Source organism: Adelges cooleyi, unplaced genomic scaffold (assembly GCF_023614345.1).
Source record: "Adelges cooleyi isolate 19-005CV unplaced genomic scaffold, UGA_ACOO_1.1 ACOO_flye_CR_arks_rails_tigmint_CR_PRNA_247, whole genome shotgun sequence".
Taxonomy (NCBI): Eukaryota; Metazoa; Arthropoda; class Insecta; order Hemiptera; family Adelgidae; genus Adelges; species Adelges cooleyi.
Genome location: NW_026095912.1, coordinates 10,923,442 through 10,979,665, shown reverse-complemented (window position 1 = coordinate 10,979,665; position 56,224 = coordinate 10,923,442). Strand labels below are relative to the sequence as shown.

The following is a 56,224-nucleotide window of genomic DNA, read 5'->3' as shown; positions in this document are numbered from 1 at the left end:
AAAAAAACGTTTAAAAAAATAGATAAAAATTTTATATTGTTGACCGATTTACAAGATTATCCATTTATAAAATATAACCAGGAACGTGTAAAATTCGAAAGTCTAAAAAGTAATAAAACCGACGTCAAATAAACTAGTTATTGCTTTGTTAACGCTAATTGTTTACTGTTCGTAAACACGATAATGTCGAATAATTATAATAATAGTCATTTTGGATGTTGGTAATCCGTTTTTCCTGAAAGGTAACGTTATTATAGGTACTATACACGCGATAAAATGGTTAAAACAAGTATCCAATTAAAACACCATTGAGAAGAAGAATGAGTTTGTAGTATTTATCCATAGGTACATAATATAGTAGCTTAGTAGTTGGTATAATATATTATAGTCCATTCTATCGATTTGAAAAAATGTCGATAAGGTCTTACGGTCTTGATTAATAGGGTTAAATTCCCGCCCTCCTCCTCCCTCCCACTGGATCCGGCCCTGAAACTACCTATATGAATAATAAATTATACTCAACATAATAGTGTCTATTCACGAATCAAAAAAATTTAATTAACAGTTATTATTTTAGGATAATTTATACCAAAGAAAATTACCAATAACACTTCTGGCGATCTTGATTTTCGTTTGTTTTTTTTTAATATTCCTATTATATGTAATATCTATAATATCTAATTACAAACTGTCAACATACCTCTATATTTTATTGTAGTATACAATAACTTAACGGGACGCGCGGAGAAAATATAAAACATAGACATACATTTTAATATACCTGTATACATGTAATATTTTACATTTTTGTATAGAATTATATGTAATATATATATATATATATATATATATAATACATATAATATATATATAAATACATACATAGTATACCGTATGGATAATATATTATCATGATGTGTTACCTATATTCCAGAGAGGGTAGTGCCCGTTCCACCTGTTACGCTGACCGCCCAGGGCAATCCAATCGGTTGTGGGATGATAATTTATGGTCGAATGGGTAATACACACATAATATATATATATATATATATACGCATCTTTATAATATTGTACACTATAGGTAGGTATTTGGTCCAGGTAAACTGGTCGGCTCTTCATCCCGACAGGCGACAACAATAACGACCGGCGACCGCCACTGCCGCCATTGGCGTTTCGTTATCGCCGTCGCATGCTCGTTTGTTTACACTCTGGACGTTGATAAGAACACTGTTAAATTTTTGTATTATTGTTTTTTTTTGTTTGTCACCAACGGCCGTTCGGTTACGCCGTTTTCGAAGTTTAGAACTGAAAAAAAAAGCCCAACAATCGTTATGCAACACTCGTTCGGTTTGTGACACGAGAAGTTGTCCGTTTGTCCAAGTCGCCGGTCATTGTATGAACCTGAGAGGAAGTCTCGAGTCGCTGATACGACGTCTTTGAAAACCTACCAAACTTGAAGATATCGTTCCAAAGTCTAAATCGACATTATGATGTCTCCTCCGGTCCAGCGATTTGCCAAGTTCAAGCCAAGGAAGCCATTACGCTCGCACTTGGCACGAGACTGACATCGATCAGGCCCCGCCAGGCCGTCGATATTCAAATCGTTTCTTGCCATCGACATTTGCCATTACTGATAATGCTCTAGAATGATATTATTATGCATTATACCAGTATTGTTGAATTTATCATTTGTTTTCGGTAAGCATTAGGTGTTCGACAATTATCACATTTATATGAAGCGATAGAAATATGAAATCATCACCCATCAGCATTGTATCTTTTCGGTTAAAAAACCTTAATAATAAGCTATAAGTAATTTTTCACATCCAATCTAATAAGTGTCATTATTTTGTTGTTTAAAAATTTGCTCTTTTAAAGTTAATGGTTAAAACATAGATTATAGATTGTTATAAGCTATTTTTAAATTGTTAAACGTTTAAGTAGAAAAATTCTTTAACTAGACAGGTGAAGGTTTTATAAATGTTTTAATCGCTTTATATAAAAGAAATATAAAATATTTATTAGTTTGGCTGGTAGTTGCACAGGTAAAATGCTGAGATATTGAATTTTTTTAATAAAGTTTATTTGGTTCTTTTGTTTTGATTTTTTTTAATTTGGTTATTCATTAATATTTTATTAATACAATATAATATAATTAAAATTTCAAATTTTTATAAAGTTAAACATGTAGGATTTATGTTATACATGTTATTTTTTTTAGATTTAAATGTTATAAGCATATTAATAATGTTTTGTATTTAAATTTAAATTTTTTACTTGGTATTTTTACCTTAAAAAATTAATATAATACTTTATTTATTTATACTTTTCAATAATCATACATTAGAATATTTCTTATATTTTCAATGTATTAAGTTTCAAAATATTTTGATCATTAGACCCACAGCTAATAATTTGTCATTACATTGAAATTATAATTTAAAATAATTAGTTTTTATAGTTGATAATAGATATAGTAGAGTAATAAGATAAAAAAAACAATTTTATAGATGGAGATTACCTAAGGGCTATGGTATGAACGAATTTGGTAGAATAGTATACACATTAGCCAATTAAAGTAGATGAGCTAAGTTTTAAAATAAACATTTTTTTGGCTTTTTATATCTGGTTACCATAATTATGAATCAATTTTGAAAATGTTACCAAAAACAAATGGGAACAAAATTAAATTATTTTTGTTCCGCATTTCAATTTAGTAATATTATCAATGTAATTTTTGCCAGCTTTGCTTTGTATTAAGTTTAATTTGTATAATAATAGTTAAAGTTATATGAAGTCATTTTTTCTGTGTATTTTTAGGGTATCCAAATTTAATATACACGACCAAGAAGGATATCCGTACGGCTAATATGTCTAAAATTAATAATAAAATAAATATTATTGTTAATGTAAGTACATATATTGAAGTGAAAAAAATTAATTTAATGGAATTAATTGCGCTGTATCTGAATTGCAGGACTTATCAGAAGGTGTTGCAATTGATTTCTATTACAAAGGTTCGCTGATTTGTTGGACAGATCATGGACAAGAATCTATCCAATGTGTTACTTTCAATGGAACTCACGTTAATAACAGGGTAAAATACAATTTAATAGGATAAAATTAATTAATTTGATTTTTTTTAACAACTGAAAATGTTTAAAACGTTTAGGTTTTTTTTACAAATAAATTACCATTCATTATTATAATATATATCACAACATTTTTGTCGGTTTCTCTAACAGGTAGCAATTTTAAATTCTGGTATCCTAACACCTGACGGGTTAGCTATTGATTGGTTGACTAAAAAAATATATTGGTCCGATGGAGATACAAATAAAATTGAAGTAGCATCCTTAGATGGTAAACTTCGTAAGGTGCTATACTGGGAAGATATCGACCAACCTCGTTCTATAGCTTTAGTTCCTATGGATGGGTATGTATTATTGAAAATAGTAAACTTTGATTACAATTTCACTAATGGTTGGGCACTTGTATTATTAATGTTGTTTGTTATTATTTATAGCATAATGTTTTGGACTGATTGGGGAGAAGTACCCAAAATCGAACGAGCCGGAATGAATGGCGATTTGTCGACACGCAAAGTGATAGTTAGTGATAACAAGATATTTTGGCCAAATGGATTGACAATAGACTTCCAAAACCGACAGGTCTACTGGGTCGATGGAAAACTTGGATTTATCGATGTTAGTATCTTCGATCTTAGTAGCATTGTTGATGATTTTTAAGATTTGTATTCAATTTTAACATGACTTCAATGTATGTATTACAGGTGATGGACTTTGACGGGAGAAACAGAAAGACTATTCTTGAGAAAGGCATACCGTATCCGTTTGGTATTGCTTTGTATCAAGATAAACTATATTGGACGGACTGGAACACATGGTTTGTTTGATTAAAACACTTTTTAATTCTATCCTTATACCTGTCGCTAGCTTAAATGTTAACGTAGATAATTAGTTAACTTATTAAATTAAGAAAAATTTGTTGAAAATGTTGACTGATCGATAACCAGTTTTGGATAATTAATTTTGAAGTTATTAAAGTTAGAATTTGAGTATTGCCTAATGTTGTAATATAACTTAAACTATAGTGTCTATAAAAAAAAAAAACTACCATGGTGCAAATATTTTAAAAGAAAATTAATGTCATCCTTAATAAATCACTCTGTATTTACTACTACTATAAAACTGTCATAAATTGTATACAAACCGAGCAAAATATTCAGTTACTGATTGTTTCAATTGTGTCCTATTTGATTTCATCAAATCTATTCTATTCACAGACTCATAAAAAGTTAATTTTACAACATAAATCTAATAAAAGTTTTACTGTAAATATTGCCCTTGTAAGTTTGTTCCCCACAAAAGAGTTTTGATGGGGAAAAAAAATTGTAATTAACATAGAATCTATTATTAACATAGAATATGTTAATTATAGATTTTATAACATAATCAAAATTGTTTTATGTACATTTCGACACAATCACTTATGAAATAATTATCTAGTATTAATAGCAAATACTTAAAATCACTTAAAAAGTAATAAATAATTTTTATTTTATTTTCCATAGGTCGATTAATGTAGCTGATCGTAAGGGAGGAGGCAGCCGTGAATTAATCCATAGCAATTTAGCGCCGATGGATATTAGAGTTTGGGATCCTGTACGACAGCCAGACAAACTTACTCCGTGCGATAAAAACAATGGTGGATGTTCAGACTTGTGTCTGTTAGCGCCCAGTTCTCCTGGATACTCGTGCGCTTGTCCTACAGGAATCAAACTTGTTGATCATCACAACTGTGACGATGGTTTGTTGTATACAGTCTATCAAATTCAAACAGATTTTTTTTTTAAAATATTTTTTATATTTTAGGTGTTCAAGAATTGCTCTTAGTTGTTCAAAAAACTGAAATTGGCCAAATATCATTAGACTCTCCAGATCATTCAATAATGACCATACCCCTTTCTGCCTTAGCTCACGCTATCGCTATCGATTACGATCCTGTGGAAGGCTACATTTATTGGACTGATGATGAAGTACAAAGAATATGTTTTAAAATTAAACATTTAAAACATACACGTTACGAGTTTTAATTATGAATATTGTTTTTAGAACAAAATGATTCAACGAGCGAAAATAAATGGTAGTAGCCAAGAAGTCGTTTTGTCTAATGAAGTAGATCATCCTGACGGAATAGCAGTTGATTGGGCCGCTCGTAATATTTACTGGACCGACACTGGGACAGACCGAATTGAAGTTGCTAGATTAAATGGAAAACATCGAAGGGTAATATTTTTCTTTTCAAATTATACATTAGGTATATGTATATATATATATATATATTATTTAATACTCCTATTGTTTTGACATAGGTGATTATTGCTAATGATTTGGTCGAGCCTCGAGGAATTGCCGTAGCACCAGAGCTTGGTTGGCTTTTTTGGTCAGACTGGTTTGAAAGGCGGCCCAAAATCGAACGTTCCAATTTCGACGGAAGTGACAGAATGATTCTTGTCACAGAAGATCTTGGATGGCCCAACGGTATTACTTTGGACGTAAAATCGAAAAATCTCTATTTCTGCGATGCTAAAACTGATAGGATTGAAGTAAGCTGGTTGTAGTACTATCTTATGTTTCATTAATATTTTCTTAATTTCAATATTTTATCATAGTTAACGTAATAACATTTTGGTTTTGCAGGTAGTTAATATGAACGGTGAAAATCGCCGAGAACTAGTAAATGAAAACTTACCACATGTTTTCGGAATAACTTTAATGGGTGATTACCTGTATTGGACCGATTGGCAACGACGGGCCATTGACAGGGTTAATAAAAACACCGGATCAGATCGCACAGTTATTATAGATCAATTGCCTAACTTAATGGGAGTAAAAGCTGTAAACCATAAGGATCCATTGACTTTCAACCCGTGTTATGACAACAATGGAAACTGTAGCCACTTATGTTTTTATAAACCTAAAGGAGACTACAGTTGTGCTTGTGAAATAGGTAATTATAATCGGCAACAGTTATTATTTTTAAAGATTATCTGTATATTTTGTACATAACCACACATTGTTCATTTTGCTTCTTTGTTTGAGATTAGAATACGAATTGGCCTCAGATGGAAAGACGTGCATATTGCCTAAAGCGTTTTTAGTGTATTCGAGAGACGATCATATTGGTTTGTTAAGTATTGAAAATACCCAGTACACCGATACCATTCCTGTAACCGGTTTGAAAGGAGTTAGGTAAAAACCAAGTCTATTTTGTTTCTGTTAGAGTGTACATTTTTTTTTAAGTTGTTTTGTTTTATATGTTAATTGTTGTTTTTTATTGTCAAGTGCTGTTGATATTGATGTATTAAACAAACGAGTTTATTGGGCAGATATCAAATTAAAAACAATAAATAGAGTATTCCTTAACGGATCAACGCCAGAAAGGATAATAGAGTTCGGTCTTCAATCTCCTGAAGGTATTCTATTAGAGATTTTTATTTCTAGTAAAAACACTGATGTAAGGTGAAATTTGAAAATAAAATGCTGTACTTAATGTTGTACATAATCAGACATGAGTGCTATTAAAAGTGCACGAGAAAAAATGCATTAGCAACATCTGAATTATTTCATAAAACAGATGTTTATAATATGTTATGTTAAACAAAACAAGTAATATTTACTGTTATTTCTTTATTTTATAGGTTTGGCCGTTGATTGGATTGGCGGTAATTTATACTGGTGTGATTCTGGTACAAGAAGAATCGAAGTCGCTAGACTAGACGGAAATATGCGCAAAGTACTGCTATGGAATGATATAAAAGACCCTAAAAATTTACTACTCGATCCCAAAAAAGGGTAAGTTTAATGACAATTTCCAACAATTGAACGTTGTAGTCTGTTAAATGGCAAATAACAACATTTTAGATTTATGTACTGGAGCGAGTACGACGGAATTACTGGTTCTATTCACAAGTCTTCAATGGACGGCGAAGGAAAACAGTGTTTAGTCAATAAAATAGGAAAAGTCATGAGTATAACGACAGATTACGATCACGGACTAATTTATTGGACTACTTTGACACCAAGTAGTGGATCTGTGGAAAGTATTGACTTAGAAGGAAAACGACAGAATAAAATAGCGACTGTTACATACGGATATCCATCGGCTATTACATATTTTAATGTAATGTATAATTCTGCTTTGCACGATAGTTTGTAGCTTATGTTAAAAATGATTGTAGGGTTTTTTATATTGGTTCGACTGGACAAATGGGTCATTTTTCCAAAACAATATTCACAGTGGAGAAACCGTGGAGAAACAAAACAAAGTTTATTTGAATAACGTTACTGATTTGATTACTTACGACAAACAAAGCCAAACTGGAACGAATCCGTGCGTAGACAACAATGGAGGTTGTCAGCAGTTGTGCCTCGTAAAAGGTTCTTCGGAAAGCCATGTTCCAATGACTTATCACTGCTCATGTGAAACCCACTTTACTCTGTTTAAAAACAACACTTGTCTGGGTATGTGTTTTATTATATTTGCTCAACGATAAAGAGTCATCAATTCACTGTTAAAACCCCCCACATTTGTGTATAAGTGTTTTATCTGCCAAATACAAAGCAACCCTTTCAGACCTGACTTTTTTTCTGTTTGTTTACAAAACTTTTTACTAATTTTTTTCTTTATCAACATTATCAAATTTGGCTACGTAGCAATTTTCAGAACAAATATAAATCTACTTTAAAAATTGATAGGTATAGTACTACAAAAACCGATAAAAATGGTTTTGGTAGAAATTCAACTATATGTGTTTTGGTGACTGTTTCACGGTTCTGACACTAAAACTATTCAAACTAATCATTCAAAACATAATCGAAACAATTTTTAAATTCTATTTTAGCCCCAAATAGTTTTTTAATTGTGGCTCAGAAAACAACATTTTATCGAGTAGTCATGGACATTGAAGACTCTTCGGATTCGTCGCTTCCTGTAATTGGATTGAAACATGTCAAAGCTGTCGAATACGATCCGATATCTCACATGATTTATTGGGTATCTTAATAATATTTTATAATACATTTTTAACAGTGTTTTTTTATTGATAATCTTTTTGGCTGTTCAGATTGATAGTCGTACCCAATCGATTAAACGATGTCACGAAAACGGTTCGAATCCAAACACGTTTATAAAAAACAACGGAAATACATTCGATTTATATGATCTTGCGTTGGATCCATACAATAGACTACTGTTCTGGTCGTGTTCAGTAACAGACACTGTTAACGTTACTCGGTTGACAAACAGCAGCTTTCAAGGTTCAATATTCAAAGCTTTCGACGGAGAAAAGCCACGAAATTTGGCTATACATCCAGAAAAAGGGTATAGGAATATTGACATGAAAGATTCAAATTAATAAACTTAATAATACGATTGTAATTTTTATTTTTTTTTTTTTTTTAGGTATATATATTGGACGGATCTAGGAAGTCAACACAGAGTAATTCGCTCTCGAATTGATGGTCAGCAGAAGGTCATTATTGCATCGGATTTATTATCACTTGAATCGCTTACCATCGACAGGGTAAAGAACATGGTGTATTTTTCATATTCCAGTAAAATTGATGTGTGCGATATCCATGGCTATCAAAGGTAAAAGTATTTATTAAAAAAAAAAAACATATCAAACATATTTTAACACGTGCTTTAATTGAAAACAGGCGAACATTGATATCATTCGATGGTAGTCAAATAACCAATATAGCCGTACTTGGTCCATATTTGTATTGGATAGACAAGGAAAAAGAAGTAATCGAAAGAGTTAACAAAACAACCGGTGTTTTCAACGAAGCAGGCAGTACTGTAATGAATGAAACACCACAGTTGGTCGATATTATCTCGATATATATTCCTTCTCCAGAGGTAAAGTGAAAAACATGTGTTTAAAATTGCTTTTCGAGTACCTGTTGTTTGTCGGATTCACTGTCACAACAGAATTGGACGGAAGTTGTGTAAAATGGTTAAAGTGTAATTTTCCTTTATATTTTTTAATGTTTTTCATAAAATGAATACAATTTGTTTGGAAAGTTGTATATGTTATAGCCCTGGTCTAGATCTACCTTTAGTCTAATTTTCAGAACTTAAACCCAAAAAATATACCTATAAGAGAGAAAAAATAAATTTCAACTCCTAGAGGAATAAACTTATAGATCAAAAATCATACCTTAAAAATACTTTATTAAGTCAAAAATTCAAAAAAAATTCACCCCTATCTTTTCGAAATTGAGAAAAATAACCTAATTTTTTAACTGAATTACGGAGCGATATAACTTTTTTAAAAATAATAAAAATTAGTTCTAAATATGTATGAAATATTCTTTAGATATACTATTATCTACACTATATATTTTGACAAAATAAAAAAAAATACCAAATACCCTTTTTCTCAAAAGGGGTAGAATTGTAGAAACTTTTCTTTATTTTCGTTTTTTTAGGTGTAGTTTTAGATCTGAAACTTAAACTGAAGATTTTTTCAAAAATCTGAAATCAAAGTTTTTTTTTATTATGGAAAAAACAAAAAAAGGGGGCAAATCGCAGTTTACCGTTATGAATTTCCAGGTTGCCATGTGTGAATCAGTGAACGAATATCAACAGGCAACAGATATTTGATAATATTTTTATTATATATTGTTAATTACAATGTATAGGTAACAATTGCAAAAATTATTATAGACCCTATAAACTCTAATCATATTCTCTCTAATACTGAAAATACAAATTTAATCACATTTTTGTCTTTACAATGCCTTTATTCGCATTTCTACCATCTACATACATGCATCGAAGCGTTTATTTAATTTTATCACTTTCAGTTGTAATAGTTGAGTAAATTTAAATTACAATCTGTAAAGAAAATAGTATAAGTACGATTGTTTTCAAGTACCTACATTATTTTTAAATAAAATGACAAAAACGCAGAAAAGTAAACTAAAATCAAATCATTGTGATCAAACATGTTATTTAGTTTTCTCTTAAACTATAGCCATTAATATACTTAGTAATTATATATATATATTATGTATGTATGTCTGTTTTTAATTAGAATCTGGCTTCACATCCATGCAGTGCGATGAACAAATACGGGCACTGTTCTCATTTTTGCGTTGTGACCGCCGTCAATGAGAGCATTTCCAACGATTACGAGTGCTCTTGTCCCCTAGGCTTGATTATGAGCGACCGGCAATGTGTCAGCGTACCAGTGTGCGGTCCTGAACAGTTTATTTGTAACTCACTGAGTGCCGAATGCATGCCGCTAATATGGCGATGCGATGGCCAAACGGATTGTCAGGACGGATCCGATGAAGTCAACTGTTCTGAATGTAACAGACACCAGTTCAAATGTCTCGATGGACATTGTATAGGTTGGTACAACCAGAGTTTGTGTACATTTTTTTTTTTTTTTAGAAAGATTTGTTAAATCATAAACTTGTCTATTGTTACAGACAAGAATTGGGTGTGTGACGGTAACAGACAATGTGCTGACGGCTCGGACGAATCTCGTTGTTGTGAAGTCGGATCGCTGACCAACGATCGTTTCCAATGTATTTCAAACGGCCTTTGCATATTAGCCAAAGAAGTGTGTGATGGATGGAAACATTGCGTCGATGGATCAGACGAAACGTTCTTGGCGTGTTCAATGATAAAAAACCTGGGCTATAATGTTAACCTCGCTGGCGACAAGTCATTTAAGGGCACATTGTTCTTCACCGTCATATTCTTCATCTTGATATTCATTGTGCTGTTAATTGTCATATATCGCTGTGCTAAAAGGTAAATATTCATATAATAATTTAGTTAAACAAAATTTGATCAACACCGTTTATTTTTTCAAAGTGACCCTGAAAACACGCCCAGCCCGTCAAACAACAATCTAGTTACGTACACTGCCATACCCGTGCCGAGAGTGTTCGCTTCAGTATCGGCTTACACTTCAATACAAAACGGCACGCACAAAGATTTAATTTCACCGTCAAACTGTAGTCCGTTGAATCCACCTCCGAGTCCTACCACAACATTGACCATCCAGACGAGCGATTACTTGAGGAGTAATCAATATTTGCACTACAACGACCGTTATGAGCCGCCGTGTCCGACACTTTGTTCTCAAACTGACCTACCAACAGACATGTACGACGATTCAGATTTCGCGTTGCCTATCGAACCTAGCCCGCCTCCGCCTTCTCCGCGGTCTCATTCGCCTTCGTCGAGCACTTATTTCAGTCCAAATCCACCACCGCCGTCGCCCAACAGTAGTCAAAAACATTGATTTAAGTGAAGAAATATTGATAATTTATTGTTATGATGTTTATAATTTTTGATAATATTTCAATATATTTCTGTTGCGTACCTTTCGACAAAGTACGTGATACAGGAGGAGGATACCTTACCTACCTCAATTGATGTGCGACTGGCATCACAAAACAATTACTGACAAAATTGATGAGCTCTAAAAAATGATATTTATTCGTTACAGTGCAATGTATTTTACGATTCTCATGTTGTTAAGACTTTGATAATGTACAGGACTATTGGTTACTTATACCAGTATATGTAAAATAAAATAGACAACATTTTGATAGTTATTTATTATTATGCCAATTATATGTATTAGTATATTTTAATAAAAATAAATTATTTTAACAAAAACTGAGTAATTGACATAACAATTAATCAATTAACAAGAAAATATAAGTGTGTGGTTTTGAATAAAAACAAACAAAAAAAAAATACAATTTTGTTATCTAATAAGAGATTTTCAGTTTTACAAGAAGTGGTTTCAAAAAAAAAAAATACAATAAAATAACAAATTTTTTAAATATATTAAATCGTGTTAATAAATATAACAGATTGCTTTTGAAGTTAACTTAATGACTCGTAATCTCTGAAAGCTCCGCCAGCTGAAACGAAATTAAAATTCTCATGAAAAATATTTGTATACAAAAGTTTCTGGCGCTATGAGCCTCGATTGCAAAGGTTGAATTGAGGCTCATAGTGCCAGAAACCTTAACCCACAAACCTATTAGTTTGAGAATAAGTAAATTATAATTTTTTGTTAATTCCAAGAAAATGAAGTTTTGCCATTTAGCGGATAGTTTTTTTGTTTTGGTTGGGTCAGGTTGGTTTTGAAATATTAATATATTGGTCTAAAACGTTTAATGCAATAAAACGAAATTAGTTTTTTTTATGAATTTAGCTTATCTGGTGCTATGTGCAGTTTTTCTTCTTGTTCACCTTACTGTATGCAATGGGATAGGCCAGCACTCTCTCTCATCATCTTTAGGAATGGGACTTTTGAAAACCGGATTTTCAAAAAAAAAAAAAAAAACCTTGTAAAATATTAACAAAACAAAACCCAATTTGTTTAATAGATTAATTTAAAGTTTAAAGATGATTTAAACATTCTCGACAAGTATTTTTAATCTCAACATATAACTTGCATTTATATCGGGTGCCTATTTTTTAGACTTAGTAACTATAGAGAACGTTTTATTTTTTTATTCGGATTTTTTGTGGTCCTACCATATTCACTTAACTTCCTTTTATGTACTAAATAGATTCTATAAAATATTATCAATGTATATAACATAAATACATCAATACATAAAGATTGTACACATCTATCCGCACATCCATTTCGACATTCTCATTAAGTTAGGTTTCGCCTCTGTACATGAAGAAGGGGAACTTTGGTAAGGAAACTGACGATAAAAAATAAAGAGTTGAACCATTTTTATTGCCCAAGAAACGCATTACTTTGTTGACATGTTTTCTGTTTGTTTTAATCAATAGTCTATAGCTGTTACCGTTGTCCTCGTCTTACCAAAGTTTCCCCTATTTAATATTACAAATCGTTCGTATTTTAAAGTTTTATCCAATCGAGAATAGCACACGACCGTTTTCCATCATACCTCGCGCTCTTCGTCGATGTCTTCTTCGTCCGATCCGTGTACAGAGGCCCCTGGCGTGGTGGGTCTACTGCTCATCGGCGATGGCGGTTCAGAGTACGGACGAGGGTAGTTGTACCGGCCTCTCGAGGCCTGGGTGATGCACAGCTCCTCGGTTTCTTTGTCGAACATGTCCGGGAACACTTGGCACAGCGCTTTTAGTCTGGCCTGCCGATAGTACTGCGGGAAAACAAACGGAAAAAACCCGTCAAAACCATTCGCAGCATTGCAACGCCCCACCCCCCCCCCAAAAAAAAACCACTCACGATGCCCAAATTGCGCCAGTCCAGCAAATCGCTGAGCCTCTCGTTCCGGTTACGTTGGATGACCCTCTGCCGGCGGCTCAACCGAGCAAAATCGTACATGTACTGGGCCAGTTGTCTGACCGAATCTTCCACGCTGATGTTCTGCCGGTCGACGATGTAAATCCCGTAGCTCAGCGGGTCGGCTATGTGTTGACCCATGAAACAGCCGAACCCTATAGTAGGACCACCAATGCAAATGCTAATCAAAATATATATTATGTTCGTGTAGAGCACCGCGTGGATGGACACAAACGAGAGGTGTACAGGGGAGACGTAAGATGTGTGTAGGCGTACCTGACAGGTTTGTGGTTATGGACGGTATGCCCATGACGGTGCATTCTGCGGGCGTGTAACCCCAAGGCTCGTAGTAGCTGGGAAACACTCCCAAGTGGCATCCGCGAACAAACTCCTCGTAGTCCAGACCGAACAGCGGGTTGGTAGAGGACAAAAACTCCGGATGGAACACGATCTGCAACAGCCGAGGAACGCGCAAAACGGTTAGGAACACCGGTAAAGTAAAAATGTAAACACCGGTGTAAGACAATTTGTATTCATGTTGTTTAAGATAAAATATATAGTATATAGTATTATATAGTATATATATATATATTACTGTATTACCTATATAGTATTGGTCGTAAATTAAGATTAAATATTCGTTAGTAAAAAAGCTTTAGCTAATTATTATTTTATGTTAGAAATTTACAAGCGTATTTTATCGCATCCGCTACACACGTTTTAAGTACCTATTTTAATGTGTGTAGGTACAACGGTGTACATGTATACATGTATAAACAGATAAACTAATTGGTAAACTAACTGTGAATAGATAAACTAGTCGTCATACCCAACATGTATAAACAGATAAACTAATTGGTAAACTAACTGTGAATAGATAAACTAGTCGTCATACCCAACATGTATAAACAGATAAACTAATTGGTAAACTAACTGTGAATAGATAAACTAGTCGTCAACCCACAAAATTAATTATGGTTAACGTTTGAATAACAACGGATCGGTTAAACATGGAGAGTTAGTATAAAATTATGGTGCCGGTGAGGATAAAGGAAGGGAGGGCGTGAAGGACGTTGGGTGTGCGGTTAAAAAAGCATATTTAAAAAAAAGGAAAAATTGACAAAAAAATTTGAGGGCCTTTGACAATGCCGGGGAGGGACACAGCGTAACGTACTGGGGACTTTCAGAGATCTATCGGTGGATTGTTGGATCATCCACCGCTTTTCGTCTCGGATGAAAGATTTCAACTGCATCACTGCGGTGTCGACGGGCATCGGGAGAGCACTGGATGACGTGTAGTGGTAACAGTGATGAGCGGCCGGGCATTTAAATTCCGCGCAGAGTACTGTGAAACGGCTCTGCGCGAAGGGGGGCACACCCTATTGTTGAGAGGGTGGACTTTTTGTCGATCGATGCCTCGGAAGTCCCCTCCCACTACGTACCTATTCTACCCCCACAGAAGGGGTAGGACAGTGTAGAGTTCTCACCTTATGGTGATGCTGGTACGTACAACTGCAAGCCCGGAAGTGCTCTAATACAGCACTGGCCCGTTGATGGCCGTTCACCGCGTCTCCCTGTATATACTTCGCAGCCGGCCGGAAACGATTTTCTGGGTTTAGCGACACAGCCACGCGATTCAACCATTCAACCCTCGCCGACTACCTACGGTGTTTGCCGCACAGATAGCGCACGTTTTATCCCTGCGTCGACTACATTGTGCTAGCGTCGAAAAACGGAGAAAAATCACAACCCTATTTTTTTAAGCAGAATACCGCAGTTCTTAGAATAAAATACAATTCAAATTTAAAACAAATCGTCAAAAAATACCAAAAAAAGTCAGCACAGTGAGGGGTCGGACCATAGTGGTGTCGGAGAGGTTGCAGGTTTTTCATTTTTTTTTTTATTATTAATAAACGTTTTAAAAATAAATCTTTAGATGATAGAATATACATAATACACGCAATGTATATTATAAATCATACAATTTTACAAAATTACTATTCCGATGTAGTCGAAATGATGTTAAACTGTTAGAAAAGTAAAAACAATTAACCAGGGTTCAGACTTTAAATTTGTCGAATAATGTATGTGGATTGTGGAAATACTTTTATTATTTTAAAGGCACTATTCTATAAACTTTTGTTCCAAGCATTCGATGGTTCGATAATAATGTATACAACAATAATTAACTATTGATAGTATTTATTGTTTTAAAATTATGGTAGATTAAAATTTAATGCTAGGTTACACAACAAAACTTTATTGGTTCCATAAACCGCGGTTCAACCAATCAGCGCTCAAAAATAAAAGGGGGTTTTTGTACCAATAAAGTTGTATGCAATTCAAAAACTGATGTTTTAATGTTATTTTGAATACTTAATGTGAAACAGGAAATATATTGATAGGATTAACATTCAGTGTTTTATATTTTTTATTGATTATTACAAATCGAATGTTGCTTCTCTTTTATAATTAAAGATATGACTAAATGTGAAATAAAAATTAAGTAAAATTATGTATATTTTATAAATTTAGAGTTACACCACTTTTACAATAAACGACACATATAATGGTATACAAAGCTAGTGTTTTCTTTTATGTTTCGATTCACAATAACAATTTAACTTTAATTAACTTTAACTTTAATTCCAACATAACAATTATACAATATTTACCTTATTATACGAATACGAAACGTTTAACAAACAAAAATGTACCAGGAATATATTATTCGAGCAGACATTCGAGTAGCGACGAGCAGGTAATGTCAAACAGCAAACTACGAACATACGACCCTGGTACCGTTTCACTTCACTCGGTGGAAGCACACTACAGTCATGTGTTCGTCGAGTCCGCAATTTTAAACTAACTTTTTTCAATTATTTTTGGGGGTAAGGATTTTTTTTTTACAACAGTCGACCGTTGCGTATAATATATATAATATAATTCTCAATTTTACGACATGGCAAAAAAAATCAATAACTATGACCAGGCAAAACCTTTCCAAATATTTGCCTGCAATCAATCTGAAGATAACTCAGACGTGAAGTACTTTTTTTTATTCCCCTGGTTGTTCGACGTGACGGTTTCCAAGTTTTTTTTAACGAAAATTGAGCGATAAGCAATGCAGTAAAATCTCCACAGTATTTTTTGGCTCGTTCGATTTGGTCGAATAAAGAGATTATTCGGATAATGTAGTTATTGTTCGTTATTCGAATAAAAAATGCCCACTCTGCCTGTGATTCTGTGTTTTTGCGTGTGGCGAAGAAAATGTCTGGTCTTTTTTACTAAAACCATAGGCCAGTCTACATAAAACCTACCTTGACTTTGTCTGCGGTGGTGTTGAACAATTTGCATCTTCTGATCGTGTTGAGTACCGGATCACTCCAGTCGTTTATAACGTTGTGAGTGGTCACGGGCGGCAAATCGTCCCTTTGTAGAGCGTACAAACACCGTTTCAACCGCACCGTGTCTTCTTTGGTTAACAACTCGTCCTCGGCAGGCATTCGGCCCCTGTACATAAAATATAAACAAAAGCCATTACCAAAAAGTAGAGATCAAAGTTGCACAGACGTCAGTTAGAGGAATGACTAGAATGGATACCGAAGAAATGGGACCCAGTATTATTTTTGAGAATTTTAATATATTAATTACTATTACTAGTATATAAATGTCCTTAAAAATTATTTCAATTGTTCTTAAAATAAAAACTACACAAAGAAATCATTAATTTGTAATTTTTATGCTTGACTTTTTATATTTTATGTAAGACTGGAGAAGCTGCTTAACTGGGAAAGTCATAGCGGCATCCACGGGTCCAGGAGAGGTTTGAGGTTCCCCTCCCCTGAAATTTCTTAATTATTTTCTATAAAGACTGTATGTAATTATGTTAGAAAAGAGCAGGATATCCATGTGTAGAAAACATTGAAACCATCATTCTCCATGCGCAGGGTCAGTATTTAAGTTTTTTTCAATAAAGATGCTACTCACCTCAAACACGTCTCGTATATCCTCCGACCGATTTTCGTTTGTATTTCCAATATGGTGTCTCGCAGACTTTTGGTGACCGCGTGACCTCGCAGACTCTCCACGTTAAAGTTATCCGTTTTGGCCGGAAAAATCAGAAAAGCCACGACGGTCACGTCGGAGTTGGCGCTCTTTAGAATAAAAAAAAATTATGTTTGTTAAAACGATGTATCAATCGAGAGACATCCGAGAGTTTTCAACGTATCTCAAAGTCTGGATCCGGTTAGATTGGGAGCTAATTAACTGCCCACAAACCTATTTCCTGCCACTAGCACTACCACCAATTAAGTTTTAACACCTCTACGTCACCTGACTGTCGCCGTCCAAGACCTTGTCAATTGTACCCTTACACTTCAGATTAAGGCAGGAGATACTGACACTCTCGTCTATCTTACCTCCCTCAATTTTTATCTAGAGTCATACTCGCCAAATCTTCTTCACTCGTTGATTAGAAACCCATATTACATACTTAATCGTCCAATGGCTTACTTTCAAGTAGTGATTCAGACGGGCCAGGGCCTCGATGAATATGTCGGCTCCTTTGTTGGAAAATTCGTATCGGCCGGCCGTGAAGAAGTACAGGGTTTTCTCCAAGTCGAAGTTGTAATGGCTGAGAAGATGAAAAAAAAATAAAATACGGATTACAAAAATAATATGTTCGCAACAATTACAAAATCAAAAAAAAAATCGTTGCCGTTCAGTCACGCCTACCCGTGAAAGTGTCCGCGCACGAAATCGTGGATTTTCTCTTTGGACATGGAATGGAGATTTTGGAACTCGTGCAGGGCTGAGAACTTGACCACATTAAGACCGTTCGGTGTGATAATGTCCGGATCTCGGGATAGTAAGTACTGCGATTCCTTGCCCGTAATATCCGACACTGTGGTGAACACGTGGGCAATGTGCGCCGCTGCTCTCTCCATGCAGTACCGGTGATAAATCTGTCTTTTACCGGCTTCTTCGTCTAGGTTGAACTGGAAGCATACGCGTCAGGTAGATACCTGTTAGATAGTAATAAGCAACAACGGACAGAGCCTGCTGGACTACTGTCCTACAGAACGGTAGACAGTCTTACTAAGGGTCCTTTTTTAGCGAAGGCACAAAAAGAACGTACAACACAATTTTAAAATAAAAGCTAAAACACGTCAACATTTTTAAAATAAAAACTAAAACACGTAAAATTTTTTTTTTTTTTTTATCTAAGTCGATTTTGTCCTCCAAATACACGTCTACAGCACGTCTAGTTCATTTTTTTAATCGCCACCAAAGTTGTAAAAAAAAAATTACGTTTTGTGAAATTTTCAGCGCGGTTTATGCATTTGAACTTCTTTCATTAAATGTATTTAATATTTATTTTTTTATTTAAATTTCTTTGCTTAACCAGTCTAAAAATAAATATATTAATTGTAATTTTTTATGCACAAAAAAAAAATTAGAATAACCTGTTTTTTTTTTTTTAGAGAGAGAGTACAACAATATTTAGGTACATCAATCAGGGGTTTAAATAATTTAAGTCGAGTACGAAATTCAGCAAACAAATCATAAAATGTATGCATTTTGGTTGTTCCAAAAATGTGTTTGTACTGTGTATTTAGGGTGAAGTAGAATAACTGCAATAAACCCCGGATGTTGAAGCATTTTAACGGTAAAACACATAGTAATTTTTTTACAAATATAAACCGTACTTTAAAAAGATCTTGTGATTGAGTCGCCGACAAGATTAATAGGCAAATCGTACACTTTTTAGTCAACTCAAACTTTTAAAAATTGCTGTAATTTTTTTGTGTAAAGTGTTAGGTATATTCGTTTTTTTTTGTGATAGTATTTCGACAGCAACCGACCTTATCTAAATTGTTGTAGAAATCTGTGTTTCCGGCACACAGGTAACGACCAAGGAGCGTGGCGTGAGTTGTAAATACTGTAGCGATTGGTTCTTGTTTCATGCGCAAAGCTATAAGTCCAACGCCAGCTTGCCATTCGTGAAAATGGGCAACGACCAAAGGAGTCGAGTCCGTGTATAAGACAGCCGCTGCGTAAAACTAAAACATTTAAACATTGGCAAGTTATTGTTTTATTACTCTACGGTGTTGTTGTCATTCTACTTTTTTCCTACCACAATATTGGGCCATTTAAAATAAACAGTGTCATACTTATGGCATAGATACAATTATTCAATCTCTACTTTGCCCTGGCCCCTACTATGCTGGCTATTTGTAGTTTTCGCTTGGTTTATATTTTACTAGGTACCTAAATATAGGTCCAAAAATAAGTGCATGTAATACAAATATATACAAATACTCGTCGACTCGCACATGGTAGTATCCTAGACATTTTGTAATTTCCCCCTTTTACTATTTTAAAGGGGTAAAACTTTTGAAATGTTGGCTCAATTAAGTACGTTTAAGGTTCAATATGTGATCTATATTGTCTTGCAACATGAAGAAATCGGTTCAGTGGCTAGTAATCGTGAGTCCAGAAAAAACAAAACCCATTATTGAAAAAACAAAACCTTCTCAGTTCCGCATCGTAGCTTAAGGGAAAAATCACACTGACCGTATTCAATTTCTACATTGTTATAAGTAGATAAATCAACAGCAAGTATCGGAAAATATGTGTGTTATAGTTTTAATTACCACACATGGGAAATAACAATAATACATTTAAATAATGGATAGACGATGAACCATTATCGTATCCCCCTTAAGACTAATATTACAATTTTAGCACAGTATTGCCTTTACAATGGTTTCTTTCGATGTTAAAAATAATCGTACTATCTACAGGTCCGCATCGAAGCGTTTATTTGAGAGTGGTTTTTATCATTCTTAGCTATAAAAATGTCTTTTGACCAACCCGACCTCACTCTGCTCTGTGACCACTGGTATTATAGCTTTTTAATATACGTTTTATACATTATACCTTTTAATAAATATACTATATAAATAAATTTACTACTGCTAGTAGTAGTATTTGTGAATTTTCTCGATTTATACCAACTATTTATTTACTAACTATAGGATATAATACTCACTTCGGAAATGAATTGCGATATTTGATAACCCAAAATAACCGAATCGTTGGCCTCTATGTCCAAATGTGGTATACCTATATTGCAAGAATCCCACAGTGTTTGCTTGTATTCGTCCAATTTCCACGCCGCCGACCCGATATCGAACAAAATCACTTGAGGACTACCGTCGACAAGCCACCGGCCTGTCACCAACTGTTTAACACAATGTAAGATTTTTATAAGATTATTAAACACGGAATATTCACTTCAAACCCCCGACATGGACACAGATGATACGTGTATATTATAAATATAAATAGTATTAAAAAATGAATTAAAAAACGAAGCTAATGTTACACTATTCAAACGCCTTAAATGTGAAAATTGAATTTAAAACAATAATTATTGTTTACCTTAAACCCTAAATCTCTCATTTTTGACACCGCGGTGTGATACGGTGTACCCTCTTCAAACTCCATTTCTTCGACGGCGGTCCGTGCATAGTTTTCTTTATATGGACCTAACAAGCAATATTGATCTCCCATTTCTTCAGTCGAAACGAAAGCTTTTGATCTGATCACTGTATAAATACCACCGACTAGAACAAAATTGCTAATCAGTTAGAATATAATATATTAACTGAATAATGTCTTATTACAGTCTACATCTTTTTGTAACACAATTCTTTTAGTTCACCAAACTAATCATTGCATTTTTTTTTTGTTGATAGATTAAACATTTTTTTTCTGTAAAACTACATAGGCTTTTAGCTGGTATTTTCCATTAAATTATTAAAAAAAAATTAGTGGATTGAGTAATCGAAAATTTTAAAACGCTTAATCACGGATAATATTTTCCTCAAGTTACTGTGAAAATTTAGTGATTTTACAATACCAATTTTCGGTTTTGATTCGTACGAATCTATTTTGAAGGAAAATAATTTTATCTATAGAAATGAGTGATAGACTGACAAAAAAAGAACAGCCAATAGAGACTTTTCATTACTGTATTGAATTAATACATAATTATTAATACTATTAACAAATATATACACTACAGTTTAAGTTCTCAGTTATGATTTTGTAAAAAATAGCGTCTCGTAACTAAAAAAACAATAGTATCAATTATCACCAAAAACGATTTCCGGTGAAATTCATTTAATTTATGCTCAAATCTCCGTAATGTAATGTTAATATTTTTTTGGTCTTGCAGGTTTCCTATGCAAATGAATAATGATAGTGAATAAATAATAATCCAAATATACCATTGAAAAGTAGAGGATAAAAATTATAATTAAGTGATTAGGAAATATAATATCGCATTTATCGACCACATGTTTAAAAAAAAAAAATGTATAAATAATAATTGAACTCTTAATTTTTTGGGATAACTTTATTTGTGCCGCCCCTTAAAATTTGCCACTGAGAGCGCATTTGCTCCTGTTGGAGGTAAATGCACGGCTCTGATTAGGCCATGGGTAATTAAGTACACTAAATATAAATTGGTACACTACTAGTTGAATAAAGCCGCAGGTAATAGCCAAGGTACAGGCGTTCATAAATTGGTAAACAGCGAACCCAATTGTCACTATTAATAGATAACTTCTTACTTGTTATATATTATTGAATTTTAAACGCGTACAACAGCTACGCGTTCGGTTATATAACCATTATTATTATCGTTTCAATGTTCAAAGGTATCCAATATTGTATTGAATAGGCTTACAAAACTACTTAGGTACACGACTTATCGATTAGGTTATAGGCGGGAACGGACACCCGAATTTATGTTATCGAATGTTCGTGCGTTTTCTAGAATATATTTTCAATGGCAAACAAAAATCTGTTTTAGGAAGCCAAAAACACAGTTTTTCACTTTTTCACTTATAGGGTTGTTTACCTGAAGAAATTTTATTAAATGTACACTTCTCTAACCGTTGCACTTTTTAACCTTTAACCTTTGAACAGTGTACTCTATAACGTTTTCCTATAATTGGTTATTACGACATTAATACACAAATAGGGGTTGTGACTTGTCTGTATGTTAATAATATAGATTAAAATTTCAATTTTTTTTTAATTAAAAAATTTAAAACATTATAATACCAAATATCAAATTTGTATACTAAAATTTGATTTTAAATATATTTTTTTAGCACATAAAATTGTTCTAAAAACAACAAATAATGTTAATAGTGTATTAAACATTTTTCTGTCATATTTTAAGGGCAGTTAAGAAAGTCAGAGCTTAGCTATATAGTGTAGAACTTCTTCCTCCTTGTTGATAGTGAGTCTGGGGTATGAAGAAACGTGGTCTAACATTTGAGGTTTTTTTTTTAAATCTTGATGAGACCAGACCATTTTTTACAAAGTTATAGCGCATCCAAGTTGAAATTCGAAAAAAATTGTTCATTATTCTGTTTGTTGCTTATTTACATGGGAAAAAATACCAAAATACTTATTTAACTTTTTCCCATAGGCAAATGTTAAGCACGATATACCACATTTCGGCCAACTATTTAAAAATAGATGTCCTATTTAAACTTGAATTACTTGGACAAATTCTAAATAATACCTATTTTCTTTAGTGTCTCAATTTTAAAAATTTAGTCTTTTAAAATCAAATATGATTTGATTGGATTCGCACGACAACTTCAAATAAAAGCACAGATTTGAACAATAAACTCACCTGCTCTAACAGTGATCAATAATAGTAATTATAGGCGAAGTAATACAAATGAAATAAATCTGATTTATAGCTGTTCAGATTAATTATCACGGTAAAACGCTCCTATTTCAATCACCAATTTTAGTCGAGGCCTCTCATCCGGTTACCTTAATACTGGATAATAATGAAAGTAATACTATTTTATGAGAATATTAAAATAATATTTTTAGATTCGACGCGATAGCCGAGAAGGTATTTTTTTTTTTGTGTTTTAATCTAGACAAATTTATGAAAGTATTGCGTAAAACAGGGGAAAAAAAGAAGGGAAACCTCCACCGCCTAAGAGTCGAGTTCTGTCTCCGTGAGAAATACCGTGTAGATTTCAGGGTTAAACTGTTTACCAAACGGTGTGCACTGCACACGCGTCAACTGACAAGTGCTACTGAACAATAGCAATAAAAAAAAACATTTTATTTAAAAACGCATACCTTTATTGCAGACTTCCCAGGCTGCCTCGAACACCCATCTGTTTTCGTACGCGGCCGTTTGGCCTCGATCCATGAACGCGGTAAAATCATAGTTACTGTCCACACGATAAAAACGTTTGCTCGCTTGATCTCTAGTCATTGTACCTAAAGTACAAAAAAAAAAAAAAATATATGATTTAACAATTTCGGGTAAAGCAATTTTTCTCTAACACACAAACAGTAACTTTTTGAAAAAATCACATTCGATTGGTCGTGTTAATTCTAAGCCAGCCAGTATTGTAACGCGGGTGTACCTAGTTCAAGGGTATCGCTCAACCTTTGGCAACAATTCGCAAGCATCCTGGCCCAAGACCAACTTTGAAAAGGCATGTTTAACAAACATGTAAATTCATTTTTGATATATATATATATATATATATATATATATATATATGTTTTTTTAATGCGTTTTGCTACCGAAACGAGTACGACGCTAATAAGTCAAAATAATTTTCACTCATAACGACTACAACCAAGACTCAAGAGCTAAAGCCAGTCGCATAATATGTGTAAGCGGCAAGCGCGCTTTATATTTGGCATCCAAAAATTGTATGTTAAATTTATTATTCGACCTACACATACACTATACACATCATAATGTTATCGAAAGTAATAATAAAATGTATTGTAAATACAATTATTCCGAGGGGATCGACTGCAGGAAATGTGTAGATTAAGCTTTTATGCGGGCCTGAAAAGACGTTTTTAAAAATTTTTTTTTTCTGCTGACCCACGATATCTTCTAACCGCTGAACCGATTTCTTCGTGTGGTAACACTACAGTTCAGAAATCGTACCGGCAAGGTACTTTATTGGACGAAAATTTTAAAAAGTTCACCCCTTCCACTTGAAAGCGAGAAAAACATCCAACAACTTAACATATTTTTAAACTTAAAATCACGGCGCTACAACTTTTTTAAAAAAATAGTCAAATAGACCTGTGGCTTTCCCTCGTCTTCACCACGTCACCCCGACCTCGATGTACTAGTCCTTTTTTTTTTAATAACTTAAAAAAAAATCGAAACGTCCAATTACAAGGAACGTATATGAAATATAAACTCCAATATGTTAAGACACAATTTTTATTTTGATGTATCATAAAAAAGTGAAAGAGTAAGTACTAGATCTCTCGTTGCTAACTTCCCGAAAATGTTTTAAAAACTATTTACTCTGTAACGGTGTCGATGAATTGAAACATTATAGTAATTGCATTTTACAAAATGTGTGCACCAGAACCTAATATGTTTTATATTTTATGCTGGACGAACATTGTGAGTTGTGACATTGAGTATTCACGAGAGCAAGGCTCTCGGCAAAGCTACCTCATATGAAACACAACTTAAAAGTTTTATAAACATAAATTTTTGAAATTTGGCCCCCATGTTTTATGTTTTAGTTAAAAAGTGAAAAATAGTATTATAGTATAGTAGTATAGTAGTATAGTATTAAATAGTATTATTTCCGGTAGACTTTCTCCGTAATGCATAAAATATATCCTCAAACACAATTCACATTACACCGAGGCCATACAGAATTCATTTTAAACGAATAAGTAACAAGAGCCTTTGCTGGCTCCAAACAAACTACTCACGGAAATTACTCTAATGCTAATAGGTACTCACATTTTACTACCCCCCCCCCCCAAAAAAAAAAAAATTAAAATTAAAAATTCATAAACGCCACACGACCTTTAGCTAAAAGCGTTTGGGTAAATAAATAATAATCACGATGGCGCCGCGCCTTGTTGAACCGCGGTTGTTTAAGTTTTCATTGAAAAATATCAAGACAAGAGGGGACTTTCCACCCGCTAGACCCATGCCCGACTCACAGCATACATATTAAGTATACTCTGAGATTTGGTACTTATAAAAAAAAAACTTACCGAAATCCAATTGCAGTTAAAGTACAAAATCAAATAGGTAATTTCGGATAAGATTGGCGGATGCGACGACTGTATGGGTTTTTGTTTTTAATCACAGTACTACTACGCTATTTAAAGGAAAAGTTATAATTGTAAAACAAACACCGACAGTAAGGGCGTTGGGAGCGCATACTTAACGAACTTCGAACCGGACGGTGAACGTTTAGAGACCTAAAACTGTTGACTGACTTGGCCGACCGCTCGTAAAAAAATACAACGACCGAACGACGATAAGTAGATTAGTATATACAGGGTTATCGGAATTTCATTTTACAGTGATTTTTATCAATGAAAGTATAAGTTGAAAAAGTTTCTTATGAAATCCTTATTATATATATATATATATATATATATTATATAAATATATATCGTAAAGGGTAGTTTTAATGAGTAATTATTAAAAGTTAAGCAGCAACGTAAATTATTTAATTATCATATAAAAGCAGAACGATAAAAATAATGACTGTTCTAAAACCAGTTCTGTTTAAATGTTTGTAAATCGTGCTAGTATAAATAACATCACAGTAATCTATAGCTAATACAGTAATCTATATAACATTAAATGCTAATAACGGATAACCCAACAAGTATTTATTCAAAACTGGTGTAACGGTCACATTTAGCCGCCTACAACCACTCGCAGTGATCGATCACTTATTATTTTTACCTATACGTTGATATTTGACATATAAATTTTGCCCTTTAAATATTACCATTTAAAAACAATTTTTAACTTGAGTATCAAATATATTTTCATAATCATTAAATATAATAGTGATTTTATTTTAAAGTTTTTTTTTTACCTTAAACAATTATTTTATACAACAAATCACTGTAACGTAACATTTGAATAACCCTGTACAGGGTCAATTACTCATTAAGGATAAGACACACGATTTTTCTTAAAATATTGCAATTTTATAGTTTTTCTTTTAAGAGACATTTAACCTGATGACAGTATTCAATTTTTTTTCTTCCGGACTTTCCCAACTTTTAAAACATAAATGGTAACGTATAAATTTAATTTAACTTTTTTGAATTAAAATATAATTTGCTAACCATTGTGATTGATCGATAACCACTTTTGGATAATTACTTTCAAAGTTTGAAATTTATCACGGGAGGTGGACTGCGGTAGAGTAATGCACGCAGATAAAAAATAATAACATACTCGTGTTAATACTCATACTCAATTTCATCCCATCCCAAGTTTTAAACTTTAATAGTAATTCATTGAATTGGTCGTCGACCAGTCAAAATAATTTCAGCAAATAATTGTTCTTAATTTAAAAAGTGTACTACACATTGTACGTTACGGTTTAAAAAGTTGACAGAGCTCTAGGAAATACTAAGGAAATTAAATATTTGGTAATTTTATAATAACATAACCAAAACTATTTTCAAGAAGAAACACACTGCAAAATTGCAATTGTTTTAAAAATTAACGAGTGCCTTATCCTTAATGAATCACCCTGTATATTATCCACACACACACACACACAACAGTTGTACGTGTAAACAAAATGTCTATGGCTGAGTAAGGTTGAACTCTGGCGGTTGATCAGGTGCAATCAGTATATAATATATACATATATCCATGTTACGTGCCTACCTCTATATGATAAGGCACGCAATCAAAGTATTCACATCAGTTCTAAACTTCTAAGGTTATCGGCCGCGTTAAAAAGGTCCTCGGGTAGATTTTAGGGAAACAATAAAACATTTTTGTTTTATTAATTACTTTTTACTTCTGTATAATAATATTGAAAATATGCACTCGTGAATAGTTTAGGCATTTAATAACCCAAATTACATGTTCCCCGTGCGTTTTTTTAGCAAACGCCAAGAGACGCATATCGGCTGTTCCTCTTGGCAAAAACCATTTATATATAAACAATTATTTTACTTATTACAAACAAAATTGTACTATAATTTTTTGACCAGAAATTTAAAGTCTTACAAACATTGCAAAAACAAAATATAGTTTAAATTTTGTGAAACAATTACGAAAGGATTTACAACACTAACAAAATATTGAAAACATATTTAAATTCATGTATTGTCATTTATTTTTTTCGGGAATCAACAGTTTTCCGAATGTTTGTTTACCAATACAATCGGTTTTTTAGCGTCCGTAGAAAAACTCGTAAGCTCTCCATAAAAATAAAATAACATTAAAGTCCGTTCAATTGCAGATACGCCCGAAAGCCAAAACGAGATTGGATTTGCATTAATACATTTTCCATAACTCAAATAAAAATAACTACGAGACTAGACAAATTTAATATTTTTCTACCTTTAAACAAATTGGCATACTCGAAATAGGGTTCCGAGATCAATTAATCTTGTCCCTCAATCCTATCCCATTAATATATAGCTCTTTTCATTGCCCTCGAGGATATTGAGCTTTTTGGCTGTTTGGATGTAGCTTTTAACTATGTGTTAGTATTGGAAAAATAAATACACAAGGTACTTTTGTATTAAATGGTTAATCGAACGTTTGCATAATAATAATATTGATACAACATTCATAATAATACTGTACGTAGATAATAATAGAATAACATTGATAAAAAAAAAAAAATTGAGACTAGAATGATCTGGAAGTGAGAAAACACATTGGCCAAAATGTTACTTTTGTGACGCCATGTTTTTCCTTTTTGGCCGAACAATGGATGAAATAATGGATTTTTCATATGATATCTATTTCTGTGTAATAATTAATAGCTGTTATGACGTAGGCAAACAAGTCAAAGATCAAATAGGTACCTAGGTAATTATATTGTATTTAACCAATTAATAAGCATTGGGACTGCGATTTATTAAAGGGCATTGTGTAGGCAACTTATCACTAAAACTTTACATTTATGCTAAAATTTGTTAACACACATAACACAAGGAAAAAGGGTCTATTTTGATATTTAATTGTTTTTCTTCAATTATTTTTTAACTTAATTTAAACTTAACCCATAAGGACTCTATTTTTATAACACAATAGACCCTTGGCGTTTCCATTAACCCGTGTTGAAAAAGCATTGAATTCATCATCATCTCATCTGTGGCTTGTAGTAGTATCGACTATTTTTCTAATTATTTGTTTTCATTTTAAAATTAGTTTTCGTAAACAATTTTTGTTGAACTATTCTTAAATATTGGAAAATAATAACAGCTTATAAACAATAAAGTCCGATACTAAAAACCACAGAAGACATGAAGAGGAATACAAACATTTTTTTTTTCAGGCCTCTTGACCAGACGAACTTGGTTTTTTTCCCAAGTACCACGACCCAATATAACTGATTAGGTAATAAAGAGTATTGGATATATTTCTAAAACCGGCACAATCCCTCCAACTCCATCGGTCAATTTAGTTACCGAACAAAGCTGTTTTAGGTAATTCTCGTCTGATGTATTGAAACTAATTATTTTTATAATTAAACTAATCGACGAGTAGTTTTTATTGCAATATATTATTATCTCGCACGATAACTTAAGCGCAAAATTACTAGCAAAAAAAAAAAAAAAATTACTATTGGCTATTCCAAAGTAAATATCAATTCATACACCCGCGAATGTGAATTTCAATAATATTCAACGTCTGGCATTATTATAATATACATACTAATTTATTATCGATTATGGCACACTTTCAATAATAATAATTAACTATAATAAACTTCAGTTTGGTCATCTGACCCAATGATGAATAACCTAATGAAACAATTTTTGTGATAACATAGGCCAGAATTCTCAGAACATGTGTAAAAATAGTACGGTCTGACCTTAATGCAATGATATATATATATATATTATATATAAATTATATATATTATATATATATACTATACTACAATTCGTTGAACCAAAAATAACAACAAACGTCATCAGTTTGAAAAATTTAGTTGTGGAACTATTGATTCCTATTCAGAATTGAAATTTTTCCAATACAAAATGATTGTAATAATTAATAAGAGTATCAATGATCAAGTTTAAGCGATTACCGGCATTATCACGAACGGTACAACTGGCCCTTAGTAGTTACCGTTAAGGTGAAACTAACTAAATTCTGACGTACTCGCATAATGTTATGACTTATGTACGAGCACAATGTTCACAACACAGTTAACGAAGTAAAAAGTTGGGGAAAGTCTTACTTAATTTCTTACGTCTATTTACACTTGATAAAAATAAAGTTGATAAGAGTACAAATTTGACGAGTAAAATTTGAAAACGATTAAACGGTTTTTTGCAACTCGGCATTATTGTAAGCTTAGATGTGATTAATTAAGCTTATCCAGAAGGAAACGGATAATAATACATAATATGTAGGTTAAAGATACGTAACAAAAAAATCGAATTTTTTGAAAAACAATGTGTCTAAAAATATTGTTTATTGCAACAATTACATTTTAATAAGAATAATTCTTAATAATTCTTGTATAAGATATTCAAGACAGAATTAACTTAAAAATTTTGTGAACTTATAAACTTTATTTTATACTTCAGTAAACGATTTTTTATGACACATAATAATAGTATATGTATTTATTAACCAACAAATGACTGGAGGGGGCTACAGCCACAGCCATTCATTGCTAACAACTGAGCCATAGGAGGCTCTTATATTGTAAGTATTACAATGTAAATATTGATTTTACATTTTATAAAACTAATAGGTATTGATATCTTATAAACTGAACATTATAAATTTTTAATATTTTGTATAACTGGTAATTTAAATTATTTACAACATATTCGGTTAGTTCTATATATTTTGTAGGTGAACATATATTTAAAATATGTCAATATAAGTGTAACCCGACATTTTGTAAATAATTTTAACTTTACATTTTACTAACAGCCGTATTGATTTTTTATTTAATTGAATTTTAAATACATTTTGGACAAAAAGTACTTTTGACTAAATCAACAGCCAAACATGTCGGGGCAATGTCTGATTTTGCCTTAAACGAAAAACATAATATTTTAAAAAAGTATATATTTGATAAGACTATTTTTGAATCTGACAATTTGTTTTTCAGTATTTTACTTGGACTTTCAAAAATAAGAGCAACTAGATAAATTAAAAATGTATAGTATGTAAAACACAATCTCTTAGGCTGTTAACTAGCTATATATTATGCCAAAAATTCCAGTACAGTGGCGGCGGGCCATAGTGCATATTGGAACGACGGGAGGACACGGGTCTATAGGATTTATTGTAAATGAAATTGATAAAATCACTTTTAAATTAAAGCTTCAATTATAAATCTGCAAATGGTAGAAATATAAAATCTGATAACAGTATTGTAAAAGGTGTAATGTGCATAAAATTATATTTTCAAGTGAGGATACTATTTGATTAGGTTTAGGTGTTACAATTGGGTTAACGGTTCAAAATATATGACATCTTTTATTTTTTTAGAAAAATATGAACAAATAAATGGGTACACACAATAATTTATGAAAAGCCAAATTTTTCTTACTTTTCACAAATATTATATTTTAATAGGTAGTTTGTAGCTTTGTATCTTGTATACAATTTGCTCAAGTTGTATTATAACTTGAATAATTTTTAGGCCTTTCCCTCCAAACCCTGCCCATTTTATTTTATTTTAATATTAAAACTTTGGATTGTTTACTGTTATTTAATCATATTATATTTTTAATCAGACACCCTCAGGTGTATGAAATAATGTAAGGCGTAGACGGTTATTGTGTATGCTAGCTATTAAAAATAACAATAATATAAATTGGTACTATACCCAGTGTACAAAATGAAAGACTAATTGCAAATAGATAGAACTAATGGATTATGATATACAATCCGAGCAATATGAATTTGGAATGCAAAATCTGAACAAAAAATATAAATGTTTAACAGTTTAAGACGGCACTTTAAATTCTGAATGTAAAGCAGGTGTTGGTTCTATCAGGTGAGAACACACATACAACATCTGCACTGTTTGCACATACAAACAGTGCAGATTTTGTAAAAACTGTCTTAGCGGATAGAACCGGTTTTCTTACACTTTCTTAAAAATAAAACTAATGGGAAAATTAAAAAATTGCCAAATTTCTGTGCTACCCGGCTTTGTTTCACGTAAAAAAAAAAATAATAATAACAACAATTGTTAAATTTTAGTAGAGTACTTTTTTTAAATACTCGGACAAAATAAATTGTTTAACGCATTTTGAATTATAATCGTGAATATAATTCAATAATATAATATATTGATTTTTATGATTTTGATTTAAACTAAAACTACAGCCGAATGGGTTGTGACTAAATTTTCTCTTTGGATCCAAACAACAATGATGTCAAGTGAACAAAAAACAGAAAATACCTACCCATAGGCCGAAACATAAAACAATATTATCCCTGTCGTCCATGTGAGTAAGACACACACAAACACAACATATTATTTTCTATTACTAACACACTATATTATTACACATACACATTACATTTTGTGTTAACGCTAATGTTAAGTAATAAGCGAGTTTAATGTACCCATTAATCTGGTGCTTACCGATTACACGCTGCAAATAAACGCGAGCAATAAAAATAAATAAAAGTTAAAAATTACTAATGAAATTCACGGTCCCTGATCATAAATATAACTTGATAAAAATTTAAAAAAAAACGTTTGAAATTCACTAAAATCGAAGAACGTTTACTACGACAGAGAATGCGTTTTTAAATTAACATTGTCGGTAGGTAGAGTATGTTTAGCTGTTTAAAATGTAATAGCTATGTAAAAACGATCAATCTACTTTGGTCTTTAAATCAGCGGTAAACGGGACCTATCATATTTCAGTCACAGACGATGATTTTCTTCTTTTTTTTTTTTTCTCCTCTCTTTCACAGACGGTTTGACATAAAACCGGTCGTTTAAAAGCACAAAGAATGGGTAAGTACAGTGCCCGGTGGTGTTCACAGTTTGGTGTTAGAAATCGCGATAACAGATTACAGAAATCAGAATAGCAAGTAGTAAGTTATCGCAGACGTCCGGGGGCCGGTTTCACGACACCAGTGTGGCCGCGCTGTAGAAATGAAATTACCGTAACGGCCGATACCGATACCCGATACCGTATATGTATGCTTATACTTAAGTCTTTCTCTTTCTTCTTCGTCTACTATTGTCTAATAGGCATTAGGCATCGCCTTGTCGTTGCAGGAGAACTGCCGTCCTAAGAAATTGGGTATGGTGCGGTGGTTTCCCGTTGCTTTCCGCACTGAGGGCTAATACTAAAAGTCTACAAGTACTTTTAGTCAAGGACAAGAATTTTTTTTATAAAAAGCAACAAAGTAATCGCTCTATTTTCGGTCCCTAACCCGTACATTTACAAAAGTTAGCTGCCAAAGAGATATTACAAGTTACAATGTTCAATACAAAACATATACATCATATTGTAATGATATCCAATATATAAATATGCAATTGGAAAATAAAAGTAAGAGTGGGTTTATTAATTGAATTATATATAAATGTAGTCCATGACATAGAGTATACAAACATGTACATAAATACACCAACATTAAGTAGAAATAGTTGGTGTAGGTGTTTATTTTTGAAAATTGTCAAATTACTATAAACTGATCGTACAAAAGACGGCGTATCGTGTAATAATCTTGACTTATTAATCCTTCTATAAGTATTTTCCCCGATGAATTCTATTAAACAAAACAAAAAACAAAATTTTATTTTTTTTTTTTTTTCATTATACTTTAATCAAAAAGTTTTAAACAAGCGGTTTTTTTTAATATAAGTATTTTTTCAGCCAATGGCATGTAATATAAATTTTTATACTCTAAACATTTTGAAAAACCATTCAAAAAATAAAACAAAATCCACACTTACTCTACGAACACACACAGTGCGATTACAACACCATAGAACTCCTCCTGATAGTTCACAGCATATATTGTTCTTTGATAATAATTGTTTAAAATGTGACAGTTTCAAACGATTAATGAATAATTTCTCATGAGAACAAACTTCCTAGAAAATAATTTCAATACAAGCATAAATTTTAACAACAGCAATAATCTAGATGTGTTTCTTCCTTCTCCGTCATTTATAAACTAAAAATAATATGTACCCGCATATTATTATTTTTCTATTTTACTTCATCTAAGCATTAGACTCAATAATATATATATATATATATATATATTTATATATACTTTTTTTAATAATACATTATAATAAATAATAATAACAGTATAATACTTAAATAACACGACAACACAAAAACAAAAATTGGGTTTCCGACGGACCCGACTAGCCGCTGAATCCGAATCTGAGGTGGAAATTTAAAAATTAAATAGCTTCCATTTTCAACGTTACATCAAAAACATACTTTAATTGTACAATTTCTTTGTAAAAAAAAAAAAACGCGAGCTAGAATAGCAGTCATAGTTGTAAATAAAAATCTAGCAGACTGAAATGTACAAGAATTCACTAGTTTGATATCTCGCTGTGCAAAGTACAAGCCCGATGGCTTCATCTTGAAAAAGGGGTTGCTTTAGCAGACCAGGCTAGTGAATTCCTATGTATTTCGAGTCGCTGACTCCGATTGTGTAGTCAAAAATTAGAGATTTGCCCCTTTAGTTACAACATTGCTTAAAAAAAAACCTACATTTTTTGTACATTTTCGCCATGATAAGAAACGTGAGCTAAATTTGCAATTCTGTCTGTACATACAAATCCATTACAGCAAAATGTATGAAAATCTACTAGTTTGACCACTAGAGTAGTCCACTTAAGTTTGATCACTTTTGAGCACACAAAAAACTTAAGTTATTGAAAATGTTGAGATAAAACAACATTCTTACGACCATTTTATTATATAAACTAATCGATACGTACTGACTTTGGTAAAGGTTCTAGTGAATACAGCTGTTGTTCTTCCACGTTTAACACTAAAAGTAAATCACGAGTCTTGGTGTTATTAAAAAAAAAAACATTATTCTTATGTATTGAGAAATAAAAACAAATATTACATTTATCATGCTGGGGGGTATTCCCATCAATTTCCATATCACTTTCACCAGTCACATTGTCTTTTAGTTTTAATTTCGCGTCAATATACGCTAACTCTTCATTTTTACCTTTTCGAAAACTTATCGTTGAAAGTAGCTTATTGGTTAAACGTACCTGAAAAGTTATAAGTCAACTTTTTAAAAGACCGTAAGACAGTTTTGAGTATTTTACGAGTTATTTTATTCATGAGCCTTTACTTGGTAAATATGGGTCTCTGCTGTAACGTTTAAAAACTGGCCCACCTCAGGTGCAAATACTCTACTGTCGGACAAAACTTTTGTAAAGTCCAAAACAGTGTTTGTGTTTGTTTCCGAACCCCTCACTAACAATAAACGCCTTGGCCTCAATGAAAGTACAGTTTGTTTTAACGATTCCCCATCAGAACGTCCTTCAAAATCGATTTGTGTAATTTTCGCAGCAACGTGTATCACACATTCGTACTCCACACATTTGGAAGGAAGGTCATTCGGATCGACTTCTTCCTGTACATCGACTGCCTTGTTATTGTGTGCATATGCAGCATTCACGTCACTCACATAGCCGTTATCGAAATTGATATAATCTTCTTGTCTAAAACAAAATTGTAAATAACGAAGAAATCATATAAATTACAAAACATCAACTTTACAGTATACTTGATTATTTTGCCGTATGCGTCATATTTGAATTTTTCTTCATAATAAGGAAACACTGGTTCCGTGTCTTTTTTTGTTAGCTCTGTCGAGTGTGAACAATCAGTGTCCGCCAACAACTTTTGTTCATCTTGCATCGATACAGTGTCATTGTCAAAACCAGAACAATCTAGAGTACTACAAAAAAAAAAAAAAAAGTGTATACTTAAAATTTTCCTATCGCCGAATGATTCCAAGTAGTGTTTTTCAATAATTAGTATTCAACTTATGTGTTCTTTTAAATACAAAATATGATCATGTTGTTAGTGATGGCCCCTGGGAAAAATGCACTTTGTTTTGTTTAGGAAACAACAAATTAATAGAATTATTAAAAAAAAATAGTAAGAAATAGATTAAGTACGATTGCATTAAGTAAGACTATCCCCTAAAATGTTTGAAAAAAATAATTGGTCATCGACAAAATACTTTTTGATAAATAACTACCTAATTGGAGAAAAAAGCTAAATAAACAATATCTAATATCAAAAATTACTTAACTTATTTTTGCAGAGTGGCATACAAATTTAGAGATTTCAACATTTGTGTAACTTTTTTTGGTAAAAAAATAATGGCAGTGACGTATTTACATGCAGTGAATGTTCTTATGGGGTGATATTGTACAAAAAATATTGTCCCTAAGACCCTCTTGTGTAAATTTTGCCCTTTATGGTCAGGTTAAAAATATCGGAACTGTAGAAACTATTTGTCAAATAATTCTATAGTTTGTTGATTTTTTGTTTCAACTAGACAAAATGTAGTTTAAAGTCAATTTTTAAAATATTGCTTTTTATCAAAGTAATATTTTTATGATTACAACATTTATATCAAATGAATACATATTTAATAGGTAATTTTATATATAAAAAAAAAAAAAAAAACCTAGGACTATATCACCCTGTAGTGTGCTGAGCTTATTACAACCCTCAGTAAATAAGTCACTAGATAATGGAGATAAATTATAACTTTTGTTTTTATTATATTAACAAATAACGCCGTTTTATTCATAAAATGTGAATATTATGAAATTGTGAACATAAAAATTCGTTTAAAATCGGTTCGGTAGACAATTTAGAAAGTGACTTTTCGTCTCGGTCTTTATTTGTATAAAATTTGGCCTTTTCCTTGGTCCCCTCAACGCGCGCCATTGATTATAATAAGGCAGCACCCAATTCAACAACTTCATAAGCACTTACTTTTTATTAGAGTCAATCTTGTTATTATATTCTTCCAATTCTACTCCTTCTAATGGTACACGTTTCTTAATTGTCAATTTAACATTTCTATTGCCTCCGTGGTCAATTAAGTCCCGAGTCAGTGTACCGGGAGCAGTTCTAAATAATAGTCAGACATTATCAGACAAATAATGCACGACACACAGTTGTAATAATTATTACTATTTTAAATAGGTTTTGTTTTAAATTTATTAATTTTATTTACTACTATTTGTTGTTGTTGTTACCTATGAGTGAGAATAATGGTATTTTTTGGATTGGATGCCCACATCAGAAAGACTTCACGCGAAAATCCGCTTTCCAGGTTAGCATTACTAGCTAGTACAAGCTATAAATTAAAAAAAAATATTTTATAATAGGTTTTTTTTTTGTCAAGATATTAGTATTTTACTAATACCAGGTGATTGTCTAATAATTATAACCCAGCGATTTTATTTTACAGTTCTATCTTTTTTTATTTTACACTTTTTGTCATCTAAATTGTACAACATTTTATATAAAAATATCACTTTATATTAGAATGTTTACAAAAATTAAAAAATTATTGTAATAATTGTAAGATAAATTAGTTGGGCAATAATAATTAGTCAATCACTTTGTATACGACATAAAAATCACATAATATTTAAATATATACTTTAAATAAGTATTTAAAAAAAATATATATACAATAAAAAAACTCTAAGAAAGGATAAATTGGATTACAAGAAAACGGTAGGATTTTGAGTTCACTGTTGTGATACTAATACAAAATTAATACATTTTATTTGAAATAGAATTATCGAGATCTAAGGACAAAATTCATAAGATATAATCTCATCAAAGCCAATTTAGGCAAGTTTTATTTAAATAACAAATGATAACTATTGAATATAAATTATTTAAAATACGCTTTTATTAAATGTTATAAATATTTTATTTTTTTAAATAATTTATTATTAAGAAATATTTGTGTTTTATTTTTATAGATACATACATATTATGCACATTATACTTTATACCTCCCTAGTGTTTTTTTTTTTTTTTTAAACAGTTTCCAAATTAATTGAGGCGCTACTCAAATATATTGGTCCTGCCTTTTTTAAAAAAATATTTTCTCTAATGACAAAACAACAAATGGTTTTAAAAATATTTAGGTAAAAAATATTTATATTGGAACTTTTATTTAAAAAGTTAAAAATGTAAATAGTTTGTAATTAAAAAAAAAATATATATATATATATATATTTTTTTTAAATATATTATTTAATTTAGTTTGACTAAAAGTTTTGACAAATGCCAAACGGAAAGTCATCGAGGGATAAGTGGAAAGAACACTGTTATATTACAATTTTGGGTAATTAAAAATAACATATGAATTGTTTGTATACTTTTGGTTCTGGAACATTATTCAAATCATTCATGTTGTGACATAGCTTAACGTGTTTTAAGGAAAAAGGATTACTTCTTGCACCTTCGAAACTTTTCATTAATTTATCGCTTATCCATTCAATCTAAAAAGTAAACACAACACCAATCTGTGAGTGTGTAAATTTACATGACGATGACGATAACAATCTTAATAATTGAACATACTTGTGATTTTGCAAATTCTACAGTGTTATAACTAACGTTAGTCAAGAATATCAACGAATAAAGAAAAAGACCAGAGTTTCTATTGCGCCACAATTGGTCTAACATATGCACTAATTCTAAAACACGTCCAGCAGTGTCTGTTGGTATTAAAACGTTACCCTTGTTACGAAGAGTAGTGAAAATATTTGCTAAATGACAAAACAATTGATGATGTAGTAACAACATGCAGCAGTTAATCAAAATAAACAACACCCAAATGGGTGTGATTTTTAAAATGTCGTTACCAACGTGAAACGTACTTATTAGGGTTTCGTCTCTAGTTCTGCGCCTTGCTTGCAGGTAAGCGGCATTGGAACAATCTAAAATCAATAAAGACGGTCGTGTAAGTTTTTCCAAAGCGCTACCGTTCAAATGTCTCTCTTTTTTTTGATTAAAATCCACTGCGTAGACAATATCTTCTTCGCCCGCTTTTGATATTTTCCATATAGCTCCACCGACCGTATGACCTGCTGGTAAAGCCACTACACTTATACCGATCCCTTTACCTAAAACAATAAAGAATATTACATTTGATGTGTAAATAATATAATAACAGCTCGTCGTCGTCGTCGTCGAGTAGGTTAATTTCTTTGAATCGTACACACCTTTCAACGCAATAACTTGATTGAATTTCACTTGAACAACCTTATCGAAAGCAGCGTCGACATCATCCAAATTAAATAAATTAAAATCTTCTACGTTGTACATAGACTACAGACACGGGGTTATTTATTAAAAATATTAAGCATCGTCATCAATATAGAACTATTATTCCGAATAACATACTTGATACAAGTCGTACATGAACATTTGACCCATTTGATAAACGGGGATAGTGGCATACACTGGACAGTTTAGACCGCATTTACCGACCAGGTACGGAAGAGCGCCCAGATGAAATTGATCCGGATGCGATAGCAAGACTGCGTCTATTTGGTCAATGTGTCTGTTGCAAAAAAAAACCATTCATTAGTGTAAGCTGACATTGTATGTAAACTAACTGTTACAATAAATGTATTCGGGACGACAGTACTAAACCTTTTTAAATTATCAATTACACCCATACTGAAGTGTTCGTCCCATCCACAATCCAAAAGGAATTTATATTCGTCTATCTGCAATAGGTAACAAGGTGGAGATTCGTCCATAGCACCCGATAACGAGTGAAAATGTATTATGGACGTCATAATATCGAGGTAAGAAGATATTGGACTCGGAGACTTATTTAATGGATAATAGTTTTTTTTAATTTTTTTATAACATGGGGGCGCATACGGCTACGACTACTAGTAATATACACATTGATATGTTAGCTGGAGTAATAATTGTAGAAGCATCGTTTAAAGAGTGTATTGGCCAACGTATTGGCGTACATTTTAACGTTTGTCGTTGTAACTAACAAATGAAGTCAGAACTATAGACGTGTATACATAAATTTCAATAGCAATAAACTGATACTCGATAATTATAATAAATATTATGAATTGTATTATCATAATTTTTATTTGGCGAGCTGTTCACACACAGAGCAGCTCTCGAGTGGTCACCGGTTGCCAAGTGTCAACAACCGTACGCGTACCAAGTATGGTCTACGGTAAGGTCAATGGGATGATTCCACGTATCCACGGCCTATCAAAACTTCAGGCCGGCTCGCCCGACGCCATATCAATTACAGTCGAATCACAGAATAGATAAATGGTCTATCAATGTAAAAAAAAAAAAAATATAAAGTTTGAACAAAAATAGTGATCTATTCGCGTACGACTTATTTGTCGATCGATCAGAGCGTATATTCGAGGATTGACCGCGACTCTCTGATAATATTTTTTGAAGCCCTTAACTAAATTTCCCTCTAAACAATACCACGCGCGTTTCAAGTTGAATACCTATTATCTTAAATCGTCATTCCACGTAGTCGTTTAATGATAACAAAATACCTCCAACGTGATAACTGATAACAATAATTTGTGTTAATCGTTGATATGAAATAATATTGTTACTTCATTTGATATTCCATTTGAAAATTCTGGTCGCGGACCATTTGGCCGGGTGTCGACCGACTCGTGAAAAGCCAAAAATCAAATGTACTTACCTAACACCACTTAAGGTGTCTGACAAATTAGGAGTTTAAGTTTAATAGTATTTATAGTAATATTCAATCGTAATTATTGTTCCTAGTCAAAATGTGGGCCGATACCATTGTTATTGTGTTCATTTCTGTTTGTACAGCACTTTTCGGAGAAGGTAAACAATAAAATATTCGTTTTGAGTGTTAACAGCTAATACATATTAGGTTTGGTATCCGTTGACCGTTTTATTTAATCATGTCCAAATCACCATGTTTCGCTTTGTGTGTGTGAACATGGCTTTAGAGACACTACAATTTGCATGCTTCTCCCCAAAATTATTATTTCTGTTTTGCAACTATCGGCATACAACAAAGTGTTCACAAATATTTAAATTTCTCTTATAACCTGTTTTACCCCTCTATTTAACCTTATTGCATTTACGTTTTTTTATAACTATAATACTACTTTTGTTATACTATTTATATATATATATATATATATATGTGTGTGTTCTATAATTTATGTATTATCTGTTATTACATTTAGTATAACAAAAAACTTCAAAACAATATGCAGCTATCTTTAACCAGTTTTTTTTTTTTTAGGATTAACATGGTTATTAGTCTACAGAACAGAAAAGTACCAAAAACTTAAAACAGAAATCGAGAAATCTAGTAAAAAATGTATGTATCTCACAAAAAATATAATTAGAATGTTGTGTTTATTTTATTACTACACCACTACTAGTGATGGTGTATTTTTGTTTTTGTTAGTTTAAAATACAACTTCTTTGTCGAAACATAAATTATAGATAGTAAAGAATGTAAAATCGAAATTATTATTCTATTTGAAATTGCTTCACAAAATCACAGCAGCTAGTTTGAATTTTATGTGTACTTATGTTGATGTAGGGTTGTGTAAAAAAAAAAACAATGTTTCAAAGATTAATAACTTTATGTATATACGTTGGTTAATAAAACGGGCGATATTAAATGTAAATACGGGCTTTTTTCTTATGCATAAACTGGGTTAAAATCAATAATGGTTTATACGCAGCCATCCTACGCTGGATGAAGGTATTTCGAATTAGGTTTTGATAATATTGTGGATATGACATATATGTAATGATATGCTTACTAAGTGGAATTTTCGAAAAGTACTATGCCAATTATCTTCGCGGGAGTGTACACAACAACTTCATAAAAATTCATAGCAATCGAATGAATGGTGTACTAATACACAAGGACACACACACGCACACATACACATTCATTTATATATATATATATATATATATATATATATAGATAGATAGATATTACAATATCTGATGATAAGATTGACCAAGAAGTGTTGATGTGTGATTGATAGAGTTTTGTGGAGTAGATAGTAACACAAAATTTGTTCTTTATAGACTTTTATAGTATTCCTTTCGAAACAAATAACTTAAAAAAAAAAAAACAAATATGATATTACTTGCTTCGGCACGTGGAGAAAACAGTCAATCGAGAACAAATTCTGGATCTCTCGGCAATATATTAATAAAGCGGCGATACCATTGGTACAAAAATAAGAACAAATATTAAAATAATTTTTTTTTTGTCATTTCAGTAGAAAAACGTAAAGAGGCACACGGAGACTCGGTTGACAAACAACAAAAGAAAAAAATCGAGCGTGTTGAAGAGAAACTAAAAATTAACAATCGTGACTTATCAATGGTTAAAATGAAATCAATGTTTGCAATTGGATTTGCATTCACCGCATTATTAAGCATGTTTAACAGCATGTAAGTCGATAAAATAAAAATTATACGTAAATATTTGTATTTAATTTAAAAATAATTGTAATATTGTTTTTTTTGTATACTTGAAATTATGTCATTATTTATTATTTTTTCTAAATAGATCAAAAAAAATGTTACCAATATGAATTAGTGGGTGGTATAATTGATTTCGTTTTGTTCTATTGTTTATTTTTGATACCTAACTTTATCACTGTCCATTGAATAGAATACACAATATACATTAGAGACAAACAATAGTAATAACATAATTATGATTTTTAATTTTACAGATTTGATGGTCGTGTAGTTGCGAGATTACCGTTTACACCTATTCACTGGGTTCAAGGGTTATCGCATAGAAATTTGCCGGGCGATAATTTTACAGAATGTTCATTTATATTTTTGTATGTATTGTGTACAATGTCTATACGTCAGGTAAATGATGTTTTCAAATATTTATAATATCTACATTAAAATTGGGATTGGTCAACTGCGCCCCAATGACTTTTTCAAGTGTGCTTTAGATTTTAAAAAAAAATATACAATTAATCTAAGTAATTTTAATTTCTACGGCGCGCAGTTGACCACAACCCGCATTAAAAATCTATAAACAAATTATATTTTACTTTACATATTTTGTTCAATACAGAATATTCAAAAAATTCTTGGATTTGCACCTTCTAGAATGGCCAGTAAACAAAGTGGTGGCTTATTTGGACCGCAGCCACAGCAATTCAAGTAAAATTTTAGAAATAATACAATTTTTTTTTAAATCTAATTTTGGTATAAATTAGTACAAAATATGGTATACTCATTAAAATCAGAAGCTTCAATTGTGTAGGTAGCTGTAAAATTGTATGAATGATTTTTTTTTTTTTAATATTTCTATAATATTTGTTATTTAGGTGTATTGGAATGTTAAAGAAATTGATCTTAACTTTGTTCTTAATTAAATTGTACAATTATAAATGTACAAATAATAATTATTTATTTTCATTGATTATTAGCAACAACAATTATGTAATATATTTAATTATAATAAGTATTAAAATTAATCATGTCTATTTTTTTGTTTAGTACAATAGTCCCAAATATTATAATATTATATAAAGACAAAAATATATATATATATATATATATTTATGTCTATATTTATATTTAGTGTCCCATAAAGTTTTACCGAGCTACAAATGAGACATTTAGGACGATCCTAAATAGATTCAAAATCCTACGAGTGCAATAATAATTATATGTTATTAATTTTTTTTTAATTATAAAATTATTTAAAATAGAACTTGTATCTCATTGAAAATGGTCTTATGAAAAAAATGTTTACAAATTTGACATTGTGACCAAAATCTTGTTTAATTATTGATATGTTACACTATTATTTTTTGGTATTCGGCCACACATGCGTCCACAGAATAAAAAAAAAAATTTAGGATAAAATTTAGAATTAAGCCGGAATGTGACTTAATCCAACTTATAGCATGTGACATATTATTGTTTTGAGGTAGAATTTTATTCTCAATGCAGTAGTGTGCTTAGATTGAATATTGAATTTATTTTTAATATTTTAGAAATTGGTACCAATTTTTTTTGTTAAAAATGTATTTTTTGTGAACAAGTGTTTGTCACTAGTTTTCACCTTCTAACAAGAATAATTTTGTTTTATATTTTCGAGTCATCAATTAACATTAATCATGTCAAATTTGTAATCAAAGACAAATTAAAAATGATACCTCTTTAAAAAACATTTGTTTAGTATCAAATTTTGCGAGTACAATTAAAAGAACTTTTTTAAAGGCAGCCGTATGAGCTTCTTAAAATGTATTTGAAGCTAGATAGATAGCTTTATGGAACACTCTATATAATGGTCTTCATAAAATTCTACTTGTGATCCCCAACACAATAATGATCTTAGTTTAAATGTTTTTAACAAATGTGTAATTGTTCATCCAGAAAGGGTAATTTAGAGTAAACAAATCGATAGTGATAATATAGTAATATATCATACAGTGTTTGAAGAATAACAATTATTTAGACGTAAAATAATAACTGATTAATTCCTGGTGAAAAATCGTGTCCAGACTCCACTTTGTAGCTCCAGCCGATGCGAACTTGGCCATTATCTAGCTCTAGACGATGCAAACCTAACCATTATCTAGCTCTAGACGATGCAAACCTAACCATTATCTAGCTCTAGACAATACAAACCTAACCATTATCTTACTTACTGTACTCTGTTCACCAAGAGTATTAGGACTGCACGGAAACCAAAACGAGTTACTTCTGTCAGCGCAAACGCATTCGATAGTAATGCGTTTTTCATTTGTGCGCACTTGTTTTCTCCCGGTAATGGGTTATTTATGGGGGTACAGACTATCTTGTCTATACCCCCATTACCGATAACTTATGTGATATATGACAAATAAAACTCCGTCAAATGTAATTTATAAATCTTCAAAATGTATTTTATAAATTTTATTTATAAATATGAACAACACACACAGTACAATTTTAAAAAATGCGTATGCCATATAGAAGCATAATAGTAAATCATCTTAATATATATATTATATAATGTGTAAATATTTTAGTATACTTTGGAAAAATTGTATTCAATCGTAATTAAATCTAATATAATATAATAAATAAGTGTACCGAGTGATTGTATTAAACTTAATAAATAAATTAGCTACCAAGCAGTCTATGTATATATATTATATATAAATATAAATTTTAAGATTTCGTAAAACGTCTTGATGTGTAAAATTAACTAGCTTATAAAACAAATAATGAATTTGACGGTAATAATTTTGTTACCAAGCAAAATGAAATCGAAAGTAATACAAATTGTCTATCAATTGTTGTTTTAAGTAAGTAAATATAGATAAAAATAGGTACAATGATGAATCACTCTTTGGGACTAGGTTCAAAAAATAGAAATAAATAATACACACTACTGTTGTTTACAATACATATTACCAAAAACCATTTGACTGTCCACCGGGTGGATTCCTGACACGAATACTTGATTTCTTGACGTCATTGTTGTCGGCTGTAAAATTTCATTCGTCGTACATATTTTGTCGAAAATTAGATTACAACATAAATAAGCTGCTGCAATACTTACAGCTGAGCGAAAACGAAGAACTTTGAAGATCGCGTTGTCCTTCCATGCGCATAGCTCTGCCGGTGTGAATCGTTGAAGCTTTTGAACAGTTTGATATCTCGCTAGTGACGCTCGAGGCTGGAGATATTTTTAAACCGGCCGGTTTGAAATTTTCAAAATATTCATGCCTTCCGTTGGATTTTTTCCCAGTATCGACTTCCTCTTCCAAAGCTTTTGACTCATTTGCATAAACAAAATCTGCATGTGTCGGCATGGAAACGTATTTGCCATGTCCCTGAACAACTTTCAGATGTCCCTCATCCAGACAAACTCGTCCGCCCACCAACACATATTCTGGAACACCGTGGCACTCTATTCCCTGGAAGATAAAATTAGAACACTTATGTTTATAGTTGCAAAAAACGTTACCCTCCACCCCGATCCAAAAACAAAAACCGATTCAGCTCAGCCTGAAAATGATAAAAATCTAAAGTGACCAAACTTGATATACAAAATCATATTTCTCACCCCTGTCCAACACGGCCCAATTAAAAAAAAAAAAATTTAAAAAGACCAACCTTACCTCGATGTAAAATCTAAAAATGGTTCATATTTTGATGTGATTCAAAACAAAAACATCAGCCCAATTAACAATTACGAGCCCATAGAGGCTTATATAATATATATATATGCCTCTATGGGCTCGTACACGTGGTATTAACACTGCGACTTTTAGTATTATTTAAATACAGAAGTTCAATGGCGATTTAAACACTAGATTTTTTAAGACGCAACTGCTTGGAGGTTAAATAAGTATTTTTCTATGTGTGTACGCTGTGTATGGTGTCGATGTTGCGATAAATGTGGCGACGACGGTTAGCAAGTAAGCTTTAGGCGGAGAGAAATATTTTTACACGTAATCGACTGCATGTTTATATGCCTTGCCTCAACAACCTTTCATAATTTACCTGAGCATGTACAATTTGCATTTCAAATTTCGATCAAATATTTCCCATATACATTGGTCTAACTAAAATCCTACTCGATATATTATTTGTTGGACGAGACCTAGCTTAACCCTAAAATCGACACGACTCAATATGTAGTGTTACACCTGTGTAAAAACTTGTCAATGAACAAGTCATTGTATTACTAATAGTGACTTTTAATGTTTACAAACAAGTGCATAAACGTAACACATAACTGTTGTAGTGTACACATAATTGTTACGCATAATGGTTAAGGAAAACTTCTTTAAACAGTGTTAAAATTACTGATTTACCTCGAATATATTGTAATCGACAGCCTGATGATGAGTTTTTGACGATATTGTACGTTTAGCCCTCGGATTCCACACAACAATATCAGCATCAGATCCTACATCTATGTAACCCTGAAAAAAAAAATTGCGTTCGTGGGATTATAAAACCAATGTAATACGATATATATTAGGCTAGGGGCATTAACGAGTTGGAAAGTTAAAAGTTACTTATGATAATTTACAACAAAGAGGTCATTTGTAAGATTTTAAACTTAAAGATGATATTTGTAAGAAAAACTGAATAATAATTTAAACTTTTTTCAGACAACTTTTAACTTTGTTATTTTTAAAAAGTAACTTTGAACTTAAATAAGTTAAATTTTCTTCAATATTAACTTAAACAGCTAGTTTAAACAAAATAATTTTGCCTACCAATGAGTATAGATTATAAAGGTACCTACATTATAAATAGACTTTTATAACACAACAAATATGTATAATTCAATAATTGATAATAATAATAATTATTATTATTCATCTTACTTTTCTTGGAAAAATATTAAAGATCTTTGCGGCATTGGTGCTGGTAATCGCAACAAATCTGCACGGATCAAGTATCCCAGACTCGACGCCTTTTTCCCAAATTACCGACATACGATCTTCGACGCCATTAACTCCGTTTGGTATTTTACTGAAGTCTCCTTTGCCCATGGCTTTCTGATCAGAACTAAAAGTAGCATTGTCACTTCCGGTAGTTTGCAAATTATCTCTGAAACATTTTAAAAATATATGTTACCTTGGTTGGTTGTACACACAAAATTACTAAACAATATTATTGAACAACAGTCCAGAAACATAAAATGTTGCGCGTGTGCGTCATTACACTCGGCTGAAATGATACTAATTACGCTAAATTAGTTGAATAATCTGGAATAACAAGAGAGAGAATGTTGTTCTATTGGAGATTAGCGGGAGGAAACTAACCATATAGAAAAGTTTTATAAAATATTAAAATTTATTTCAATAATAAATTACTTATTATAGACAATAACTGACATTATTCAAAGGTTTTTATAGTATAAAATAAAAACTATTATAATGTTAACATTGTTATTACTCTTGTCATAATAGTTCTATAAACAGAAGTTATTGTACAAAATGTATGAATAATATAGTAATTTGTAATCTGATAAGAGGAAACCGATAACTGAAACAGAAAATCACATACCCCAAATGGCAAGTAGCGGGCCACACGCATAATCGTTTAACATTTTTTTGCTTTGGAGTCGCACTTCCTTCAATAAAAAAAACCGTTTGTGCTCTTTACTTACTTTGCTAACATTTCCAATAGAAAGGATGGTGTATTCGGATCTTCTCTTAAAGGTGGACTCAATACATGAGCAGCCGCATCGTGCCAACACTTCATTTTAGTTGAATCCCAATGTGTTCCCACGGCTGCAGCCAATGTCTCGCCATATATGTTTGTTTTTCCACTGCGTTGCAGTTGGTTTTTACGATGTTTAGTTAGAACTTCAGAGGCCGATTTACTCATAACGTGCACAACGTAAAGTGGTGTTCCCACCTTGTGAAGAATAAAAAAAAATTGTATTAGTTAAATATTTTTGTAAAAAGGACACATATTATATTATATAGTAATACTACAAAAAAAATAGTACTTGATTTGCTAATGTGCACGCTCTATTGACAGCCTCTGCTTCAACGTCTTCGGGGCGTGACAACCCATGACCGTCAGGACCGTTGATACCGGATTTCAATAATCTCTTTGTATTCTTAAAACCAACACGGACATTTTATTTCAAACAGTAATAGGATAACTCAATAGTTCATGATCTAGTTAGATATCTACCTCGTGTATAATGTTTCCGTTTTCTGCATGAACCATCGGCAGAGCACCAAGTTCTTTACATGCTTCAAAAGTATTATACAGTTCAGAATCATCCAACATAAATGCTCCTTTGTAAGCCATAAACATCTTGAACGAATTCACACCGTGTCGCGTACTAAGCTCTTCCATTTCTTTTCTTACCTAGATTTAGATGAAACGAGATAAAAATATAAAAATTTGTAATTAAATACACCAGAAGTTATTCAAAATAACAAAAATTTTATTCTTAATTATTAAAATAATTTTTATCCAATGACAAAAATTATTCTTAATAATTAAAATAATTTTTATCAATGACAAAAATTATTCTTAATATTAAAATAATTTTTATCAATGACAAAAATTATTCTTAATTATTAAAATAATTTTTATCCAATGAGTTTCAGTGTAAAACACAACTATTATCACATGATGGCTAATGTTAATGGTATTCCTTATGTAAAACAAAACCTACCTGATCTGACCATGATGATATACAGACGTGCAAACCATAATCACAACATACTTTATTGGTTGCTCGGGTTCGATATTTTTGATATGTATCCATCAACGATTCTCCTTTACTCGACAGAGCAAAATCAACTACAAGTATTTTTTTTAAAATTATTTTTAATACATCCAAATTCGAAATCATAAAAAAAAAAATCAATATTTTTAACATGTATGCATACTTATCATAGTAGTTCCCCCGGCTATGGCGGCTTTGGTTCCCTGATAGAAATCATCGACAGATACTGCTCCCATAAATTCCATCTCCAAATGTGTGTGCGGATCGATACCACCTAAAATTCAACAAGTTGTTACAACAAGATTTAATTAAATACCTAATAATAATAATCATAAATCATTTATGCATCTTATTTTTAAATTACATATCGTATACAGTCATCTTAAATTTGCAATTTCTATTTTAGTTTACTATTTTTCGATTTTTCTAGTAACAAATTAATCCTTACTGGTAACTTTAATATCATGACATAAAAATAAAATATATAATACACATTTTAGAAGTTATGCTGTATTTTTAAAAGTTTACCTTTTTTGTTTTTTTATTAAAAAAATAACAATTTAAAACTATCATGATAGTTATGCACCACCATAATGAAATTGTATTTCAAGTAGTTTTAAAGTAATTCAAGTAGTATACTATATTTAATTATAAACATATTAACCATACATTTCAATACTGTAGTAGCGTTTAACACGATTTTGAATTGGTTTACTAACTCGATACGCCTGGATATCGCCTATACCAATAAAAACAAAGTAGCTAAGTAGTCACCCATAATCTCGATACCGTACTTAGCCAAGGGAAGGAGTTGTGCTGCATGTTGCATTCGTCACATCGCGTTGATATCAAAATATATTACTCAATAATCATTGCTGTAATAAGATAATTATATTCTGTCATTGAAATATATAAAATATTGAAATTGAAGCTAAAAGCAAACTTAATGTCCTCTCAATTGAAAGCCCTTAAAACGTGCAAAGCAAGTCAAATAATCCTGCCAAAACAAATGGAAATTAATCATATTTATGTCAGTAGATAATAGATGCACATCAATTGAATGCCCAATTATGTTGAATAATTAGCTTTTATGCAGCTATATTATTATTGAAATACATCAAAATCGGTTATTTCTCACGTAGTTTCTTCAATACCTTTACCGCCTGAAGAAAAATTAGCAGCTATTTTAAAAGTTTCTTATATTTATCTGAAGATTATATATTTAATCAATTTCATAATAGACTATTAGGTTATACGAAATATAACGACACAAGCTTTCTTTTACATAGTACTGGTCAGACAAGTAATTAAGCGTTAATTTCTGTGGGGACTGTTATAGTATAGTACATATATATATATATAAAGTGTACACCATAAAACAATAGTTTCATACTTATTATTTATTTTGTATCAAATAAATAATTTTTATGGAATATAATATTGCCAGTATAATTGATCAGAGAAGATTGACATTTTTTTGGCGGGTCGAGTGGTTAAACTTAGCTTGAATAGAATATACATTCTTGTTAAAATAAAAAACACAGCAGTCTAAACTAACACAAAATAAATCAGAACAGATAAAGTTATCAAAGTTGGATCTCTCTTACGTCCCTTATTCCCACCCAAGATCGGGCTTGACGGTTTAGATCTGGAATTTTTGGCTTAAGCTGACTGCCGACTTTAAGCTACCAAACAAGTTGGCCCTAGAGAGAGGCGCAGGTGGGCATATTGCTTTCCCCAGACAGTTGCCCGTCCAGATGAACAAACCGCCAGAGGCCGAGATTCGAACGTGCCGTGCGTTTCGATACACTGCCACCTTATCTCACTCTGCCACGCGCCTGCGCAAGTAGCCAAAGTTGGATCAAAGCAATAATTATTGAATCTGAAGGTGATTTTATCACAATCAACTAGCAATGATAAAAGCTCAACGAGTTAATAGCCGATAGCAATTAATTTTCCAAAAACACTTAAATTAAAACACATCAAGTACTGTTAACTGTTATTCGATAAAATTCATTCAATACTCATCAGAAATATTTTAGAAGCAAATTTTTAAACTATCATACTTTTCTTATATTTCAAAAAAATTGTTTTGCTTTTGTTAGAACCCACTTAGAAGTTAGAACTTATTTGATTTTTAACCTAAGAAAGAAAGCCTTGTTTTTTGTACATGTATTCAGCGATGCCCAATTTTTAATAAAGTTTTAGTATATATATTGTATTATTATGTTTCAAATTAAACTAAAAACCATTGCTACAAATACATTCCTTTGTTAAGTGACATAGTAATAGCGAGAGCGTTTTGAGTACATATAATAAAAATAACAAGTTAGCATTTCATTATAATATCTGAATCAATGTCCAATCTATTTGTAGGGCAGTGTGTTTTTATAAATAGTCATTGAAGGGTCATAAAAAACATACTTCTGTTAACAAAAAGAATTTACTGGAGCTCTTACACGCACTAAGTCACTAATAAAGAAAAACAAGTTATTTGTAGCAAGAATATCAAATATAATAATAATAACAAATATTGTGTTAATCATATTTACCTGGCATAACAAGCATTGAACTTGCATCAATTACTCTTGTCCCTCCTGGTATCACAAGATTACGACCAATCATTCTGAATCAAATTAATTACATATTATATTATCAAACTACTTTGACTGCACGGTATTATTTAAAACTTATGAAGTGTGTACATACTTAATGATTCCATCTTCAACAAAAATATCATTATCCATTATCTTGTCATAGTTAACAACCTTTCCGTTTTTTATTAGTACTCGATTTTGGGAGCTCTGAAAAGTTTAAAAAATGTATTATAGAGTAATCGGATCATAGAAGAGATTCTGTATCGATGGTGGTGATGACTGCTAGGTAACATAAGGTTTTTAATAATAGAGGAATTGCTAAATTTTAAAAAGTACTTTTTTGGATTTATATGTCGGGTGGTAACCATACAATGTTCCTAAACAATTGTATTCAATATTTTTGTTTACAATAAACAATAATTATAGCTCTAATTTTTGTTTTTTTTATATTATGTTAAGTTTTAGTTCAATAATTCAAACTAATTGATATTCTATTGATTTACCAAATTATTTACTTTTATTTTAATGTGAAAATCATCATATTATAATGTATTCAGCATGAATAACAGAATAGGGTAGTTTTACAACAACATAACTATTAGACTATATCATATAATAGTTTACTATTTTGCTATTTGCATAGAACCTATCTATGGAAATTTTAATTAGATGCACTAAATAGGTATCATAATAGATTTATTATAATTATTTTTGATAAACATCATAATATGCAATTCATTCATTGGTATTTACAAAACCAAAAATGTGTTAAATGTTTATTCACTTTTCTTTTTTTTAATGAAACACAGTGTTGTTATGATCTCACTAATTTTTTTATTAATGTAGATTACTCGCAGCTAAAGGGTGTGACAGGAAGAGGAAAGTCATGCTACGGTAACTATTCTTTTACACACTCGCATTAGTGTTAATTTATTAAATAAAATATAGCATGGTTCGATGAACAGCTGTGGGAAAAAACCTACAATTGAAAAATACACAGTTTATAATTTAATCCCAGCATTAAACATAAATATAATTAAATACAAATACGTTAATAATAGAAATGTATTGAGAGACTTAAATGGTAGGTTTTCTATTATAATATTAGATAAATTTATTTTTTTCTCATTTTATATTATACAAAGAAAATATACTTTAAATGCACAATCCAATTTTGTAATATTATATATTTAAAAATATTTTAATATTTTAATTTGTTTGCTCACTAGGATTACTTATTATAATTAATTTGTTACAATGAGTTTTTTTTTTTTTACCTGTAAATGTATGGGAACTTTTTTCACTGGATTCGGTGCTGGACTCTCCATGTTTATTTCTACAACAACAATCAATTAAATTTCAATAGTTATAAGTATTTTCTATTTAAACTAACAAGTTTAAAATACTAATAGTAATATAAACCCAATTAGCAGTGAAATCTAGTTGTGTCGGTATTATTTAAATACCAAACAATTATCAAGTGAAAATATTTGTACGACCTATTAAAAAAATGTTTTCAAACTTTTTATGACCCAGCAATACACATGCACGTGATTAATAGCTAAATGTCATGTTCCTATTTACATCACCTCTATTTTTTTTTTATATGAAACATAAAATCAATATTGTCAATGGTAAAATATCTACACACAAGGTCGCATAAATTAAAAAATACATCAAGTGGGTTAGTAGCATGTTGATAGATATTCATAACTATATTACTTTAATACATCATAAAACACTCTACATTTAAAGTACTTGTACATAAAATGACTCATATAAACATTAAAAAATATGTACTCTTACAAAGATAGAAAAAAATTGTTGACTTAATATGTCAGCTGCTATTAAAATACGATATTTGAACATTGTATTATAATGTTAGTTAATATAACACAAACTAATTTTTAATTTGTATAATTAATGTATCAGCTGGTTTGAATTGATACATGAAAGTTTAATTATAGGTAACAATAAATTGATGTTACCTGATATTTAATGCATTTTGTTTCATAGTGTCATAGATACTTGTAATTAGGGATGTATCAATAATAATGTACCATAACATGTAGTTAGGGATATACTTTATAATATTATTGTTGGTGCTCAACCACCCCTTTTCCCTGTTAGCTTTGATTCGGATCTGAAAAGGTATAGTGATGTGTTTTTCTTTTTCTATTTTTGTGCCTGAACTTACAATTTCTTCTAAACCACTGAACCAATTTCTTCACGTAGTAAAACTATAGACCAGAAAAATATAGAAAACTATAGACCAGAACTTCAATGGGAGGACACTTTTTCTTTATTTTCCTTTTTATAGGTGTAATTCTAAACATTAAAGTCTGAAAATTAGACTGAATGTAGTTCTAGAGTGGATCATATCGTTTATGTTATACATAAGATTTTCTCAAAATTATATAGTCAAACCTTATTTTTATTACCTAAGGAGAGCCCCCAAAAAAGGGGAAAATAGTAGAGGTGATAGGTACATATTTACTATTATTTTTTAGAACAATCAAAAATAACAAGTGCACTTTACCGGACACCTTTTTTTTTTGCAATATTCTGTTTGCCATATTATAGTGTTTTTTACATTGATTATGAATTAAACTGACTCCTCTAGATCAGCTAAAGTTACAGCTACTTGAACTTTAGAAAACTGTTACGCGACATGACTGCGGCGCGGAATTTAAATTAATTTTTTTTTTCAATCAATTAGTTTTTTAATGCTAAAAACGCTTAGTTTTGAAGTTACAGCTACTGAATTTGGAGAAATATTGTTACGCAGACGGCTTGGGCGTCTCATACAACAATAATTCTCCAACTTCAAGTAGCTGTAACTTAAAAACTAAGCGTTTCCACAATTTGTTTTCTTTGCACCATGTTTTCAGCATTAAAAAACAAATCTATTGGAAAAAAAAAATCAAAATTCGGGTCTGGGTTGGTAAAGTCGATTAAAGCTCTAAAATTCAAAATTATAAGAAAAACAGACATGCCACTTTAAATGAAGCTTTAAACTGTTTTTAACTAGTTTTCAAACATTTTGCAACAAACAAACTCATAATTTTAGTTTTGAAAAGGGCCGCCAAATTAACTTAAGTAATGTAGAATAATATTTATATCTAAGACTTTTGAGTTACAAGTTCGAAACAAATATATCTTTGCCAATTATTGGCAAATATATAAATTGCCCGAAACCACACTAAAATATTTACACGTGTACAAGCAGTAAACAGTAGGTATTTACTTTAAAGAAGCTCGACTTCAGAACTTTAAACTATTTTTTTTTGACTCTATTGACCTTCAGTGATTTACATTAAGACAAGTTTTTTCACTTGTACCTGTATCGCGGTAACTCGCACTATACAATTCAAATTCAAAACTATACAACTCACCTGTGTTAATGTATTTAAATTATTGCGATTCCAAATTGTAGTAGCGGTGTCTCTCGGTTGACAATTGTTGTACTTGGACCGTAGAACGGTTTTTAAAGACTGCTTAGGACATTAATAATATCATTAGTATGATAGACTCGGTTGACGGCCAGTTACGGACGACGAAAGCTAACGGTGCCGATTCAATGGATACGCGAGGAATATATTATTATTATGAAGTTATTGTACAATTATTATAATAGGTACAATACACGTAAGTATAAATATTATTGTTTATAGAAAATCGCCCAACGGAACGACTGATAAGCACGAGCGGATGCGGTTGCTCTACTACTGATGTTTTCGCCGCAAGATTAAGGATATCATACAGATTTTTTGACAACCGACGTAGATTGTTCGTTGGTAGGAACACGATTTATATACTATAACGCTTTACGCGCGCACACAAGTCACAACACAGGCGTAGCTGGCGACCCACCACAAAATCATTGATTGAAAGGATGAGGAAAAAAGGGGGCAAAAACCTCCAGCGTTAGTGTGTACACTTGTGTGTAGATGGCGTTTTCTATGCGCGGGTAAAATAGAGTTGGTCAATGTCCTTGGTTAGTTCTAGAGAAAACTACTTTATTTTAATTATACAAATATTCAAGAAGACTAAAAAAAAAAATACAATTTTTCCTTATGGTTGTACGCGATACGTATTTCAGCACACAAACATTTATAAAATACATTATATTATGTGAGGCGAAAAGGCAGAGGGATCTCTTGTTGCAAAAATCAAATTTTGAGTCATTGTTTATTCCAAATTGTGAACATTTAAAATACTATTAACTTGAAATTTGGCCGAGTTCAATTTGTTTGATAATTTTTCGGAAATTTTCGGGTTTTTGTGCACTTTATATTATATTTTACAATTTATTTTCCCTAGCAAATCCTAGATATTGTGTTAAATACCCGGGCCCCAGTGTCTCTGAGGCTTAGGGGGCCCGGACCGCGTTCTGACTTCTTATTGCCGAATAAAAACATTGTAATGTTAATGGGGATCCCTCTAAGTTCTAGGCTCTTTCAGGGAAAAAGATTAATAATATTTTCTTGAGTTTTTCACTATATTAGGAGTACTATATGATATAGTATGCATATTATTTATACCCTACAAAGCTTCATTGCGAATAGCGATATTTAATACATTTAACATGCATTGACGGTGCAATGTTTTTTGACTTCCCAAGACATTAAATACTATCAATACTCGTACAATTCAAATCTGCCTCGAAAAATCAAAACTTAACAGGAATTGTACAAAAAACATGACTCGAGAGTAGACTATTCTGACCAGTTTTACCGTAAAAATGCATTGGTACAAAATTATAACTTCGTTTTAATTAAAAAATGTTTGGCCAGAATTATAGAATTAGAACTCCATTATTACTATGGTTATACGAATATCCTCTCCTAGGAATACCTTACCTAGGAATTCCTTTTTTATACCTTTTGGCTTTTGCTTGCCCATCAATGCTTTGTA

At 31.5% G+C, this 56,224-nt stretch overlaps 5 protein-coding genes across 8 annotated transcripts; 2 read left to right on the top strand and 3 right to left on the bottom strand.

The window, feature by feature from the left end:
* Positions 1 to 1,201: 1,201 nt before the first annotated feature.
* On the top strand, positions 1,202 to 11,690 carry LOC126837087 (low-density lipoprotein receptor-related protein 6). The gene is made up of 23 exons (XM_050570879.1): positions 1,202 to 1,698; positions 2,821 to 2,909; positions 2,978 to 3,097; positions 3,246 to 3,436; positions 3,527 to 3,707; positions 3,794 to 3,906; positions 4,595 to 4,830; positions 4,896 to 5,059; positions 5,136 to 5,309; positions 5,396 to 5,629; positions 5,724 to 6,033; positions 6,131 to 6,275; positions 6,369 to 6,499; positions 6,725 to 6,878; positions 6,948 to 7,206; positions 7,265 to 7,547; positions 7,928 to 8,079; positions 8,150 to 8,406; positions 8,488 to 8,676; positions 8,745 to 8,946; positions 10,127 to 10,445; positions 10,527 to 10,854; positions 10,918 to 11,690. Exons 1-23 carry the CDS (start codon positions 1,647 to 1,649, stop codon positions 11,348 to 11,350), a joined length of 4,716 nt encoding a protein of 1,571 aa, XP_050426836.1. The 5' UTR covers positions 1,202 to 1,646; the 3' UTR covers positions 11,351 to 11,690.
* A 76-nt stretch (positions 11,691 to 11,766) lies between these two features.
* On the bottom strand, positions 11,767 to 32,414 carry LOC126837088 (glycogen [starch] synthase). Of its 2 annotated transcripts, none has more exons than XM_050570881.1 (13): positions 32,035 to 32,414; positions 23,543 to 23,686; positions 20,801 to 20,985; positions 20,409 to 20,600; positions 19,219 to 19,416; positions 18,089 to 18,351; positions 17,867 to 17,987; positions 17,342 to 17,508; positions 16,672 to 16,864; positions 13,628 to 13,802; positions 13,295 to 13,506; positions 12,993 to 13,208; positions 11,767 to 11,981 (listed from the first exon to the last, which is right to left on the bottom strand). In XM_050570881.1, the coding sequence occupies exons 2-13, from the start codon at positions 23,679 to 23,681 to the stop codon at positions 11,949 to 11,951; spliced, it is 2,094 nt and encodes a 697-aa protein (XP_050426838.1). In that variant the 5' UTR covers positions 23,682 to 23,686; positions 32,035 to 32,414; the 3' UTR covers positions 11,767 to 11,948. The 2 variants fall into 2 exon arrangements, with proteins under 2 accessions (XP_050426838.1, XP_050426837.1); XM_050570880.1 differs by lacking the exon at positions 32,035 to 32,414 and adding an exon at positions 25,463 to 25,701 and having other exon boundaries at positions 11,768 to 11,981.
* A 541-nt stretch (positions 32,415 to 32,955) lies between these two features.
* Positions 32,956 to 39,596, bottom strand: LOC126836699 (probable cleavage and polyadenylation specificity factor subunit 2). The gene is made up of 14 exons (XM_050570308.1): positions 39,107 to 39,596; positions 38,855 to 39,014; positions 38,674 to 38,779; positions 38,329 to 38,574; positions 38,030 to 38,217; positions 37,825 to 37,947; positions 36,682 to 36,782; positions 36,416 to 36,553; positions 35,187 to 35,360; positions 34,749 to 35,121; positions 34,512 to 34,665; positions 34,378 to 34,430; positions 33,367 to 33,507; positions 32,956 to 33,179 (listed from the first exon to the last, which is right to left on the bottom strand). Exons 1-14 carry the CDS (start codon positions 39,253 to 39,255, stop codon positions 33,087 to 33,089), a joined length of 2,199 nt encoding a protein of 732 aa, XP_050426265.1. The 5' UTR covers positions 39,256 to 39,596; the 3' UTR covers positions 32,956 to 33,086.
* LOC126836700 (calcium load-activated calcium channel) lies at positions 36,640 to 42,949 on the top strand. 2 transcript variants are annotated; one of them, XM_050570310.1, is made up of 5 exons: positions 36,640 to 36,758; positions 40,743 to 40,820; positions 41,749 to 41,923; positions 42,211 to 42,355; positions 42,570 to 42,949. In XM_050570310.1, the coding sequence occupies exons 1-5, from the start codon at positions 36,716 to 36,718 to the stop codon at positions 42,660 to 42,662; spliced, it is 534 nt and encodes a 177-aa protein (XP_050426267.1). In that variant the 5' UTR covers positions 36,640 to 36,715; the 3' UTR covers positions 42,663 to 42,949. The 2 variants fall into 2 exon arrangements, with proteins under 2 accessions (XP_050426267.1, XP_050426266.1); XM_050570309.1 differs by lacking the exon at positions 36,640 to 36,758 and adding an exon at positions 40,033 to 40,312 and having other exon boundaries at positions 42,570 to 42,945.
* Positions 42,950 to 44,584: 1,635 nt separating this feature from the next.
* Positions 44,585 to 55,169, bottom strand: LOC126836551 (dihydropyrimidinase). Of its 2 annotated transcripts, XM_050570073.1 has the most exons (13): positions 54,703 to 55,169; positions 52,585 to 52,643; positions 51,420 to 51,514; positions 51,263 to 51,336; positions 48,874 to 48,984; positions 48,657 to 48,784; positions 48,164 to 48,343; positions 47,973 to 48,086; positions 47,628 to 47,878; positions 46,840 to 47,065; positions 46,318 to 46,428; positions 45,057 to 45,414; positions 44,586 to 44,981 (listed from the first exon to the last, which is right to left on the bottom strand). In XM_050570073.1, the coding sequence occupies exons 2-13, from the start codon at positions 52,633 to 52,635 to the stop codon at positions 44,905 to 44,907; spliced, it is 1,776 nt and encodes a 591-aa protein (XP_050426030.1). In that variant the 5' UTR covers positions 52,636 to 52,643; positions 54,703 to 55,169; the 3' UTR covers positions 44,586 to 44,904. The 2 variants fall into 2 exon arrangements, with proteins under 2 accessions (XP_050426031.1, XP_050426030.1); XM_050570074.1 differs by lacking the exons at positions 51,420 to 51,514; positions 52,585 to 52,643; positions 54,703 to 55,169 and adding an exon at positions 49,380 to 49,585 and having other exon boundaries at positions 44,585 to 44,981.
* Positions 55,170 to 56,224: the final 1,055 nt, after the last annotated feature.

Coding starts and splice junctions, on each gene's coding strand:
- LOC126836700 (XM_050570309.1), top strand. CDS start 40,252: ATGTGGGCCGATACCATTGTTATTGTGTTCATTTCTGTTTGTACAGCA. Junction 40,821..41,748: donor CGAGAAATCTAGTAAAAAAT/GTATGTATCTCA, acceptor TTGTCATTTCAG/TAGAAAAACGTAAAGAGGCA. Junction 42,356..42,569: donor GTACAATGTCTATACGTCAG/GTAAATGATGTT, acceptor TGTTCAATACAG/AATATTCAAAAAATTCTTGG.
- LOC126837088 (XM_050570881.1), bottom strand. CDS start 23,681: ATGACTAGAGATCAAGCGAGCAAACGTTTTTATCGTGTGGACAGTAAC. Junction 18,352..19,218: donor TCTACAACAATTTAGATAAG/GTCGGTTGCTGT, acceptor GTATGCTTCCAG/TTCAACCTAGACGAAGAAGC. Junction 13,507..13,627: donor CATAACCACAAACCTGTCAG/GTACGCCTACAC, acceptor GTCCTACTATAG/GGTTCGGCTGTTTCATGGGT.
- LOC126836551 (XM_050570073.1), bottom strand. CDS start 52,635: ATGGAGAGTCCAGCACCGAATCCAGTGAAAAAAGTTCCCATACATTTA. Junction 47,879..47,972: donor CGTGCACATTAGCAAATCAA/GTACTATTTTTT, acceptor ATTCTTCACAAG/GTGGGAACACCACTTTACGT. Junction 44,982..45,056: donor TTCTTCGTTTTCGCTCAGCT/GTAAGTATTGCA, acceptor GAAATTTTACAG/CCGACAACAATGACGTCAAG.
- LOC126837087 (XM_050570879.1), top strand. CDS start 1,647: ATGATATTATTATGCATTATACCAGTATTGTTGAATTTATCATTTGTT. Junction 1,699..2,820: donor GAATTTATCATTTGTTTTCG/GTAAGCATTAGG, acceptor GTGTATTTTTAG/GGTATCCAAATTTAATATAC. Junction 8,407..8,487: donor GCTATACATCCAGAAAAAGG/GTATAGGAATAT, acceptor TTTTTTTTTTAG/GTATATATATTGGACGGATC.
- LOC126836699 (XM_050570308.1), bottom strand. CDS start 39,255: ATGACGTCCATAATACATTTTCACTCGTTATCGGGTGCTATGGACGAA. Junction 37,948..38,029: donor TAGAATTTGCAAAATCACAA/GTATGTTCAATT, acceptor TTTACTTTTTAG/ATTGAATGGATAAGCGATAA. Junction 34,666..34,748: donor CAGAGACCCATATTTACCAA/GTAAAGGCTCAT, acceptor ATAACTTTTCAG/GTACGTTTAACCAATAAGCT.